This window comes from Taurulus bubalis (genome assembly GCF_910589615.1).
Source record: "Taurulus bubalis genome assembly, chromosome: 7".
Taxonomy (NCBI): domain Eukaryota; kingdom Metazoa; phylum Chordata; class Actinopteri; order Perciformes; family Cottidae; genus Taurulus; species Taurulus bubalis.
In genome coordinates this window covers 27,091,473-27,158,012 of record NC_136595.1, presented here as the reverse complement: position 1 = coordinate 27,158,012, position 66,540 = coordinate 27,091,473, and the positions used below count along the sequence as shown (strand labels likewise).

The 66,540-nt window shown below is 41.3% G+C and overlaps 2 protein-coding genes across 2 annotated transcripts in view; both read left to right on the top strand.

Moving 5' to 3' along the window:
• The first annotated feature begins 27,344 nt into the window (after positions 1 to 27,344).
• LOC306739460 (calumenin-A-like) lies at positions 27,345 to 33,752 on the top strand. The gene is made up of 7 exons (XM_079221479.1): positions 27,345 to 27,468; positions 28,079 to 28,304; positions 28,817 to 29,010; positions 30,674 to 30,840; positions 30,944 to 31,004; positions 32,406 to 32,599; positions 33,178 to 33,752. The coding sequence occupies exons 2-7, from the start codon at positions 28,087 to 28,089 to the stop codon at positions 33,274 to 33,276; spliced, it is 933 nt and encodes a 310-aa protein (XP_079077605.1). The 5' UTR covers positions 27,345 to 27,468; positions 28,079 to 28,086; the 3' UTR covers positions 33,277 to 33,752.
• Positions 33,753 to 55,453: 21,701 nt separating this feature from the next.
• The window catches only part of LOC306738936 (uncharacterized protein), a gene marked incomplete at both ends in the record, with an annotated part of 19,054 nt that continues 7,967 nt past the window's right edge, over positions 55,454 to 66,540 (top strand). The window contains 2 exons of the mRNA XM_079220863.1: positions 55,454 to 55,706; positions 55,761 to 55,843. Of these exons, the coding sequence (XP_079076989.1) occupies positions 55,454 to 55,706; positions 55,761 to 55,843 (336 nt within the window). The remainder of the gene's footprint in view (positions 55,707 to 55,760; positions 55,844 to 66,540) is intronic.

Here is a 66,540-nt window from a genome sequence, read left to right as displayed (position 1 = left end):
AATACTATGAACCAGGTTGTTTATGTTAATAAAGTAATACTATGAACCAGGTTGTTAATGTTATTAATAAAGTAATACTATGAACCAGGTTGTTTATGTTAATAAAGTAATACTATGAACCAGGTTGTTTATGTTAATAAAGTAATACAATGAACCAGGTTGTTTATGTTAATAAAGTAATACTATGAACCAGGTTGTTTATGTTAATAAAGTAATACTATGAACCAGGTTGTTTATGTTAATAAAGTAATACTATGAACCAGGTTGTTTATGTTAATAAAGTAATACTATGAACCAGGTTGTTTATGTTAATAAAGTAATACTATGAACCAGGTTGTTTATGTTAATAAAGTAATACTATGAACCAGGTTGTTTATGTTAATAAAGTAATACTATGAACCAGGTTGTTTATGTTAATAAAGTAATACTATGAACCAGGTTGTTTATGTTAATAAAGTAATACTATGAACCAGGTTGTTTATGTTAATAAAGTAATACTATGAACCAGGTTGTTTAAATCGTCGGCATGACGCAACACTGTAAGAACACGGATGAAGTATTTAAGATGATCTTTATTGTGGTCCGAGATGGACTACAACGTTGTAGTTTCACCGCAGCAGACTGACGTCACTAACATCCACCTGCCGTGTTTGATCCTCTAAACACCGCGGGTGTCCTTTCCTAACGCCTCATGAAGTCTCCTTCCCATCTTTCCTTAACCCCGGGACGTTTTCCACAGAGCTCAAGGAGAAGTGGTTATGGTTAGACGTTAGGAGGCCATTTATTGAATATTCGACTGCAGCCAAAAACCACCAACCTGCTCGGTGTTTCCGGACTTCCGGGTTGAAAACAGCGTCCAGTAGTCTCCGTTGTCGCTCGTTCTCCTCTTTAGAAGCAGACAGTTCCTCCTCGTACTCTGCTATCGTTCTTTCAAACAGTCCAAATATCTCTTGCGCAGCCGCAGTTAGTCGCTGGTTGACTAAAGATCTCAGCATTTGGACTTTAGACATTTTCACAACCAACAGACATCGGGAGCGAGCGAGGGTTTATGCAAAGTTAGCGGAAAGATCCATGTGACACAACATCCGGTTTTCAAAATAAGATGTCGACCAATCGTATACTTGTGTAGCGTACCCCTCCGACTTTGACTGATGATTTTCAAATGTGTTTTATTCATTACAATAAAAATAAAAAAACGTAAGAACTTGTTCCTCTTCGGGGGAGTGCTGATACCGTTTCTTTTTCCATTAAAATTGACCGTTAAAACCGTAACTTTTAGCCGTTAAACGGCGCACTATGACTTCCGTTTCAAACTACGTTTTTCCGCCTTCAAAATAAAAGCACCATATCTCAAAACGGGAAACCAAATACATTTGTCTTACTGCAGACACAAAACATGCAACAAAAACAACATAATTGATTGACAACCAGTTTCTAACTTTAGAACACACATTAAGTTACTTACACTCCCACCAAATTATGAATGTTTTCATATTAAATTAGATGAACAATGAATCATTTTCACAATCAGACCAACAATGATTGATTAATGAATTAATTAAATTAACAATCAATCAACATATTCCCTTTCCAGTCGTGAGCTTGAGACGCCTCTTACAACAGAACTAATTTCTACACTGGATGCTCCATTATTGAGATTTTTTGAAGGCACTCACCCTCCTTGTTCAGTCTCTTATCTCCAACTGAGATTTTTACTCTCCGTACGAGTCCATCTTTTCTCATGACAGTCTCTAAGACCCTTGCAGGTCTCCATTCACCTCTGGGCAACAGTTCATCTATGTCCATCAGGATATCACCTACAGACAGATTTCTCATCGGTGCATGCCAGCACGATGATGTTCTGAACGTATTCTCCAACGACTCCAAAACATGCAGTGATGGGGAGTAGAGCTGCAGGATTGAGAACATTGCAGCACAATACTGTAACATGTGGCATGTCGAGGAGACATGTAATAATGTAGGTACCGCGTTGCAGACAGGTGAGACCATTTCTGTTCGAGGAGAATTAACGAAACCGAATGTGGAACCAGTAAAGTTAGTGGAGCATAGCCCACTATGTCATGAGAGGTTGTAAGGGCCTTTTCTGCAGCTGCTACTGCGCAGAGACTCTGTGGTAAACCTGCAGCGACAGGATCGAGTTTGGCGGAGAAATATGCGACGGGGGTCATACAGCCGGAGCGTTCTTCGACTGTTTGAGTGAATGGTTTGTGAGGATCAGGCAGACCCAGAGTGGGTGGAGTCTGTAAGGCACATTTCATGTCTGTGAAAGCTTTTAAAGGCTGCACCGAGCCACTGAATTTTGTCGTGAGTGTTGAGATTTTTACCATGTATTAATGCGGACAGAGGTTGTTCAAGCTGAGAGTAAGTTGGCGTAAATGAATGAATGGCATTGTTGTTGTTTTGGAGAGTCAGGCTCTCTAAGCTTTCTCTGAGCGCTTCGTTGTAGATGGTAGGTGATTCAGTGTAACCCTGATACTGAAATTAAAAGCAAATCAGAACTGACTATCTATGTCCACCGGGACATTGAAAAAAAAAGCATTTGAGAGGTCAACCACAGAAAACCATTGAGCATCAGGTGGAGCCTGTGCCATGATGGTGTAAGGGTTGGGGACCATAATGGTGTAAGGGTTGGGGACCATAATGGTGTAAGGGTTTTGGTTTAAAAAAGCTTGTTGAATTTGAGTGCATGATGATTGGATCAGCTGTAGGCTGCCAACCTGCCAGCGTCTCACACGTGGCAATAAAAGGTCCCAAATTTCTCCATTGGTCCGTTGGTGCTTTAGACAATGAGATGTGTGGGAAGGAGGATGTCACCTTCAAGAGGTGCTGCTGAGAGGGGGTGAGAGAAACAGAAACAGCTGATTCCAATGTGGAATCAGCACAACCAGAACAATGTTGTATTTTTCATTTGATCATTTAGATCCTGGAAAAACAGCTGTTCACATTGTTTGTCTGGTCCAGTTGACACAAAAGTACCGTGGAGGTGTGAAGAGGCCATGCACTGCGCTCCAGGCTGGACGCGTAATGCTGCCAGGTGGGACAGGTGCGATGGTCGGTCCACAGGAAGCCACCACTGGTACACGAACAGAGGATCGATTATGGCTGTTTTTACCATCTGTTTGATGCTTCTGCGTCTCACCACTGGCAACCATGTATGAGTGGAGATAAGGTTTATGCCAAAAACACACATAAGGTCTCTGCCCATTAGATTAGTGGGACAGTAGGAGGACAGTAAAAATGAATGTTTTGTCATTATGTCAGGTTCAGGGTCAGTGTGTGTGCTTGACATAGGTGCTGTGAATTTCTCAACAACTGTTAAACCTGAAGCCCCTTGAGCGTAAACATGTCTGTCACTCAATTCTGTTTTGGAAAATGTTTCTGTTGTATTACAGAATGTGTAGCCCCTTAGTCAACCAAAAATGATAATTATTTCCCTTCAAATGATCCTTCTAAAAACGATGCATACGTGTGTGTGTAAGCAAAGGCTTTTCTTGTTTCTCTAAATGTTCTATGGTGTCAATGAGAGCTTGTTGTTGCTCTGGTGTCTGTGTGTGTGCGTACGTGTGGTCAGTGCAAAAAGTGTTTCTTCATTGCAGGCGGCGGCGGGTGTGTGTGTGTGTGTGTGTGTGTGTGTGTGTGTGTGTGTGTGTGTGTGTTTTGCTTCCCTTATCATGAGGCCCAGGCGTGCTTGTTCCCGTCTCCCCCTCACATGCAGCCTCCTCCTTCCTTGTATCACGTCGATACAGCATTTGGATCTTTTCCCTCAGATACTGAGGTTTTAAACCTGCTTGCCTTCTATTCCTACATTCACATTATTTTTTTGTTCTCTATTTTTCTATAAGTCTTTGACTTTGACCATCTTCTGACTTTTCAGATCTTTCTCTTTCTCTTCGAAGTCTTTTCGTAACACTCCCAGTTGTGTTCTACTAAAAGAACCATATTTTCCAATCAGGCAAAGTCAGCCTTTTCCCACATGAACAATATTAAGTCCAAACACCGTTCCACCATGACTGATGACCATTTAAAATTAAAATTAGACATATATTGCCTCATGAACTAATTTGAAGAAGTCAGATCATGGAGGGGATTTTGAAGGGCTTTTATTTTGTACTTAAACCTTATGCCGTGTTCACACCAAAACAGTTGCGAAATATTCGCGCGTCCAGATTACATGTTAAGTCAATGCACAGCCGCGTTAGGTTGCGAAAAAGCGGATTTTTCGCCGGGCGTCGCGATAGAGGTGAAACGCCGTTGCGAATATTCGCAACTCCGCTTTTAATAATATTCACGAATAATAATAGTACTGTATAGGGGACATGAAATAATTCGCATGACGCGGAGTTGCGAAAGCCAATCAGCGTTGAGAAGCTCCGCCCGGCATCACCGCCGTTACTGAATGAAACTGCTGGTCCGCTGAAGGAGCGCTGGAAGCGGCTTCATTCACACACTCGTGGAGGAGTCAGAGCTGTGTGCGACTACGGATAATATTATGAACCCAGACACGGGGCGGTTGATGTTCCGACGTGTGTGGGACTTCCTCAACAAGTATAAAACAGAACTAGTGGTTATTTACCTGGTGGATGAAGGAAATAGTAAATGTTTTCAAGACAGAGATAAGCCCCGCCCCCTTTCCCCAGCGATGGTTGCGAAAAAACGGATTAACCACAGAGCGAATTTTTCACCTGCGGCGCGATATAGGTGAAGTGGCGTTGCGAAAATTCGCAACTGTTTTGGTGTGAACACGGCATTAGGCGGTCTTGATTGTCTCCGAGTGACATCTAGAGGTGGTCTACTATCAATATGAAGTGGAAGTAGTTTATAACTATGGGTCATTTCCTTTCAAAGAAATCAATAAAACCAACATAAAATGTATCCTATAAGAATGAAGTCTTATAGTTGAGGGTTTTAGTCTTGTTTTCAGGCAACTCTCTCAGGTTCTCAGAAGGCTAAAGTATTAGCAACACCGTCTCTCCGTCTCTGAAACGCCTTCGTCGTTTTTTGCAGCGTTATCGTCTCAAAGTCTCAAATCTTCTTCGATCCTGGCGCCCAACAACGAAACAAAATGACATCATCAGTGTGTCACTTAAGCCCACTGTTCTGCCTCCAGTCTTGGTTCTGCCTCCAGCTAACCTCCATGCCGTAATCATGGCGTCGGCACTCAAAAGGTTTCTCCCTCATTAGCGGACTCCAGAACAAGTGGAGGGTGAGTGGACCCGTTAAGACGGTTCTGAGGGACTCTGGAGTCGTGCTGGAGCTCACTTTCTGCTCTGCATTAGAAGGCCATTAGATGGCTGAGAGTACCGACACAACTTAGGCAGGCATCAGGACTGGGATGTTGCTGCTGGGATTCCCTCAAAGACTTCATCCACACGTAAACATACTGGGGCACTTTTACACACGGATGAAGCACAAATGTGCATTTTTCTTTTTATTTAAGTCCACTATCAGGATAAACATTTGGCTGGTAGCATTTTTTTCACATTTAGCAGATGTTTTTTTAATTTTAAAAAGGGAACAGAAATAACTACAATGATATAACAGATGTTTTGTTTTTTGCGTAGATGTCTTATATAATATAAATATAATATATATCTATAAATATGTATTTATATTTAATATATATATATATATATATATATATATATATATATATATATATATATATATATATATATATATATTTAAATAATATACATTTGAAATATTTATATACAATTTATTTATTTTTTATAATATATATATATATATATATATTTATTTATTTATTTATTATCTCATACCATGTGGGATGAGGCAAATGTTTTAAAACTAATTACACAGACTCTGTCCTGCATCCGATTGAAGTGTGTTTGACTCCTGGGCTGACTTTCATGACGGAGTAGCAGCGCCATCTATTGTTCAAACTGGGTCGTAGCATTGTATAGCAGTGTGTCACGTCACAACATGTAAATTGGGGTGAATTATTGAGACTATTGAGGAAAATTAACGACAGTGGAATCCTTTGAGAGCCCAAAATACAAGAGAAATGCTTTCATTGTTTACAAGAAAGGTCTGATGTAAATGTGTCCCTGCACTTGTTCAATAATATTAATATCATGTCCAGTTACATCAGCATGTCAATCCATCATCTGTCTTGTAGACTATTACATGGCTAATAGACATTCATGGTCTATTTTTTTCATATAAGTAAAGCTGCTTTTATGAACAGTGTTTTAAATAAAAGATCACAATTCTGGAAAAAAAATCATCAATAGTCAAAAAGTAAAACAACTGTAAACAACTTTGAGTTGCAAAAAACTACATGTTTGTCTTTTATTCTTAAAAAAAAAAAAAAGCACATTTGGAGAATATATTAATCATACAAATCATAGTGAATTTACCCAACAGTATTGACTCTATTATACATTATTACTATTGTATGTTTCTATATCTCTATGATGCATTCAAGATAAATTATGTACAGAACTATTAAACAGAGTAAGTTGTAAATGAGGAAAACATGAATACAAACAATGTTTATCTTAAATGCATAAAGGCATTTCTGAAAAGTAGCTGCCTACTGGTTCTATTATTGTACACAATAACTAGCACTATGGGAAAATCTGATTTAAGAACAAAAAACATATATACATATATATATATATATATATATATATATATATATATATATATATATATAAAATTTAAAGCGAAACCATCTCTAGTTATTGATGCCATAAACATGTTATGTTCACCTATGATAATTCAGCACAAACCATTGAATTGACCATTGAAATTAAATAGATGTGTAGCTTCATCTTAGCTGAATAAACTTATTTTGCAGTCTGTATCAGCCTGACAGTTTTGAAGTGTTTAACTAGGTCTCATTTATTTCTGATGCTCTCATCAATACACTTGTGATTTGATGAATAACAGAGATGAGAGAATCTTGTTATGCAAACTCCACAACTAATTTGTTTCTCTAGTGTGGATTTTTAAATGTTGTTTCAGATTTTGCTTTACTGAAAATGTTCTACCACAAACTGAACAACTAAATGCTTTCTCCCCTGTGTGGACAGTCATGTGAACGTTCAGGTTTCCCTTATGTGAAAATGTTTTACTACACACTGAACAACTAAATGGTTTCACTCCTGTGTGGCTAGTCATGTGATTGTTTAGGTTTTCTTTTCGGGAAAACGTTTTACAACACAGGGAACAACTAAATGGTTTCACTCCTGTGTGGCTAGTCATGTGACGTTTCAGGTGTCCATTATGTGAAAATGTTTGACTGCACATGGAACAACTAAATGGCTTCTCCCCTGTGTGGATAGTCAGGTGAGCGTTCAGGTTTCCCTTTTGTGAAAATGTTTTACCACAAACTGAACAACTAAATGCTTTCCCCTCTGTGTGGATAGCCATGTGACGTTTCTGGTGTCCCTTATTTGAAAATGTTTGACTGCAAAAGGAACAACTAAATGGTTTCACTCCTGTATGGACAGTCATGTGATATTTCAGGTTTTCCTTTCGGGAAAATGTTTGACTACACACGAAACAGCTAAATGGTTTCACTCCTGTTTTGGAGCTTGTGTGTCTCTTCAGACGTACCTTGTGGTCAGAGCTTCCAGCACATTCAGGCGAACTTACTGATGTAATTCCAGTACTACAGTTCACATCACTTCCAGGTACTTCATTGTTTTGAAGAGGGTTGAAATCTGACTGAGGTTCCTGAGTCTCCTTCCAATCTCTACTGTCATCAGTCTCAGGTTCAGACGTGTGTTCAAACTCATCAGTATCTGGTCCTGGATGTCCACAAAGCTGTGAGGACTGAGCTTCTTCTTCATCATCATCATCATCTTCACTCTTCACAGGAGTGAATGAGAACGGGATATCAGTCTCCTCTAGCCCTTGAAGCTGCTCTCCCTCCTGACTGGTCCAGAGTTCCTCCTGGTCCTCTTTAATGTGTGGGGGCTCTGGGTACTCCTGTTCCTCTTTAATCTGTGGGGGCTCTGGGTCCTCCTGGTCCAGACTGGAGCACCAGTCCTGCTGCTTAGGGGGAACCGCTTCTTTAACCACCAACAGCTGCTGGACGTCTGCAGAACAGAATGAAGTACAGACACATTACTGACCAGCACTCAGACTAAACTTTAACCAATAATTATAATGAGATGTAGTTTGTATTGTCATAAACAGAATAAGAGATTCACCAAATTGATGATGCCAGCTAGTGAGTTCCATTTTCAACCCTTTATGTTTTTATTGCAAGCTGATCCGAGCTGATGCTGGTCACATAAAATGTAAGAATAACATTGACCCTGTGTTTACTTTCTTTGGTCATACGGACCAAAATGAAATGCCTGTCATGCAAGCTCAGCTTTGGGAGGGGAAGAGATAAAGGACAACAAGGAGACTGAGAGAAAAAGAAAGAGAGAAGATGATGAAGAGCAAGTACTGTCCACTGTTCCCAGGATAGGATTACATAGCAACGGGGCACGAAGGATCCCCAAAACTTCCGGTCACTTAATAACACACACCCAGATTAGGCGTTGCATGAATGAAATGATGGACATGTTGGAGCATCATTTGTTGATAATGTCTATGACTGCAAGTTTGTCTGAGTATATAAGAATGGATTGTTCATGGCTCCACAGAATGGCTGCCACTATTATGGGACAGATTTCAACTATATCGTAAGCAGTCTGGTATTCTCTTGTAAGCTCCGGGTATCTTTCACTGAAGAAAACCCCCAAAACTGTCAGAAGGAGCAGCATCATTGTACACATGGTTCTTATTTGGGTGAGTCATTTGGTCGTCATGAAAGAGGTTGAGTGGCCCCATGGTGTCCAAAGTGATGGACTCCATTGGGGTACCCATTAGAACAGTTCCCATGGGGGCTTTAGGTGTCTCATTGGGCCCGGCTTTGGAAGCTGGTACAGGTACAGCACCAGCAGGGGAGACGTCCACTCTCATCCGGTACCTATTACATGGTCTTCCGTCAGACTACAGTACAACCACCTCCAGTGCATGTTCCTCCGCTTACTGAAAGTGGGCGTGTTTCTTTGTCTGGGCATGGAAGGGAAGAGTGGATGAATTGCTAAACCTGCTGGAGTGATGTTGGCATTGGCCAATCTGGCACCTTATTGACTCTGCTGGGGTTGGTGATACACATCTTTAATGGTGCAGTCCAAGCTCTGGTGCCCTTTTGAGTCAGGAGAAGGGCTTCAAGAGGTGAACTGCCCCCCTGTAAGTCACCACAGGAGGGTCGGGAGGTGAACTGGTCCCCTCTGAGTCAGGACAATGGGGCAATTTAAGTTAGAATGAATTAAACCATTATGCAACATAGTTAGAATGACACAGTTAGTCCTCTGTATATTATACTATACTTATACTATATTTAGTGGGCCAGTAACATTAGATTCCTTTGTAGGATTACAGAACAAAGATTAGAACAAGACTTAAGAGTTTGTAAAGGTTGAGCCTTCAATGTTTTATGACCCCCACCTTTCTGGTTTTACGAACCTCTACATTCCAGAGAGACACAAAGACACATCAAATTATAAATAGACTCAGAGACTTGATGCTAAATCAGCGTCGGAAATACACGATGGCAAAGGGCAAAACTGCCCCTAAGAAATATAAATTTGCCCCTGATATCACTAGGAGAGGGGCAAAAAATGCCCCCATAATTTCCTCTAATAATTATGATTATTTAATGAACTTGTCAAAAACATCACAGCCTATATGACCCGGTCGGCCTTGACTGATCTTGCGTTTGCGCGAGGAAAAAAATTAATACAAAATGGAGCGCTTCTTGAGACCTGTGACTGAGTGTAGGAGAAATGAGGATCAGCCAGTCTCCGTCACCATCTCAGGCAACACGCCATCGCTTACGGTGATAATAATAATAATTTCAAAATGATTTAGTTCTCTTTAGTTAGCCAACGTTAGTTACTGACCGCCCAGTGTTTCTGAGATTGGAGTGAGACACGGAGAAAAGATGATGTCGTGATCTTCGCAATAAAACATCTTTGATGTGACGTGTCGAGTCTTGGCCAATCAGCGTTAAGGTGGCTACAGCGTCCCTCCAACGTTTTATCCTTTCGCTCCAAGTTAAAGTTACCGGCGATACGAAAGAAGGCAACTCGCCATCCAAGTTGTGTGTCGTAATATTTTTGTCAGGTTACCCCATTAAATCTTTCCCAACCTGTTTTTTAATGGAAAGCTAGTCGAAACATGCCGTGTTGAAACATGCCGTACGATTGTCTGATTTATGTTTTCCATTTCCATATGTAAATTTCCTACCCTGACCCAAATGTATATGTTAGTCCTAGTCTTAGTAAATCTTTGTATTTTAAAAGAACTACAATACAAATAACTATATAATTGCTTGTATCATTATTTTTCTCAGATTAAAACGTAAAATCGGATGCATAAGATACCAAAACTCTGGCCAATGGAATGCAATCATTTAAATTCATTATAAATACAAAACACATCCACAAAATATACATGCACTGTAGACACTAAGAGAGACTTGCCAAATAAATCAGTTATAATGATTAGTAAGACAATTTATATATTTTTACTTTTAACTGCATGGTTAAAGCAATGCTGTTTACAACTTAATGTATCCAAACAGTATGTTTTTTTACCGAGACAACGTAGTGTAGAGCCGGATATTTTTGTATCTTGGGAGAGGCTACAAGTTGTACCTGAATACAAGCTTGGAGGACTTTTTGATTCCAAATTATCATTCAAATCTCAGGTGAAAAAAGTCTGTATTGGGGTCAGATTTAATCTACATGTAAACAGAGGCAGCTAAAACATAATGCTTTCTATGGTTGTTTCCCATATCACTTCCTGTTTAACAACCTGGTCACAGGCTAGCACCACTACTCTGAAACCACTACAGTCCTTGTATAAACATACACTCAAAATCCTTGATAAAAAAATCAGTTTGTTCTCATCATTGCCCTATACTGGGGTCAGCAACCTTTCCTATCTAAAGAGCGATTTTGGCCTTATTTACACACAAAGAATTGTCTGGAGCCTCAAAAGTAATTTGATATCACAGCTTACAAAGTTGTATATATAGTCACATTATATATACAAAAAATATAGTTTTTTGTATTTATAAAATTATAGAACTAGAATAAAGACAATTCTTGATATTGCATTTCTATTTGACCTGTTTATAACTATCAAACTCTTATAAACGAGGAGAATAAAAAAATACAGTCATGTGTCGGCTACAGTGAGGTCAATTAAAAACACAACTATGCGGACATTGACTCCTATCTATATTTGTGGCTCATGTGGTAGAGTGATTGTCCTATAATCACAAGGCAGCCGTTTCGATTCCTGTCCTCACGTGAGGTTTCCATTTTAAAACGCATATCTTTTGAGCGTCCTCACTACGCCGAACTTTTAGAGCACCGCAAACGGAGGAGGACGGATCCGTTTCCACTAACGGACGCCTCAGTGTCTCATGAGCTGCCACAGAACCAGCAGCAGTAGTTGAGTTTGGAGACTTGATCCACTTCCTGAAAGTATATTTACTTTGCTCAGTTTGCTGCAGCAGTTGAGGAATCGCTCTTCTTCGCTCAGCTGCAGCTTGATACTTTTCAGCAAATGCTGCGTGTTTGTTCTGGAAGTAACTTTCAACATTAAATGTTTTGTTTGTTTGCTAATTTCTCGCCACATAAAGCAGGTAAGCCAGGATCGTTGGCAGTGAAAGCACATTAATACGTCCACGAATTAACCTCTATTTTTTTCCGTGACTTTTTTAATTTATCCGTTGGGCGGAGCTCCGTGAATCATGAGTAGCCACCTGCAGGGGAAGGTGCTTGACAGCGACATAATAGGATGTGACACACATTTTAGTTAAACAAATATTTAAAGTGTTTTTCTTATTTTCAGTGACCCAATATCACCTCAAACTCCAAGATAATTGGAGTTCCCTTTTCACACTGGGCAAAAATAAATGAAATAAAAAAATAAAGAATTGTTTTGTCAAAACCTCAGGGAGCAGCAACAGAGGGGCTAAAGAGCCGCATGCAGCTCCGGAGACCCCTGCCCTATACTAAAAAAATATAACTTGTTTAGTTGGGAGAACACAATTAAATATGTGCATGTATGTCTCTTGTAGAAGATTTTACATGACAGCTGTAGCTCATGTGTAAGTGGTCGCTCAGTAACCACAAGGTAGCAGGTTCAATCCCTGGTCTGCCCATAGTTTGCATGTTGAAGTGTCCATGAGAAAGACACTGAACCCACTAGTTGCTCCCCAGGCGCCTCACAGGGCAGCACACAGCTCCCTAGTTAAGGATGGGTTAAATCAGGGGTGTCAAACTCATTTTAGTTAAGGGGCCACATGCTGCCCATTTTGATCTCAAGTGGGCCGGACCAGTACAATCATAGCATAATAACGCATACATAATGACAATACTTCTCTGTTTAAAATCATTGGTGAAGGTTTTTGGATGATAAACCCTATTTTAAAAAAAGCATTTCTTCAATAAACTAGAAACATAAAGACCAAAAATTCAGACATCAGCCCACTGTTTACCTGCCTGGGCTCTCCTCTGCAGATTCCCTCACAGTTGGGCAATATCTTTAGTAATGTCAGTACTGCAATTAATTGTGACTGTGGCTCAATGGTTACCATGCCTGTCTTATAATTAGAGGATCAGTGGTTTGAGTCCCAACTCAGGTAGTTTTTTTTCCTTTTTAAGGCTCAAATAAGGAAATGGTTGATTGGTGCCCAGCTCTGTCAGCACTAGAACATAACTGCTCCTTGCTGTCCTCTTTCTGTCCGTGTTGTACTTTCCTTCTGTTTGTCTGTTGTCAGCTGTCTGTCTTGACTTTGCCGGTCGACCATAATCTACCTGCATGACCACAATTGTCAAGTCAAACATGTTTGGATTTAATATAAAAATATATATACAGTATATAGTTGAAATGTAAAAAATGTAAATACAAATAGAGATAATTGTAAAGTAAACAAAGCAATTAGGAAACGGGACGGAGCTTGTAGACCGTAAATAACCGCGGGGCGCACTTAAAGTGGGGAATAAACAAACTGAGTGATTGTCCGGTGTCTTGTTATATTGTTTGCCATGTATATGTTAGTGGAAGCACAGCTGGGGATCTGTAGGTGGTGAATGTAGGTTGGGTGCTTATGCAGAATGCACGGGTGCTTGGTCACAAATTGAAAGAGTGCTTTTGCTGGCATATTGAAATGTGGGTTTTTGTGTTTTCTCTGTAAAGGTTTTTCACCTCTCTCTATCGCTATATGGAGCTCTGCTCGAAGGGAGCTTGCTTCTTAAAGCGAAATGACTGAAATGGCTTTAAACTAATCTCGAGAATAAAAGGAGAACGAAAAAGGAAAGGTTGTTGTCATTTTGAGTGGAATCCAGTTCAAATCTGAGGTAGATGCACCAATCCATTTCAAGTGGGGAATGCACTATGTCAACACGGAAACTTACAATAATCTACCTGCATTTTATTGTTGTTTAGCTGTGTCTGATATGTATATACTTCTCATACTCTGCATGCTTTTATGTTCTGTGCCTCTGACATATGTTTTTAGTGTCTAACTTGTCCCTCAGACAGATCACCAGCTACAAGCCTAAAGCCAATTTCACACTTTACTTTTGGTTAATAGGACAATAATGGAGTGTTTCCAAAGTTTGATTGACCTTCTGCAGTTTAAGAGACTGTGTGAAGACATGAGGGATGTTCTGAATGTTTCCTGATATTTAAATAGAACTTAAACTTAAACCAGTCCACGAGTTTAAAAGTGAGAAAACACTCTCAATTTAATCTAGTCTAATCATTGTTTAAAAAAATATTGTGCATGATCTGCTGATCTGAGGTCAGTTTAACCAGAGAGAAGAAGTAAAGAGAACCAAAATGCTGATCTGAGGTCAGTTTAACCAGAGAGAGAAAAGAAGTAAAGAGGACCAACCTGCTCTGTGCAACCGAAGCTGAGGGTTGAAAACAGCGTCCAGTAGTCTCCGTTGTCGCTCGTTCTCCTCTTTAGAAGCAGACAGTTCCTCCTCGTACTCTGATATCGTTCTTTCAAACAGCCCAAATATCTCTTGCGCAGCCGCAGCTAGTCGCTGCTTCACCAACGCTCTCAGCATTTGGACTTTACACATGTTCACACAACGACAGCGACTTGTTCTCCACACAAACTCCGTCACAAAGCCCGTTTGCTCTCCCTCAAACAGTCCCGACGACTAGCTGTGTTGCTAACATGCTAAGCTAACTTCAATAGCGTTGTAGGCTACCGGGAGATGAGTCCGAGGAGAATCATTGAGAGAAAAGTCCATTCAGAAGGTTCCTCCGGACACACAGAGACCAAGATGAGTTCTCCTGTTGGTTCTCACACTATTTCTCTTCACAGACAAAAAAAGGACTCTCCGTTTCGAGCGGACGCCATCTTGTTCCAAGCTAGCCAGAGTGAGGACCATCACTTCCGGTACATTGTGAGTTTCTGGCCTTCAGAGTAAAAGCCCCATAAGGTTTCCTGGTGAAAAGACTACACATGTAAAATATGTTTTTCTCCACGTGACATATCAACACGAGCTCAACCGGGTTTACAGAGTGGACAGATATTTGACAGACGAAAAGAAAAACAGTCGATGCTTCAGAGACAAAAGTTCTCAACTGACATCTTTAAAAGAAAATATACATCTACATATACAAATATGACCAAGTACCGAATAGCTCAATAACAATTAGATTATTGTTATTAATAATTTACAACCACATCACCTTCTACTATTCCCTGGTTCTTTGAAGCACACACACACACACACACACACACACACACACACACACACACACACACACACACACACACACACACACACACACACACACACACCAACGCTCCTGTCAGTCTATTTATTCTGTGTTTTATTCTGAAGGTTCTGTTTATTCCTCTCTTTACTGCTTTGGTGACGTCAGTTCCTGGACTCTGTGCCATCGCAGTAACGTGAGAAGAAGAGTATTCTCTCCCCAACTCTGTATCTATCAGGTGAAGCAGCTGCAGCCGGATGGAGAGCTCAGTGGAGCCATAGAGAGACACGCGGACCCGCTGTGAGCTTTAAAGGAATTGTGCGGTAAAGTCCTGAGAAGCTAGCGAGTGTTAGCCACCTAGCATGTAGCTCGGTCATGTAGCGATAGCAGCTAGCGAGTGTTAGCCACCTAGCATGTAGCTCGGTCACGTAGCGACAGCAGCGATCAACACAGGAACAGAGACTTGGGCTGCACCTGGATTACTCGACACAAGCTTCAAGCCTCGACACGAAAGGACACATCACGAGCTGTTTGACAGATTAACAGCAGATCACGAGGAGGACGTTTCTCGTTTCAGAGAAAATGAGCGACGAACCAAACTACTGGAGGCTGAACCCTCGAGTTCAGCTCCACAGATTAGGTTCGTGCTTTTTCTTTATTGTTACACCCCAACTGGTTTTCAAACCTACTGGTTTCCCTGCGCGTGCGTGCGTTGTCTTCACTTCACATTTGCAGCGGTTTTTTGTCTCGGTCAGCAGATTCGTCACACATTCACAAACATATTGCTGGAGATCTTCAAGCCACATTTCATATCCACTGCGGCGATCGTGATTGCATAAGTGAGCACTGCATCACAACCACGTATGAAGAAATACATTTAAGAAAATATATTGTAGCGACCCTGGGTCAGGAAAGCTACGAGACGTTAGCAATATGACACTATGAAGGAGTCGTATTAAAGTATGCTCATTCCGCCCGGTACCGGTCCCTTGGCTCAGCAGCTGGCAGGGTGGGGGGCGGTGGAGGATGCTCGTTTTGAAGGAATGCAGTTGGGAGCAGCAGAATTTGTTGTCTCAGCCGTCAGTGTGGCAACGGTGTAGGTGCCACACTGGATGACATAGCCATCAGGAAACGTGAGAGTTCCTCTCTTTGCATTGATGACACAGTACAAAGCCCCTCAATGTCATTAGCGAGCTCCCACAGCGGCTCCTCTGGCCGTCTCTGTCTGCTGCATAGTTCAGAGCGGAGCAGGCTAGTGGCAGAGCATTGTCCAAATCGTCGCTTTCGAGCCCCAATTAGTGCATCATAATCACTCCTGTCATCGGGACTCAGCAGCAGCAGGCTTGATAAAACGTCACCCGTGAGGCACATCGCTAACTGGAGAGCTTTTACTTCAGTGGACCATTTACTGGCATGGGCTAACAGTTCAAATTGTGCATGAAAACTGTGGATGGAACAGCTTCTCTGCGTATCTCACGTTGTTTAGTCATGTCTATTTCTGCGGCCGCAGTCATTCCTCTTATTGAAGGCTGAAGGCATCTCTAGGTTTGTTTATGTTGCATCCTCAATTGTTTCATAACAATTTATGAAATTGTTGAATAATGCATTTATAATAGAACAATAAAGTCGGGACAGTTTTCAGCTGCCTTTTTAAAGAATAAACAGGAAGTCACTGTTTCTGTTCCGATTCCGATCTGTAGGCTACCTGTAGTTTTCAGCCCTCGTTCGGTTTTATTCATCTGGGGTAGTAAATATATATTGATGTAGAAATGTGCGTGTATCTGCATTTTACCGACACCAACAATTAAGTCAGTGGTTCTCACGCCCCACTTTGGAGGAAGAAAAATGTTCAACAAAGTTGTAACAAAATGATCCATGCTGAATTTTTATTGCAATAACAAAATGTTTGATTCCTCCATCTTTGCTTTTATAAATCATAGAATAAAGAAAATTGCAATCACTTTACACAAAACAAAAACAAATACAATGTGCAATCACTTTGTTAGAACAATGCAAATAAAGTTCTATCTGTGCAAAAATAACTAATATTTAGTTACTGCTTAATAGCGTATTGTGGAAAACAATAAGCTATTTTTTTTGCAAAACAAAATCTTTTTAAAAGGCTGTTGCAGGCCACTCTCAAATCATGCTCAATGCTTAGCTGAGATCTGTATTTCGTTTTGAGGGAGGCAACAGCAGAAAAGCTGACCTCATGGAGCTCGGCTTTTAGCAAAATGCCAAGATTCCGCGATTCGCGCAAGTGTAGCCAGCAGACTCATTGTTGGGTACAAGACACAAGCACTTTGGCTTGTTTCTGTATTGAACCTGGAGCATGAGAGCTACTCCGGGTGCTACTCGCAGGAGAGCAAGTGTTGCAGTCTTCACCCAGGGAGTGTTTCAAACGCTCTGCTTTTCACGCGACTTGGTGTGTGTGTGTGTGTGTGTGTGTGTGTGTGTGTGTGTGTGTGTGTGTGTGTGTGTGTGCGCGCGCGCACGTGCGCGTGTGCGAGAAAGGGAACCTTAATTTACTTCTGTTGTGATCTGGCACTATAGAGAAATTTACAGGGGGCGAGGCCTAATATAATGGTAGGGTTAACGCTGAATATGATACAATTACTAGCATACGACCTAAAAGCAACAAGCACAACCGTTATGTTGCACGGAACTGAACAGGACTCAACGGTCTTTTTTAAATACATAATAACACGGTTATAGTACAATTAATGTTAAACCAAAACAAACAAAGTTACAAACACACTGACCTATCTCTGCCCAGACAAAAGCCTCTTACTTGATTCTCATCTGGCGGCGGAGAAATCAACAAATGTCTGCTTGAAGAATCCAGGAATTTAGTGGTCTTCATTCTGCAGGTTAAAGTAAAGGAGAACGGGGCAAGTTATCCGTTTCTCCTTCAGGATCCAGAAACAGTCTGTTGTTCGACCAGAGAATGTAGTTCTATGACCTCAGGGTGTTTTCTTTAAAGGAACCAACGTTGTTAAACTCTTTTGTATGTATGTATTTTATTATTCTCCACAGACTTCCAGCAGCTGTTGGTGGTTAAAGAAGAGGTTCCCCCTGAGCAGCAGGACTGGATCTCCTGTCTGGACCAGGAGGACCCAGAGCCTCCAAACATTAAAGAGGAACAGGAGGACCCAGAGCCTCCACACATTAAAGAGGAACGGGAGGACCCAGAGCCTCCACATATTAAAGAGGAACGGGAGGACCCAGAGCCTCCACATATTAAAGAGGAACGGGAGGACCCAGAGCCTCCACATATTAAAGAGGAACGGAAGGACCCAGAGCCTCCACACATTAAAGAGGAACAGGAGGACCCAGAGCCTCCACACATTAAAGATGAACAGGAGGAACTCTGGACCAGTCAGGAGGGAGAGCAGCTTCAAGGACTGGAGGAGGCTGGTATCAAGTTCTCATTCACTCCTGTGAAGAGTGAAGAAGATGAAGAAGAAGCTCAGTCCTCACAGCTTCATCGAAGACAAACTGAACAGATGGAAACAGAAGCTGATGGAGCGGATTGTGGAGGATCAGAACCAGACAGGGAGTTAGATCCAGAAAGGCATCCAGGACCAGATACTGATGAGTTTGAAGACTGGTCTGAACCTCAGACTGATGACAGTATAGATTGGAAGGAGACTCAGGAACCTCAGTTAGATTTAAACCCTCTGCAAAATAATGAAGTACCTGTAAGTGATGTGAACTGTAGTACTGGAAATACATCAGTCAACTCCCCTGAATGTGCTGGAAGCTCTGACCACAAAGTACATATGAAGAGACACACTAGATCCAAAACAGGAGTGAAACTATTTAGTTGTTCCGTGTGTAGTCAAACATTTTCACATAAGAGACACATGGACACTCACATGACTATCCACACAGGAGTGAAACCATTTAGTTGTTCCATGTGTAGTCAAACATTTTTACAAAAGTGGCACCTGAAATCTCACATGACTATCCACACAGGAATGAAACCATTTAGTTGTTCCGTGTGTAGAAAAACATTTTCACACAAGGGAGGCCTGAAACGTCACATGACTATACACACAGGAGTGAAACCATTTAGTTGTTCCGTATGTAGTAAAACATTTTCACGAAAGAGAAACCTGTACGATCACATGACTATCCACACAGGAGTGAAACCATTTAGTTGTTCCATGTGTAGTAAAACATTTTCACATAAGCGACTCCTGAACACTCACATGACTAACCACACAGGAGTGAAACCATTTAGTTGTTCCATGTGTAGTCAAACATTTTTAAATAAGTGGCACCTGAAATCTCACATGAATATCCACACAGGAATGAAACCATTTAGTTGTTCCGTGTGTAGTAAAACATTTTCACATAAGGGAACCCTCAACGTTCACATGAGAATCCACACAGGAGTGAAACCATTTAGTTGTTCTGTGTGTAGTAAAACATTTTCCCAAAAGGGAACCCTGAAACGACATTTAAAAGTCCACACGAGAGAAACAAATTAGTCAACAAGATTCTCTCGTCTCTTTATCAGAAATAAATGAGACATAGTTAAACACTCGGGCTGATACAGGCTGCAAAATAAGTTTATTCAGCTACACATCAATTTAATTTCTGTTGGTATTTGTTTCTATGATGTTGTCTAATGTATTGTGTGTTATGTATCGTCATGTATATATTAATTATATTTGTTTTAAGTTGTCAAAGTATTTCATGTCCCCTATGCAGCACTATGGTTTGAGCTGAATTATCATAGGTGATGAAACTGAGGTAAATATTTAACCTTCTTTCTCTTCCGCAAAAAATGTTCTCCAGTCTTAACTCATTTCTTCCTTTATTTAGTTTTACTGTAGAAACTGCAGTTTTGTTCCATAACTGAAGAATGACTTAATTGAGAAAAGAATTGTGTTTAATTATCTCTATCTTTCTTCAACATTATCCTCTACTCATCTCTTTGAGATTTAGGGATTCTTTCCTTTGTTTTAGGGTGTGCATATTTTACCTTTTGTTGACCAAACTTTCTCTTTGATTTACTTCTATTGTAATAGTTGTAATAAAACAATAATCTGTTCTCATTGTTTCCATGATGGCTCTCAAACAGTTGAACAGTTTTTTTTCATGTTAATTCAATGAAATAACAAATATTAAGCATATCTTTGTGGTTACTTGCAGGTTATGATTTATCAAAATGAAATAGCCTAAAAATTGAGTTACATTTAAATTCCCCTTCATTCTAAAAGAAATGTGGGTAAATTACAGAAGAACTTTTTTCAAATTAATGCTTGTTTGTAAATACTGTTTAAAATATATTTTAAGGCTAAAGTATGTTTTCTCTTAGAAAATGTAATTATTCCAATACGGTATTAAAAACCCTTCAATAGAGATGTGAATGTCCTGTAACAGGGTGGACATTTGGTCTTGCTCACATATAAAGAATTGCTCAACATTTCTAGACCACATCCTAAGCTTGACCAATATATTGTTCTGATAGTTTAACAAGCCCTCTTTCAGATGAAATATAAAAGTCATGGAAGATAAAACAAATGTTGATAGAAGTAAACCTGGCTGAAATGGCACTGAGTAGTAGGAATGACAGAGAAGAAGATGAAGAGCAGGAAGTCCAACAGTGACAGCTGCTGACTCATGTCCAGGATAAACTCCTTATTAAAAACACATTAACGTGAGATTACAGCAGTGGTTCTCAAACCTTTTCTGTCACGCCCCACTTTGGAGGAAGAACAATGTTCACGCCCCACCGCCCCGACAAAATTGTAACAAAATGGTCCATGCTGAATTTATATTGAAATAACTTTTAGTGACTCCTTGTTAGAAAAATTGCGACAACAGTTGTAAAATCATTAATCAGGCCATGTATTCTTTGCAAAGAAAGCAGAGCCAGTGATACAAAGTGTTACTTTACTAATTGCATATCCAAGTTCACTCTCCGAACGAGCGGAGAGTTACCTCTTAAATACATAAAACTCATGACGTTTGGCCCTTAAGCTGAAAAGTTGGAGTCTGATTTTTTAAATTCTTTAAATCTCTTGTGAAAAAAGAAAAAAAATGTATGTGAATGAACTGTTTTGGTGCTCTAAATTGGTTAACCAAAGTCTATGGTTCACAAAAGTAATGGAATATATTAATAATAAAGTAGAGAAATGTAAACAAATGTCTGAAGCTTTTTTGAGCAAAAGTGTTTCTACTTTCACCAAATGTGAGCTGGACTGAGAACAAATGGGACTAAGCAGTGGCGGGCCGTGGGTTTTCTAACTGGGCCAGTAGTGGGCCAGCTGTTCGCGCTTCTTCTGCAGTTTAATTGCAGATCGCAACCAACTTGACTTGGTGCATAGCGCCACCTGCTGTACCTGAGTGTTAGAGCGCAGCTAGCTGGCTGTCACCATGTAGATTAACCGGCTTCTCTACCATAGAGAGAAACAGAGGTGATGCGCTGGTGCCAAGCTGCACCACCAGCTCGCTGGCCAGGAGCATACAAGACAGCAGCTGTGCGATGAGAAAATAAGATGATAGGGAAAAATACTTATAATACATGTAGTGTATTTGTGAAAAACAATTACATTATAAAATAGATATAACTTTTAATTATAAAAATAAAAAAAAAAGTCAATTATAAAATCTGTAGAGGCCAGCAGAGAAGGCTTAGCAGGCCCTGATGACCCGCCACTGGGACTAAGTTATGACTTCATACTAAAGCAGGTTCTGGCCCGTTGATGGCTGCTGAATCTGGGATGAATCTGGCATTATAGAAATTAATCGGCCCGATTCTGGAGTCTCGTTCATCCAGAGTCGGCAACCGGACCCGGGCTGACGCATTTCTTCTGGCGTGCCGGGTTTCGGGCCGATTGTCTTTTCCTAACTCCTCATGAAGTCTCCTTCCCATCTTTCCTTAACCCCGGGACGTTTTCCACAGAGGTCAAGGAAAAGTGTTAGGTAATTTTTTGACTATTCGACTGCAGCCCCAATCGAAACCAGAAACAGGAAGTGTAAAAATGATGAGTCATGTCTGGTTTTAGGGTTCCTGCTCAAAGGAAGTGAATGGGAGGCGAATATTCACCAATGTTGACGTTGAATATGTGGGACTGCCCCTTTAAACCCGAAGATGTTTTGACATACAACTGGTGATGTCTCACTCTGATGATGAAGCGCACTCTAGTTTCAACAAGTTGAACTCTGACGAATCAAACTGAATCATTTATGGGTTAAACCAGTGGTTCTCAAACTGTGGGGCGCACCCCTCTAATGGGGAGTGGAGGTATTACAGGTGGGGCGCGGGGGGAAATGCAGAATTTCTTTATTTCAAGACCTTTATTGAGAACCTCACATATTACAAAAGTACACGGACATACAACTAAGTCTTTAATAAATACATGACGAAATGCCTGTACTTTCGTGGAAATGTTGACGTTACGCCGTCAAGAGGTTAACAGGTTACGCTTTATAACAGATGTTTAGTTTTTTTGCGTAGATGTCTTGTTATATTTTAATGTTCATATATATATTTATATAATGTATATATATATATTATAATATATATATATAGAAATATGTATTTATCCATCCATCCATCCATTATCAGCCGCTTATCCGGGGTCGGGTCGCGGTGGCAGCAGGTTCAGCAGGCCGACCCAGGCTTCCCTCTCACCCGCAACACTTTCCAGCTCGTTCTGGGGGATCCCGAGGCGTTCCAAGGCCGGCCGGGAGATATAATCCCTCCAGCGTGTCCTTGGTCTTCCCCGGGGTCTCCTACCAGTTGGACGTGCCTGGAAAACCTCTAATGGGAGGCGTCCAGGAGGCATCCTGACTAGATGCCCGAACCACCTCAGCTGACTCCTTTCGACACGAAGGAGCAGCGACTCGACTCCAAGCTCCCTCCTGATGTCCGAGCTCCTTACCCTATCTCTAAGGGTGAGCCCGGCCACCCTGCGGAGGAAGCTCATTTCGGCCGCTTGTATTCGAGATCTCGTTCTTTCGGTCACGACCCAGAGTTCGTGACCATAGGTGAGGGTTGGAACATAGACAGACCAGTAAATGGAGAGCTTCGCCTTCCGGCTCAGCTCCCTCTTCACCAGGACGGACCGGTACAGCGCCTGTTTTATTGCTGCAGCCGCACCGATCCGTCTGTCGATCTCCCGCTCCACCTTACCCTCACTCGTGAACAAGACCCCGAGATACTTGAACTCCTTCGCTTGGGGTAGGCAGTTTGTCCCCACCTGGAGGGAGCAATCCACCGGTTTCCGGCAGAGCACCATGGCCTCAGATTTGGAGGCGCTAACTCTCATCCCTGCCGCTTCACACTCGGCTGCAAAACGCCCCAGTGAATGCTGGAGGTCACAATCCGAGGAGGCAAACAGGACCACATCATCCGCGAACAGCAGAGAGGCGATCCCGAGACTCCCGAACCGGATCCTCTCCGCCCCCTGGCTGCGCCTAGATATCCTGTCCATGAAGGTCACGAACAGGACCGGTGATAAAGGGCAGCCCTGGCGGAGGCCAACACCCACCGGGAACGTTTCTGACTTATTACCGAGGATACGAACACAGCTCCTACTGCAGGCGTACAAAGACCGGATAGCCCGTGCCAACCGGTCCGGCACCCCATACTCCCGCAGCACCCCCCACAAAAACCCCCGAGGGACCCGGTCGAAAGCCTTCTCCAAGTCCACAAAGCACATGTAGACTGGTTGGGCAAACTCCCAGGACCCCTCCAGTAGTCTTGCAAGGGTAAAGAGCTGGTCCACTGTTCCACGACCGGGACGGAATCCGCACTGCTCGTCTTGAATCTGAGGTTCGACAAGCGGTCGGAGCCTCCCTTCCAGCACCCTGGCATAAGCTTTTCCCGTATATGTATTTATATTTAATATATATTTATATAATATATATATTTGTTATAATATATATATATATATATATATATATATATATATATATATATATATATATATATATTATCTCATACCATGTAGGATGAGGCAAATGTTTGAAAACTAATTACACAGACTCTGTCCTGCATCCGATTGCAGTGTTTTTGACTCCTGGGCTGACTTTCATGATGGAGTAGCAGCACTAGGGCTGCAACTAACGATTATTTTAATAATCGATTAATCTGTTTGATTATTTTTTCGATAAATCGATGAATCGGATAAAAAAAAACATTAATTTCCAACCCTTTATTCAAAAACAGAACTGACAGTGCAAATTCACAGTGCAACAAATCTTCAGAAAGTGCACATACAGGTTGCTCCTTGAACATCCCTGAGCTGTTAATTAAACAAATTAAATAAAAATGGACTAACACAAAAAACATACACATATGCTTTACATCCGCCAAATATATAGGCATGTGAGCCTTTTTACTGTAATTGATCTCCTTGGAGCAGAGGCTGCATTTACATTCCCTGCTTTATCAATATGTATGAAACACTGGCTCTGTCCTCACCCCGTCCTCACCTTGCCCTCACCTTGTCCTCACCCCGTCCTCACCATGTCCTCACCCCGTCCTCACCATGTCCTCACCATGTCCTCACCATGTCCTCACCTTGTCCTCACCCTGTCCTCACCCCGCCCTCACCTTGTCCTCACCTTGTCCTCACCTTGTCCTCACCCCGTCCTCACCTTGTCCTCACCTTGTCCTCACCTTGTCCTCACCCCGTCCTCACCCTGTCCTCACCTTGTCCTCACCATGTCCTCACCCCGTCCTCACCTTGACCTCACCTTGTCCTCACCCCGTCCTCACCTTGTCCTCACCATGTCCTCACCATGTCCTCACCATGTCCTCACCCCGTCCTCACCTTGTCCTCACCTTGTCCTCACCCCGTCCTCACCTTGTCCTCACCTTGTCCTCACCTTGTCCTCACCCCGTCCTCACCTTGTCCTCACCTTGTCCTCACCCCGTCCTCACCTTGTCCTCACCTTGTCCTCACCCTGTCTTCACCTTGTCCTCACCTTGTCCTCACCCTGTCCTCACCCTGCCCTCACCTTGTCCTCACCCTGCCCTCACCTTGTCCTCACCTTGTCCTCACCTTGTCCTCACCCTGCCCTCACCTTGTCCTCACCTTGTCCTCACCTTGTCCTCACCCTGTCCTCACCCTGCCCTCACCTTGTCCTCACCCTGCCCTCACCTTGTCCTCACCTTGTCCTCACCCTGCCCTCACCTTGTCCTCACCTTGTCCTCACCTTGTCCTCACCCTGTCCTCAGCCTGCCCTCACCTTGTCCTCACCCTGCCCTCACCTTGTCCTCACCCTGCCCTCACCTTGTCCTCACCCTGCCCTCACCTTGTCCTCACCTTGTCCTCACCCTGCCCTCACCTTGTCCTCTCCTGTCCTCACCTTGTCCTCACCCCGTCCTCACCATGTCCAAACCTTGTCCTCACCTTGTCCTCACCCCGTCCTCACCCCGTCCTCACCTTGTCCTCACCTTGTCCTCACCCCGTCCTCACCTTGCCCTCACCTTGTCCTCACCCCGTCCTCACCTTGTCCTCACCTTGTCCTCACCCCGTCCTCACCTTGCCCTCACCTTGTCCTCACCCCGTCCTCACCTTGCCCTCACCTTGTCCTCACCCCGTCCTCACCTTGTCCTCACCTTGTCCTCACCCCGTCCTCACCTTGTCCTCACCCCGTCCTCACCTTGTCCTCACCCTGCCCTCACCCTGTCCTCACCTTGTCCTCACCCTGCCCTCACCTTGTCCTCACCTTGTCCTCACCCCGTCCTCACCATGTCCTCACCTTGTCCTCACCCCGTCCTCACCTTGTCCTCACCTTGTCCTCACCTTGTCCTCACCCCGTCCTCACCATGTCCAAACCTTGTCCTCACCTTGTCCTCACCCCGTCCTCACCCCGTCCTCACCTTGTCCTCACCTTGTCCTCACCCCGTCCTCACCTTGCCCTCACCTTGTCCTCACCCCGTCCTCACCTTGTCCTCACCTTGTCCTCACCCCGTCCTCACCTTGCCCTCACCTTGTCCTCACCCCGTCCTCACCTTGCCCTCACCTTGTCCTCACCCTGCCCTCACCTTGTCCTCACCTTGTCCTCACCCCGTCCTCACCCCGTCCTCACCTTGTCCTCACCCCGTCCTCACCTTGTCCTCACCCCGTCCTCACCCCGTCCTCACCCTGTTCTCACCTTGTCCTCACCCTGCCCTCACCTTGCCCTCACCTTGTCCTCACCTTGTCCTCACCCTGCCCTCACCTTGCCCTCACCTTGTCCTCACCCCGTCCTCACCCTGCCCTCACCTTTTCCTCACTCTGTCCTCACCTTGTCCTCACCCCGTCCTCACCTTGTCCTCACCTTGTCCTCACCCTGTCCTCACCTTGTCCTCACCTTGTCCTCACCCCGTCCTCACCCTGTTCTCACCTTGTCCTCACCTTGTCCTCACCCTGTCCTCACCCTGCCCTCACCTTGTCCTCACTCTGTCCTCACCTTGTCCTCACCCCGTCCTCACCTTGTCCTCACCTTGTCCTCACCCTGTCCTCACCTTGTCCTCACCTTGTCCTCACCCCGTCCTCACCTTGTCCTCACCCCGTCCTCACCCTGTTCTCACCTTGTCCTCACCTTGTTCTCACCCTGTCCTCATCCCGTCCTCACCCTGCCCTCACCTTGTCCTCACCCCGTCCTCACCTTGTCCTCACCTTGTCCTCACCCCATCCTCACCTTGTCCTCACCTTGTCCTCACCCCGTCCTCACCCTGTTCTCACCTTGTCCTCACCTTGTCCTCACCCCGTCCTCACCCTGTCCTCACCTTGTCCTCACCCTGCCCTCACCTTGTCCTCACCCCGTCCTCACCTTGTCCTCACCCTGCCCTCACCTTGTCCTCACCCCGTCCTCACCTTGTCCTCACCCTGTCCTCACCTTGTCCTCACCATGTCCTCACCTTGTCCTCACCCTGTCCTCACCCTGTCCTCACCCTGCCCTCACCTTGTCCTCACCCCGTCCTCACCTTGTCCTCACCCTGTCCTCACCTTGTCCTCACCATGTCCTCACCCTGTCCTCACCCTGTCCTCACCCTGTCCTCACCTTGTCCTCACCTTGTCCTCACTCTTACATATTAATAATTTACAAAGATGTATAAAAAGGTTTGTTAATAACAAGTCAACCACTCTCACGACATAATTGACTGAATTCAGTTTTACTTGTATTCTATTAAATTAGGAAGACGATGATAATAACTTGTGTTTCAGGGCAGAAAGAAGGATTCACCAACTGGTTTCATGGCTGTGGTTTCTGAACACAAAGGTGGACCAACTCATTCCTGTTGTCTCTCTTCCTCAATCATGAGTCATGACGTTTGATATTTGAGGACGTGGCAGGACGCAGCGGACTTCTCTCGCCTCGCGCTGCTATTGGTCCACGCGAGGAAACTCGCCAATGAAAAGCGAGGACGATGAACGCGCTTGCGTGCTGAAGTGGACCAATGGAACCGGGAGAAGTCTTCCTGGTGGAATCCGATTGGTTGCGGCAGGACGGAACTGGCGGGGCGGGGCCGGGGTGTGTGATGGTCGCGAGGAGAGAAGACCGACGGAGATCCGAGGACGAAAACCACCGCGCGAGAGTCCAGGTGAAGCGTCCAGGTGCACGAGCTCAGAGTCCCGGTGAAGCGTCCCTGTGCACGAGCTCAGAGTCCAGGTGAAGCGTCCAGGTGCACGAGCTCAGGCCACACAGGTAATATGAACGCGTATTATATGAATAATGTGAAGATACGATTACAACACAACTATATTTCTAATTGTTTGCATGTGATATTGATACAAATAAAATGCACATTAATGAGAGCATAACCATAACGTTGCCATGGATTACATATGAAATATAATATTAGAAATGCTCATCACAAAATCTACGCTCATACTGGAAGTACTCAGATCTGTTATTTCAGTAGAAGTACTAATACTGTGAAAAGTACTGTCAAATGAACTGAAGTTAAAGTAAAGTAGCATGTTCTTAATTTAAAGTATTAAACGTTGAAGTACTCGTGAAAAATGCATTATTATTATTATTATTATTATTATTATTATTATTGATGTTTTCACACTACTTCAATGTTGTTACTAGTCGAGGTCATTGGAAATACTTCATATATTGTAATATTCAACCATATTTTAAAAGCTGCTCATTACTTTTCTTTGTAAAATCTTGAAGTAGCTCTGGCTGTCAGATACATGTAATGCAGTAAAGAGTGCAGTATTTCTCCAGTACTCCAGTACTACTCAGTAACTGGGTGGTGTGTGTGGGTTCAGGGAGGTCATAGGTTCTGATCTCATTCCTCTGTTAGGTGTCACCATGATCCGGCTGCTGCTGATGTGTTTCGTGCTCTGCGTGGTCTCCGGCAGCAGCAAACCCACAGAGAAGAAGAGCCGGGTTCACGAAGAAGAACCGCTCAGCCACCTGGAGCACGACGACGACAAGAACCACGACTACGACCACGAAGCCTTTCTGGGGGAAGACCAGGCCAAAGCCTTCGACCAGCTGACCCCCGAGGAGAGCCAGCGGAGACTCGGGTGAGAGTGTGTGAGTGTGTGTGTGTGTGTGTGTGAGTGTGAGTGTGAGTGTGAGTGTGTGTGTGTGTGTGTGTGTGTGTGAGAGAGAGAGTGTGTTCCTGTAAACGTGTCTCGTTGGCTTCATGTTTATGAGCAGCCAAACTGGAAATAATTAGTTTTTATTTCCTGGTTCCTGGTGGAAACCAGTTCAGCCGCTCCTCTTCTGTTCACGTAATAATAATAAAAATAATAATATCATACACGTCACAAATTTAATTACAAGTCATTAACTTGTTCAGTTTGGATCATTTAGTGAAGGAAGTCTGAGCCAACAGATGTAAAGAAAGCAAAGAAGGAGCTTGTGCATGCATGTTAAAACATGTTGCATACTAAATATATACTTCCACACTTATATACACTCTAAATCAATGTTACACTGAAGTCATTTTACATGTGACAGATTCATATATTCATATTTTACATGTGACAGATGCAGCGAGATCCGCTAGTGACTTGATTGTTTGTGTCTGCAGCATCATCGTGGACAAGATGGACAGTAACACAGACGGGTTTGTCTCTGAAGAGGAGCTGAAGGACTGGATCAAAAAAGCTCAGACCAAACACATCTATGACAACGTGGAGCATCAGTGGAAAGACTTCGATCTGAACCACGACGACGTGATCAGCTGGGAGGAGTACAAGAACGTCACGTACGGGAGTTATCTGGGTAAGGGGTCTGATGTCCTCTTTACTTATGATAGCATTCATACCAAGTCTAATAACATCATATAAAGGGTCTAATAACATCATATAAAGGGTCGGATCATATCAAGTATAAAGAGTCTAATAACCAGTGTTGGGGTAGTTACTCAGAAAAAGTAACTAGTTACAAGTTACTTCTGAAAATTTGAAAAGTAACTTCATTACTAGTTACTTTACTTTCCTTTTTTTTTAAAGCAAATGTCCAAATTAACCGCAAAGATACATGGACAAACATCATGGCCCTTTCATCACTTTATTTTCAATGTTCAATAAAGGGCATCTCTTAGCCTTTCCACATAGTGTATTGTAAACATGTAAAACAAAATGGCATATAAAACTCAGCCATTAACTTGAAGGAACATTAACCCTGTTCACACTGTCTGAACAAAGAAATATGCCTCACTTTAAAATCCACAAACAGGATACAAGAGGCTGTGTATGGTGGGGACATTCAGGTCAAACAGCATAACACATTGAAAACAGGCTTTTGGAAACATGAGACCCCACTAAACCAAATGGGGGCCGACTCCTAAGAACAAAACCAGCTTGTTATAGGAATCATTGTAGTGGTTTAAGAAAAATAGAAAAATTAATGGCACTTTTTCCCATAAAATAGAAACAGAAATGCACTTAACCCAAAAAATAGAAACAGAAAATGCAATTAAATAAACAGAAAATCCACTTCATCGTTGCCTAAATAAACAGAAAGTGCACTATATCCTATGAAGTTTATCATTTTTCTCTATTCTTCAAAATAGCGATTGTATCGCATGAGTAAAAGTCTCTGGAATCTTTCATCCGACAGCCTGTTCCTCCTTGGGGTCAGAACAATACTGCCCAGGCTGAAAGCCTTTCCAGTGTTGTAACTTGTTTTATTACATGATTTACTCTTATTGTGAAGAGCATGTAAACAGGAAGTGCTTTTACTTTGAAGGCAGAAAGTACAATGATACGTGCTTGTTGACGCTAACTAATGTTGATGTTACTGTGGAAAATATAAACATGTCGGGTGCAAGAGCACGTTCTCAATGCTTTAACAGTTGTAATACTGCAGTTCACCAGTAGAGGGAGTCCGTTCATACAGACGTGTCTTGTCCTCATTAGAAGCTCCACGTCATTACAGACAGGTGCACTTGATGGTATTGGAGTGTTGTATTGCTTTGCAATATCCTTAATCCTAGGGAACCTGGAGAGAACCTCCCAGTTGGATCCGGGCTCTCCGTCTCCGTCTCCTCCATTCCCCGCTTCCCTTCTACGTACCAGCAGCTACGTCACTCAAATCACTCAGATGGAGTTCTGTGATAGGTTGTTCATCAGGAAGTGTCGTGTGACTCGCGCGCCACTAAAAGAGAACTTTTCGGACTGGTACAAATGTCTTGAGTAACGCAGGAACGCGCGTTACTGAGGTCTAGTAAAGTAGTGTAGTTGCCAATATTTTGAGTGTAATGCGTTACTTTACTTTGTTACCTGTAAAAGTAATTACGTTACTGTAATCCGTTACTTTGTAACTCGTTACCCCCAACACTGCTAATAACATCATATAAAAAGAGTTTAATATCTAGAGTGTCTAGATCTATGTCCTTCAACAATGATTATCTGATTGATCTCTGATGGATCCCCTCTTGCAGAAGAACCTCAGGCGGACTCTGCGTTCAACTACAGTCACATGATGGCGAGGGAGGAGAGACGCTTCAGAGTCGCAGACAGAAACGGAGACCTGAGCGCAGACAAGCAGGAGTTTGCAGCTTTTCTTCATCCTGAAGAACACGAATACATGAAGGACAGCGTTGTGCAGGTGAGAGTGATGTCACTGCCGTGATGTCACTGCCGTGATGTCACTGACATGATGTCACTGCCCTGATGTGGCATAAGAGTAATCGTGTGGTTCACTGTCACAGGAAACAATGGAGGACATCGACACGAACGGAGACGGTTTCATCGACCTGAAGGAGTACATCGGTAAGATGACAACATTTACTCAAGGTATCGTCTTCTTTTTCAAACCGCCGGGACACCTGGTCCACAGGTGATCGGTCCTGAAGGAGGAGGTTTGCTTTAGGAGGAGTGAGGAGAAGCAGGAGGTCAAGATGGTGGATGTGTATGAGGAGGAGATGAAGATGGTGGAGGGTGGAGGGGATCAAACTAGTGGAGGTGGTGGAGGTGAAGATGGTGGAAGATGGTTTAGTTCAGTTTATTAACTGGATCCCCATCAGCTTACGCCTTAGGGGCTGCTAATCTTCCTGAGGTTCACAGAGAAGAAAAAACACAATACATATTACACATGATGTACAACAAAGTTAAAACGGTACAGTCAGAAACAGTTAAGATAGTACAGTCAGTGAAGATAGTACAGTCAGAAACAGTTAATATAGGACAGTCAGAAACAGTTAAGATAGGACAGTCAGAGACTAGATGTATATCAGGGCTCTCAAGTGTCACGCATTGAGCGTGACTGTCACGCATTTCGGTCTTAAGTCGCGCCCTCCCGCCACACATCGTATTTCTCACGCTGAAAAAACCTCTCGGCTATTTAATGTGCCGCAGCGCACAAACATGACCTGGTCGCGCTGCCCTCACCATGGAGGAATCAAGCACGTCTCCCCAGAATCCCCTGGAGGTCTTGCCGCGAAGTGCCACTCATCAGCCAATCAAAAAAAAGAAATGGGCTACACGAATAGCCAATCAGAAAAACATATCCGTTGTATCTGGGTGAAATGTAATCCAGCAACCAATGGAAATAATAATAATATGGGGGAGAGGGGGGTTGTTCTGTGGGCATACGGCATGGGCGCGCTGGGGGGGATATGTCACTCTCACCTCTCTTAAAAACTTGAGAGCCCTGTGTATATTATCAGAATATGCTTTTAGCATCCATAACTTTCATAAAGATCAGGGGTCTACTGAGGCATGGAGTTAATCAAATGGTCTGAGGTGAGTCTTTAAGTGATCGGGTCGTGGTGGCAGCAGGCCCAGCTGACTGACCCAGACTTTTCTCTTTTTCCAACTCCATCTGGGGGATCTGACCCGACCCCGTCCCCAGATTGTGACCTGTATAAGTTATATGAGGAGGAGTTCCAAGCTCTGATTGCACCTTGAATAACTAGGTTTGAGGAGGTTTGTTCTTCGGGTTAAAGGAGGTGGAGGAGGTCACTAACAACATGTTCTCAGTCAGTCAATAGAAACTCTGCCGACTGTGTTTCTCCATGTCATTTAGAACATTATCAGATTGTTATTTAATATGACCTGCATCAGGAACATGATCGTATATTCTTCCATTTCATCAAAGAATAAGACTTCTTGTTGCTCCACTGTTGGATCAGATTTAAAGATCTTAGTTTCTCCTCTTCATCACGTCTCCAGGTGACATGCACACTTCAGAAGAAGGAGAAGAAGAACCAGAGTGGATGGAGTCAGAACGGCAGCAGTTCTCTGAGCTCAGAGACAAAAACAAAGACGGAAAGATGGACAGAGAAGAAACTCTGGACTGGATTCTCCCGTCGGATAACGAGCACACTGAAGCCAAGCACCTTCTGGAGGAGGCCGACGCCAACCAGGTGAGACGTGTTCAACTCTTCAATCTGCTTCCTGTTTACCTGTTCAACTCTTTAATCTACTTCCTGTTTACCTGTTCAACTCTTTAATTTGCTTCCTGTTTACCTGTTCAACTATTTAATCTGCTTCCTGTTTACCTGTTCAACTCTTTAATCTGCTTCCTGTTTACCTGTTCAACTATTTAATCTGCTTCCTGTTTACCTGTTCAACTCTTCAATCTGCTTCCTGTTTACCTGTTCAACTCTTTAATCTGCTTCCTGTTTACCTGTTCAACTCTTTAATTTGCTTCCTGTTTACCTGTTCAACTCTTTAATCTGCTTCCTGTTTACCTGTTCAACTCTTTAATGTACTTCCTGTTTACCTGTTCAACTCTTTAATCTACTTCCTGTTTACCTGTTTGACTCTTTAATCTGCTTCCTGTTTACCTGTTCAACTATTTAATCTGTTTCCTGTTTATTAGTTTAACTCTTTAATCTGCTTCCTGTTTACTAGTTCAACTCTTTAGTCACTGATTCATGTTTATTAGTTTAACTCTTTAATCTGCTATATGTTAACACATTGTTTCATGTCTTTTTTTCAGGATCAGAGACTCACCAAAAGTGAAATCCTCAACAAATACGACCTGTTTGTTGGCAGTCAGATCACGGACTTCGGGTACGCTTTACACGACGAGTTCTAGAAAAGTGGCAGATTTTGACATAGAAAACATGATTTTACTCATGTTTCTAAAGAATATATATTTTGTAAACCTACAGCTTGTAATTACTTTAAATGTGGAGACATGTGTTACGTTCACACAAATCTTTGACAGGTCAGTCTGATCTTTTTATGAATTTTGTATTCATTTATTATATTGCATCCATTATAATTTGGTTTCTGCTCCTCACTGGTTTCTGTTTAAAGGTCTCAGTGTTCATGCTGCTGTGATCAGTTTACTGACCTCTCCTCACTTTGGTGCCTCACATCTTTTATCTGTACATTTTCTGCTTTCACATTTCTTTCATTTCTGTTTGAGGGATTTCTGATCTTGGAGCACAAAAGTGTTGAGATAAAGAATTTGTTTTTGTCTTCTTGTTTTGTCACTGTTCATTTTGGATTTGTACACAGACGCATCACAAGCTATTCTGTTTTTCAATAAATTTAAAGTTAAAGATACATATTATTTGCTGTATGTTTTCAGTGGACTAACCCTTTAAGACTACACTGTTTAAAAGTTGAATCTTTATTCAGTGCAGTTATGAGAGCTGAAGTATTCCACAAAGAGTCCACATTTTTTTAATTAAAATCTTTTGCATTTAGAAAGATCTCTCCAGTACAATAAATACGTAATTTGGTTAGAAATCATCACTCTTCACAGATATTTTCAGCATGTTGTTGTAAACTTTAAGAAGCTGTGGACACTGATGACACTTCAGTCTTTGATGAAACTTCAGATGTTTCATTCACTTCCTTTCCAAAGACCGTCTCCATGATGCAGGCGTTAAACTGGGCCCCATTCCTCGTACGTGGTTCAACAAAGTTGATCAAATGTCCTATTATCCATCTTAAATTACTGAGATGATTGACGTCGGTTTCTCTAAGCCTGAACCGCCCTCAATCAGTCTCGCTCATTCTCCTTCATTCTCATTCACAACACACAAATTCAAAATTTAATAAATATTTATATGAAATGTATTTTTTATATATATATATATATATATATATATATATATATATATATATATATATATATATATATATAAAATCTCATACCATGTGGGATGAGGCAAATGTTTGAAAACTAATTACACAGACTCTGTCCTGCATCCGATTGCAGTGTTTTTGACTCCTGGGCTGACTTTCATGACGGAGTAGCAGCGCCATCTAGTGTGCAAACTGGGTCGTAGCATTGTATAGCAGTGTGTCACGTCACAAAATGTAAATTGGGGTGAATTGAGACTATTGTGAAAATCTGATTTACGGGAAAATATATATATATATATATATTTAAAACTCAAAGCAAAACCATCTCCAGTTATTGATGCCATAAACATGTTATGTTCACCTATAATAATTCAGCTCAAACCATAGTGCTGCATAGGGGACATGGAATACTTTGACTTAAAAAGATTATAATGAATATATACATTACGATACATAACACATCAAACATAAGACAATATCATAGAAACAAATACGAACAGAATTTAAATTCATGTGTAGCTTCATCTAGGCTGAATAAACTTATGTTGCAGTCTGTATCAGCCTTTTTAAGTGTTTAACTATGTCTCATGTATTTCTGATACTCTCATCAATACACTTGTGATTTGATAAATAACAGAGACAAGAGCATCTTGTTGAGCAAACTCCGCGACTAATTTGTTTCTCTCATGTGGACTTTTAAATGTCGTTTCAGATAATGCTTTTGTGAAAATGTTTTAGGACAAAATGAACAACTAAATGCTTTCTCCCCGGTGTGGACAGTCATGTGATTGTTCAGGGTTCCCTTTCGGGAAAATGTTTTACTACACACTGAACAACCAAATGTTTTCACTCCTGTGTGGATAGTCATGTGATAGTTCAGGTGTCGCTTAAGTGAAAATGTTATACTACACAGGGAACAACTTAATGCTTTCTCCCCGGTGTGGACAGTCATGTGATGGTTCAGGTTTCCCTTATTTGCAAATGTTCTACTACACACGGAACAACAAAATGGTTTCACTCCTGTGTGGATAGTCATGTGATAGTTCAGGTGTCCCTTATTTGAAAATGTTTTACTACACAGGGAACAACAATATGTTTTCACTCCTGTGTGGACAGCCATGTGATGGTTCAGGTTTCCCTTTTGTGAAAATGTTTTACTACACACGGAACAACAAAATGGTTTCACTCCTGTGTGGATAGTCATGTGATAGTTCAGGTGTCCCTTATTTGAAAATGTTTTACTACACAGGGAACAATTAAATGGTTTCACTCCTGTGTGGTTAGTCATGTGATGGTTCAGGTTTCCCTTATATGAAAATGTTTTACTACACACGGAACAACAAAATGGTTTCACTCCTGTGTGGCTAGTCATGTGACGTTTCAGGTGTCCATTATGTGAAAATGTTTTACTACACAGGGAACAATTAAATGGTTTCACTCCTGTGTGGATAGTCATGTGATGGTTCAGGTTTCCCTTTTGGGAAAATGTTTTACTACACACGGAACAACCAAATGGTTTCACTCCTGTGTGACTATTCATGTGATAGTTCAGGTTTCCTTTTTGGGAAAATGTTTTACTACACACGGAACAACTAAATGGTTTCACTCCTATTTTGGCTCTAGTGTGTCTCTTCAGACGTACCTCGTGGTCAGAGCTTCCAGCACATTCAGGCGAGCTGACTGATGTATTTCCAGTACTACAGTTCACATCACTTACAGTTACTTCATTGTTTTGCAGAGGGTTTAAATCTGACTGAGGTTCCTGAGTCTCATTCCAATCTCTAGTATCATCAGTCTCAGGTTCAGACAAGTCTTCAAACTCATCAGTATCTGGTCCTGGATATCTTTCTGGATCTAACTTCCTGTCTGGTTCTGATCCTCCACAATCCGCTCCATCAGCTTCTGTTTCCATCTGTTCACTTTGATGAAGCTGTGAGGACTGAGTTTCTTCATCATCATCTCCACTCTTCACAGGAGTGAATGAGTACTTGATATCAGCCTCCTCCAGCCCTTGAAGCTGCTCTCCCTCCTGACTGGTCCGGAGTTCCCCCTGGTCCTCTTTAATGTGGAGGGGCTCTGGGTCCTGGTTTTCCTCTTTAATGTGTGGGGGCTCTGGGTCCTCTTGTTCCTCTTTAATGTGTGGGGGCTCTGGGTCCTGGTGTTCCTCTTTAATGTGTGGGGGCTCTGGGTCCTCTTGTTCCTCTTTAATGTGTGGGAGCTCTGGGTCCTGGTTTTCCTCTTTAATGTGTGGGGGCTCTGGGTCCTCTTGTTCCTCTTTAATGTGTGGGGGCTCTGGGTCCTGCTGGTCCTCTTTAATGTGTAGGGGCTCTGGGTCCTGGTTTTCCTCTTTAATGTGTGGGGGCTCTGGATCCTCTTTAATGTGTGGGGGCTCTGGGTCCTGCTGGTCCTCTTTAATGTGTGGGGGCTCTGGGTCCTGCTGGTCCTCTTTAATGTGTGGGGGCTCTGGGTCCTCCTGTTCCTCTTTAATGTGGGGGGGGCTGTGTGTCCTCCTGGTCCAGACAGTCCTGCTGCTCAGGGGGAACCTCTTCTTTAACCACCAACAGCTGCTGGACATCTGTGGAGAATAATAAAATACATTCATATGTCTGATAGATCTTATATTAAACTATTATTTAAGAGGTTTATCACTGAAAAAGCAGTGAATTAGTTGTAAATGAGAGAAGCATGACCCCTAAATAAAAATATGCTGCTGCTGTCGTAAACACCACTGAACAACTTGACTGAACCATCAAAGGTCATGTGTAGCTAATATAGTGAAAGAAGAAGTATACATATGATTGATTTGGTTAAGCCACACCACATGGTACCTCATTGGACGAGCCTCACTCAGAAAGCGCAATATTTTTGAAAGTTTACTTATTTACTTTTACATTAATAACATTTGTCATACTTACCAAAAAAAGGGAACCAGCCGTTTCTATACATTTTTATATTATCTTTTAACAGTGCAAACATATTTGATTTTTTAAAAATAACTTACTGAAATATTGCACCGAACCAACAAATGCAATCCCTGAATACATTTGTACTTCATTCCCTTTCTTGCCAGACACCTGGTAGCGCTTCTGCTCACATAGCTGAGCCACATTTGCCCTGATCGAGGTCACAGTTGAAACCCCGAGTACAGCTTCAAGATGGGCATCACTAAACCTGGACCTGTACTTGCATTTATTAAAGTTCATAGTCGAGAAAAGTGTCTCACACAGATATGCTTCCAAAAAAGTCTTCCATCTGTAATTTTTTTGCAAATAGATGCCTGCAGATTAGTATAACTGGCACTTATGAACTGGAAAACAAAATGAGACTTTGTTGGGGCATGAAAATTTTTCTTCCTCCAAAAGTGGGGCGTGACAGAAAAAGTTTGAGAACCACTGATTTACCCCCCCCCCCCCCCGAAAGCTGTAAACCTAGGGGCTGAAGAGCCTGAATAGAGACGATTAGAGGATGCAACATAAACAAACCTAGAGATGCATTCAGCCTTAAGTAAGAGGACACGCCCCTTTAAGGACAGATCTTTGCAACCAAAGATTTATTTTCTAAATAGGAAGACATCGGTCTTTGATAACATGGATGCCCAAGTAGTTGACTTTCTTTGTGTCATGTATATCATTAATAGAAGTCGCATCACTTATTTTTAAAGGCAAATAACTAATGACAGACCTGAAGCTTTTGAAAACAAATCAATAATTGTTAACAACGTGGCCATAAATGTCTGATTCGGAACATAAACAAGATACCCCAGCAAAACGAGCCAAATGTTATTGCCCCATTGTGATGGGGCACACGGCCGGTTTATATTGGTGGAATGCGTTTGTCTTATTTATGGATTATTTGCATCTGTATGTTTTGCAATTCTGATTGTGACGTCATTATTAAATGACCCAGAATGTGATTATGGTTACTCTTGAACACTGGAATTAATTCATTATTAGGCGCTGCAAGGAATTGTGGGACGGAATTATCTCCTTCCCTTTGGTAAAGGACGGTCCAGTGTTTCCTATGCTAAAGGAGCTAATAAAGGAAGCATTGAAGCTCCTTTCTATTTAGAGAATTTGAACAGCTCTTATCACAGCGGACACTTAGACACTTCCTGTTCATTTCACTCAGTTATGAACCTTAATAACCCAAAATAATGCAGTAAAAATACAGTAGATATTAAGCAAAGCAGAGGGAAAGAGAATCAAGAAAAATATCGTCAGAGTATGGAAACAACAATGAGACCAGGAGACAACTACATTCAATTCAGAGTAAACTGGGAGGTGGCAGTAATGCAACAGAAAGGATGCACGCTGCCGATAAAAACAACAGAAGAAGAAGTTGGCGCCGCCATTTTGACCCCGTCCCAAAAGCTCTCCACGTGCAAATCCCGGAAAAAAACGGCGAACCAGTTTGACCAGAGGATCGTCGGGTGTTTAAAAGTTCCTCTCTGCTGAATGGAACCAGAGAAGGAGCGGGAAACGAAACACATTCAACAAAAGTCTCTCTGACTACAGTTAATGACCTGCAAACGGACTCAGGTGTGACTTAAACCCGTAAAACGAGCATGAAAACCGGGAACAATAACGAAAAAACACAAACCTGATCTGTGGAGCTGAACTCGAGGGTTCAGCCTCCAGTAGTTTGGTTCGTCGCTCATTTTCTCTGAAACGAGAAACGTCCTCCTCGTGATCTGCTGTTAATCTGTCAAACAGCTCGTGATGTGTCCTTTCGTGTCGAGGCTTGAAGCTTGTGTCGAGTAATCCAGGTGCAGCCCAAGTCTCTGTTCCTGTGTTGATCGCTGCTGTCGCTACGTGACCGAGCTACATGCTAGGTGGCTAACACTCGCTAGCTGCTATCGCTACATGCTAGGTGGCTAACACTCGCTAGCTTCTCAGGACTTTTCCGGACAATTCCTTTAAAGCTCACAGCGGGTCCGCGTGTCTCTCTACGGCTCCACTGAGCTCTCCATCCGGCTGCAGCTGCTTCACCTGATCGATACAGAGCTGGAGGAGAGGAGCTTCTTCTTCTTTGAGGTTTATTGGCGGTGAGCAAACAACTGTTTGGTGCATTACCGCCACCAACTGGTATGGAGTGTGAATCAGGATCTCTAGTACTTGCATTATCAAAATATATAATTGTTAAAAACATATTATATGTATATATACATGTAATTCAACAAAAAATGAAATAAAAAACCTATTTGATCTAATATCGTTTAGACTCCTGACTGCTGCTACAATACAGACCTATAGTTGTCTTAATATAACTGTTGTCTATATGTTCTTTTTTATTTTTGTATTACCTATTTGCACTTTATTATTATTATTATTATTATTATTATTATTATTATTATCTGTATTCACTATATGTTGTTCAGGACTTTCAAATCTTCTGTGTGTGGAAGAATTGACATTAAAGCTGACTTACTGAGGTTTCCAATTAGATGTCTTCTTTCATGCTCATATTTCTGACTGTAAAATAACATGTTCTATTGTTTCCTCTCGTCCACATAGTCACACTTGCCTGTATCATGTTTCCATATTTTTTGTAGCGTTCTGTTAACCCAGTGTGTCCAAATCTAAGTATTGATATCAGTGTTGCAGCAAAGTGCTGTCCCATTCATATTTACACCATATCAAGCCTTACAGTCTCTCGCAGTCAACTATTTATCAGGTGACGTCAGTGAGTCCTTGAGGGTTCAGGGTTTGAGGCCTTAGGGGGACACTGGGATTGGGCCATCGAACAACAACAAGTCACACCAGCCTTGACCTTTAATCTGGTGTTTAATTCTGATTTTAAAAGTGTGATAAAAATGTCTGTTTGTTACTTCAGGTTCAAAACTAAACAACATGTATAATATGTCGGTTTTCCTCTCTGGGGAGGAGGTGGAGGCCATAATCCAGGCTGTACGTACTGATGGAGAAGCACCAACTACTGAGCTCTGGGTCTTTTTTAACCTTTTACACTCTGGTGCACTGACCTGTTTTCACCACTAGGGGTCAGCAGTCAGTAACTCTTCATGTCTGAGGGGCAGCAGCTCTTTCCCTTTTCCTTAGAATCATATATTCACTTTTTATAAAATGTTTCGGGTCATAGTTTCCTTATAATTTATTTCCTGGAAAGAGTCAATTGTTAATTTGGCACCAATGAAAGAAAATGAAAGATAATTGAGACATTTATTTGAGTTTAGTTGTGTTTTTAATCTTCAGAGAATGAGTAACAACGTTTCCTCCAAAAGTCATTCTTTGTATTTTTTGTTATCCTCCTAATATGTGCTTGTAACTTTTTATAAACAATAAGATTCTGAAAACTATGATTCTTCTTTAGTCCTTTAAAGACTTTATTTTTTACCACGGTGGAATCTTCTTTTTCTGCTTACCTCCCTTCTTCTGCATGGACTGCTTTGCGGCCTCTAGAAGCTTAACAACAGAATCATTTCACTCTTCAACATCTTCACTGATATACACTTCCTTCACTTCTTGATCACTGACCCCCAGTCAGCGCTGCTGTAAGACCATGTCTATACTTCTGTCTTATTTTCTGCTGAACTCCGTCCTGCAGCAGCCGGACAGCGAGCAGCGACCCCGTCTCTGGAGACGAGGCAGTCCCAGAGGCCATGGCAGCGGGACAAAGAGCAGTGGGGTCAGACACTCGGGTACAGGTTGTGTTGGCTTGTGCTCGTCCGAAGATGATGGTATCCATTACCTGCTGGGCTCTATGGTAAAGCGTGTAGATTCTCTCTTCTAGTTCATCACAGACAGTTCACAGAACAGTCATTCAGACAGTAGACAAGACATCCTCATTGAAATACAACAAACAGTATACAGAATTAAAATGATGGGTTTGACAGTAGTGCTCCTGTGGGTTCCAGCACATGTTGGTGTGTGTGTGTGTGTGTGTGTGTGTGTGTGTGTGTGTGTGTGTGTGTGTGTGTGTGTGTAAACTATCAGATTACTTCAATGTGCATCAATGTTATTTTATATCCATCAATGTCCATCAATGTATTTCAATGTACTTCATTGTACTTCAATGAAAGTCAAGAATCGGCAGCGACAGCAAAACACGACAAACCAACAGGACTCAGGTGTCCGTTGTTAGAGGCAGAACCACTTATTATTTGTAATAATAGTTGTGAAGAATGCATTAAAGTTTGAAGTTGTTACTGTCAGATATGCGTGAAATAAACACATTTATTACTGCTTAAAATGAGATTAGACGTTATTGCGATGGCACAGAGTCCATGAACTGACGTCACCAAAGCAGTAAAGAGAGGAATAAACAGAACCTTCAGAATAAAACACAGAATAAATAGACTGACAGGATCATTGGTGTGTGTGTGTGCTTCAAAGAACCAGGGAATAGTAGAAGGTGATGTGGTTGTAAGTTATTAATAACAATAATCTGATTGTTAATGAGCTATTTGGTACTTGGTCATATTTTTCTATGTATATGTATATTCTCTTTTAAAGATGTCAGTTGAGAACTTTTGTCTCTGAAGCATCGACTGTTTTTCTTTTCGTCTGTCAAATATGTGTCCACTCTGTAAACCCGGTTGAGCTCGTGTTGATATGTCACGTGGAGAAAAACATAATTTACATGTGTAGTCTTGGGGCTTTTACTCTGAAGGCAAGAAACTCAAATGTACCGGAAGCGATGGTCCTCACTCTGGCTAGCTTGGAACAAGATGGCGTCCGCTCGAAACGGAGAGTCCTTTTTTTGTCTGTGAAGAGAAATAGTGTGAGAACCAACAGGAGAACTCATCTTGGTCTCTGTGTGTCCGGAGGAACCTTCTGAATGGACTTTTCTCTCAATGATTCTCCTCGGACTCATCTCCCAGAAGTTAGCTTAGCATGTTAGCAACACAGCTAGTCGTCGGGACTGTTTGAGGGAGAGCAAACGGGCTTTGTGACGGAGTTTGTGTGGACAACAAGTCGCTGTCGTTGTGTGAACATGTGTAAAGTCCAAATGCTGAGAGCGTTGGTGAAGCAGCGACTAGCTGCGGCTGCGCAAGAGATATTTGGGCTGTTTGAAAGAACGATAGCAGAGTACGAGGAGGAACTGTCTGCTTCTAAAGAGGAGAACGAGCGACAACGGAGACTACTGGACGCTGTTTTCAACCCTCAGCTTCGGTTACACAGAGCAGGTTGGTCCTCTTTACTTCTTCTCTCTCTCTGGTTAAACTGACCTCAGATCATGCACAGTATTTTTTAAACAATGATTAACATCATAGACTAAATTGTGAGCGTTTTCTCACTTTTAAACTCGTGGTCTGGTTTAAGTTTAACTTCAATTTAAAGATCATGAAACATCTGTGCTGTGCCTCCTTCAGGTGGACTGGACTAGAATGTATCTGACCAGTGTTCTCCCTCTTGGAGCAGACGGGATGTGGTCTGGGCGGCAGAACAATCAACATCCAACTCTTAGTGCAGGAAACTAAAATAATTGTAAACTTAGTTATCATGAACTTAACTATACCTAATTTATATTTTTCAAATGGTTTATTTGATAAGGGGACATTGCACTTTAATAAAATTATGCCTGTAAATGCCAGAGTTAGCCAAGAGGCTATTTTCCATCTGTAGTCCCAAGAGGCAGATGTTAAAAAAATAAAATAAACCTAGAAATAGAATAAAATACACAAGGTTTTACAATGCGTGCACAAACAATGAATGAGTGAGAATATTAAAATACGTAGTATCCTCATTCAGGAGACATTGTCAAGTACTAACAAGACAACACAGAGGCTCACACATTCAACACACACAATACAATGAGGGATAACCATGTTAAAATATAATGGACGAAAGATGAGAAAGAGACAAGTTAGACACTAAAACATATGTCAGAGGCACAGCACATAAAAGCATGCAGAGTATGAGAAGTATATAAATGTATAAAACAGTCAGACACAGCTAAACAACAATAAAAGACATGCAGGTAGATTATTAACAGACAGCTGACAACAGACCGACAGAAGGAAAGTACAACACGGACAGAAGAGGACAGCAAAGAGCAGTTATGTTCTAGTGCTGACAGAGCTGGGCACCAATCAACCATTTCCTTATTTGAGCCTTAAAGAACTGTATGTCCGTAGATCTCTAATAGTCCCTGGAATGGAGTTCCAGCTTGTACAGAAAATGCAGACTGACTGAAAGCACTTTTCCTGAGTGGGATGATACAATCCCGTCTTGTGAGCCGATATCCAGTAGACCGTGAGATTACAAATTGTTTGAGCGGAGGAGAAAGAAGCAAGTAGGGCTGCAACTAACGATTATTTTAATAATCGATTAATCGGTTGATTTATTTTTTCGATGAATCGGATAAAAAAACAAAAAAGAATTTCCAACCCTTTCATTCAAAAACAGAACTGACAGTGCAAAACATTTTCAGAAGGTGCAAACAGGTTGCTCCTTGAACATCCCTGAATGTTAATTTAAAAAATAAAATAAAAATGGACTAACACAAAAAACATACACATGTATGCTTTACATTGGCCAAATGTGAGCCCTTTTTACTGTAATTGATCTCCTTGGAGCAGAGGTTCACGCGAGGAAGTGCCTCTGAATGGCGGCTGCTTCCAGCGCTGCTAGAGGACCCGTAGGCAGTTTGATGCTTTTTCTAACGTCTTTGAGCAGCGGCGTGTACGCATGTTGTCCTGTGTGTTGCGCAACAGCTGTGAGAGCAGCGGCGCTACAAGTAACAGGAAGTCCAGGCGGTTGATTTAAACGCGGACGGCACATTTCTAATTTCTAAGTTCATTACATTTCTAAATTCATTAAATTATCATAATTATTAGAGGAAATTATGGGGGCATTTTTGGCTGCTGTCTTAGTGGTATCAGGGGCAAAATTATATTTAATAGGCGCAGTTTTGCCCTTTGCCCTCGTGTATTTCCAACGCTGCTTTATCCTGACTGAATCTCCCCCACAATTCATAAAGGAAAGAACAAATTGTGTTTGTGCTGACCAGCATAATGCTAATCCTATCATGGGCACAGTGGGCAGTACTTGCTCTTCATCATCTTCTCTCTTTCTTTTTCTCTCAGTCTCCTTGTTGTCCTTTATTTCTTCCCCTCACAAAGCTGAGCTTTCATTGCAGCCATTTCATTTTGGTCCGTATGAGCAAAGAAAGTAAATACAGGGTAAATTGTTATTCTTACATTTTATGTGACCAGCATCAGCTCGGATCAGCTTGCAATAAAAACATAAAGGGTTGAAAATGGAACTCACTAGCTGGCATCATCAATTTGATGAATCTCTTCTTCGATTCATGGCAATACAAACTGCATCTCATTATAATTATTGGTAAAAGTTTAGTCTTGAGTGCTGGTCAGTAACGTGTCTGTACTTCATTCTGTCCTGCAGACGTCCAGCAGCTGTTAGTGGTTAAAGAAGCAGTTTCCCCTGAGCAGCAGGACTGGTGCTCCAGTCTGGACCAGGAGTACCCAGAGCTCCCACATATTAAAGAGGAACAAGAGGACCCAGAGCCCCCACACATTAAAGAGGAACAAGAGGACCCAGAGCCCCCACACATTAAAGAGGAAAACCAGGACCCAGAGCCCCTACACATTAAAGAGGACCAGCAGGACCCAGAGCCCCCACATATTAAAGAGGAACACCAGGACCCAGAGCCCCCACACATTAAAGAGGAACAAGAGGACCCAGAGCCCCCACACATTAAAGAAGAACGGGAGGACCGAAAGCCCCTCCACATTAAAGAGGACCAGGGGGAACTCCGGACCAGTCAGGAGGGAGAGCAGCTTCAAGGGCTGGAGGAGGCTGGTATCAAGTTCTCATTCACTCCTGTGAAGAGTGGAGATGATGAAGAAGAAACTCAGTCCTCACAGCTTCATCAAAGACAAACTGAACAGATGGAAACAGAAGCTGATGGAGCGGATTGTCGAGGATCAGAACTAGACAGAAAGTTAGATCCAGAAAGACATCCAGGACCAGATACTGATGACAGTAGAGATTGGAAGGAGACTCAGGAACCTCAGTCAGATTTAAACCCTTTGCAAAATAATGAAGTACCTGTAAGTGATGTGCACTGTAGTTCTGGAAATACATCAGTCAGCTCGCCTGAATGTGCTGGAAGTGCTGAGCACAAGGTACGTCTGAAGAGACCCACTAGATCCAAAACAGCAGTGAAACCATTTAGTTGTTCCGTGTGTAGTAAAACATTTTCACATAAGGGAAACCTGAACTATCACATGTCTATCCACACAGGCGAGAGACCATTTAGTTGTTCCATGTGTAGTAAAACATTTATACATAAAGGAAACCTGAACCGTCACATGTCTGTCCACACAGGAGTGAAACCATTTAGTTGTTCCGTGTGTAGTCAAACATATTTCCGAAAGGGAAACCTGAACTATCACATGACTATCCACACAGGGGAGAAATCATTTAGTTGTTCCATGTGTAGTAAAACATTTATACATAAAGGAAACCTGACACGTCACATGACTGTCCACACAGGGGAGAAAGCATTTGGTTGTTCAGTTTGTGGTAGAACATTTTCACAAAAGGAAACTCTGAAACGACATTTAATACTCCACACGAGAGAAACAAATTAGTCGTGGAGTTTGCTCAACAAGATTTTCAGGCTGATACAGACTGCAAAATAAGTTAATTCAGCCTAGATGAAACTACACATCTATTTAAATTATGTTGGTATTTTTTTATGATAGTGTTTCATGTGTTTTGTATTGTCATGTATAGATTCATTTTAATTGTTTTAAGTTAAAGTACTCCATGTTCCTTATGCAGCACTATTTTTCTTTAATCAGATTTTTATATAGTGTTAGTTAATGTGTCCAAGAATATAACCAGCAGACGGTTACTTTTCAGAAATGCCTTTATGCATTTAAGATAAACATTGTTTGTATTCATTTTTTCCTTATTTACAACTTACTTACTTAGTTCAATATTTCTGCACATACGTTTTCTTGAATGGCTTGCGTTAAATAGATTAATTGCTGTCGGGTAAATTCACTATGACTTGTTTGATGAATATATTTTTCAAATGTGCATTTCATGATTGTTTTTTTTAAAGAATAAATGACAAACATTTAGTTTTTTGCAACTCCAAGTGGTTTACATTTGTTTAACTTTTTGACTGTTCACAATGATCATGTCTTTGGTTTTCGATATGTTTAGTTGCAGATATGACTCCTCACACTACTTCACAAAGTCATGGATGACTGGGCCGTGGCTGGTCTCATTGCCCTGGAGCTGACTAGCAATAACAGAATCATCTGCACACTTTAAAATGGTCCTATTCCTACTCTGACACGTATTTATGTAGAGGATGAATAAAAGGGGCAAAGGCACACATCGTTGTGGGGAGCCAGTGGAGGATCACACTTGGTCAGCTGAACTTGGACAACACTTTCAGTAGCGCTAGGTCTAGCAAAAAAATGTTGAAACTCATTTAGCAAAATTATTATGGTTTGTGTCACTTACTTTTAATGTTTTTTTACTTATTACTTATTTGTAATGTACTGTAGCTTTGTATTGTGTGCCCTTCTTCCCACATAAAATGTTGTATTGTGTCTTTTATCCTTTAAATTCAGTTTAAACCCTCAAGATCTTCTTTGACTTCTGTCTCGTAATGAATCGATGATGGTCTAAAATCACAGCTCTTCCCTGTCCATTTGTTTATTGCTGGGACAAAGTGCAATGAAGATGCTAAGAGGTTGAGAAGGAGCAGCGGAGGCAGAAGGTAGAAAAACAGGCTGATAAGAGTGAGAGCATGGGTAGTGTGACAGCTCTGGGTTAGAGGGAAATGATCCCGGAGATACAAGGAAACAGGCTAAGGTCAGAGCAGCCATGAGTGACACGCTATATGCTGTGGTCACCATAACAATCTGGCACGAGAAGAGCAGCAGTTTAAATATTGGAGCGGTGGCGAAATGATTGCTGGCAGATTGCTGTGTGATTCCTTTGTCTGGTGACTGGCTACATAATACACATACTAGGGCTTCCCTGGTATTTTAAATTGGGTAAAATGTGTGTTCAACTTGTGGCTATCAAACGTCAACCTGTGTCTGTCCTGCCGTGCAGCAGTACAAAAATGTCCTCACACATCAGCAAACAGAGTATGGCCTTTGGTTTTATCAATAAAAAAAATAAAACAATGGGAAAGTTTCTACTTCTTTTAGGCAAAATTCTGCTCAGATCAATCAATGTGAAGCAAACATGATGAGAGCAGCTGTGGCTCAGTAGGTAGAGATGGTCATCCCCTAATCTCTGGGTTGGCAGTTAGATCCCAGTCCACATGTCAAAGAACCCTTGGGCAAGACACTGAACTGCAAATTACTCCCTCTGGTTAAGCCATCATCTTTGCATCTTGGCATGCTGTCATCTATGTGTGTGAATGGGTAAAAGGCAAACTGCAACAGAGAGCTATACATGACATGTCTACTATTAATGTGATCAATCAGTCACCTGTTAACGCAACTTGTCTTGTTATGAATGTAGTTACTAGAACCAACATATTTCTAGATTTGCATCTATTTTCATCTCTGTTGAGAGTCTCACCGTGATGAGCTCCGACTGAGGAAAGCTTCTTAAACTTCCCTGGACATTTCTGAAAGGAAGGAGTTTGGTCAGAATCCAGTTTAAAGCACTTGAATAAATACATTAAACGCAGCAATGCTAACACTTACCTCCCAGGTTTGGTTGAGCCGGCTGACAGATGCTGTGTTTAAACCCATGATGATGGTGAATGTCTTGCTGCATGTGGAAGGAGGGAGAGTGAGAGTGAAATATAAACACAGACAACCAGACAAACATGATCAAAGTACTCCAAGCTCCAGATCAGTGCTGCTTATAATTATGATTGGTTCACCGGCGTCATGGCTGCTGGAACAAAGCTGTTTTCATAACGCTTTGTTCTGCACCGTGGTGTAAATACCTGCGTCTAGAGGGGAGAAGCTGAAATTCTCTATGCAAAGGGGAGTCTTCCTTTAAAATGGAGGCAGTTATCTGTTGTCATTTTCTGAATGTTATATTAAATATATATATTAACCCAAATATTATACATGTTAAATAGTTTTGAACCTATAATAACAAACTGAATTTATATCACACTGAGAGAAATCTAAATAAATAATCTGTATACTTGTTTTTGTCAAAACAGCTTCAAAAACTAAACTAAATGTTTGATGGATAAATAAGTTTTCTCAGATTTCATGTGTGTTCATGTTCCATCTTTAATCCTTAATGTTTCTGAGTACAGGCTGAACACACACGTGACGTCCTCTTCGTTTACTTTACGTCTCCATGACAGGAAGCCAAAGAAACGGTTACATCCAGTTAGAACTCTTCGTTGATCACGTGTTCATGACGTCAGAGCAGGGCGGGATCAAGTCGGACACTACCGCGCATGCGTTGTGCGGAGATCCATTCTGCGGACCGGCTCGTCTCTCGTCTCCTCCTGAGTTTGTCTCCATGTCTAAAGCAGAAATGCTGAGACTGTTGGTGAAGCAGCGAGTCCACGCGGGAGCTGAAGAGGCTTTTGGGCAGTTGGAGAGATTAATAGAAGATTATGAGGAGACCGTTTCTCGTCTAAGAGAACACGAGCTACACAGATCAGGTTTGTGCCTTTTTTTCCTTATTGTTCCCGGTCTTCGTGCTCGTTTTACGGGTGTACGTCTTCTCTGTCGCCTGCGCTTCAACATTTGCAATATAAGCATTTGCTCTTCAATATTGATGAGCTCCAACTTTAATGCAGCCGCTCCAACTGGGTCGCCATTGTTAAAGTCTAGTTCATGGTTCTCCGTCGTGTCGACGGCGTACCTACCCCGTCGACACGACGCAGTCGTTGAGCATTCGAAGTTCTGCGTCGAGGGAACGCGTTACCGCCATGCCGCCAGGGGTGTGGCTGTGTGGTTTCAGGGGTTATATCGGGGCCGAATGCTTTTTCTTCCGGTCACAGTAAACAGTAAACAATGGCGTCCAAAATGAATATTTTACACATGTTTTTCTAATGAAATGTCTAGGCGTTTTTCCATTTTGAGACTGAAAATATTCATGATATAACGGCGTTTTTGTTGGAATGTTATGGATCAATATGAGGTGACATCGGTGAGTTGCCTGGATTTTGCTATCGTTTGTTTGTTGTTGTCTGACAAAAGTCTTGTTTGTAGCTGCTGTGGTGGTCTGATCTTGAAACGGATTACACAGCTGGAATCACAAGAATCGTAGGTTTCCAGAAACATGTGGCACTCGTACCGAACTATAAATAGGGGGTACAGTTTATCGCACTCTTCACCACCATGTCCGGGGATCCAGCATGTAGCCATGGCCCCATTGTTTACACGGATCCGCTGTTAGCAGCGCTGACTAGCCATCAGAGGGTCTGATCAGGAGGTCTGCAGTGTTAAAAGCGTACAATATATTACATAGTTAAAATACTTGATGATCTTTTAATGTGTTTAATATCATCAGTATCAATCTAAATATTAGTATCGTTGTATGAAGTTTGTGTGACATCCGCCTACCTCGTTTGAGAACAATCTTTTACATTAAACATTCCATATTTATTCCAATGCCCTTTGCACTCCGCTATACTGTCCTGCTGTTTACAAATGTCATTGTTTTGTATTTCTGTGTTTGTACATTAAGAGCAACAAATATACATGTAGTCAAATTCCTTACTGATGAAGACTGATATCAGTCTGAAGTCACCGTTGTCCATAATGTGCTCCCTGCAGATGTCCAGCAGCTGTTGGCGATTAAAGCAGATGTCCCACCTGAGTGCCTGGACCAGGAGGACCCGGAGCCCCTCCACATAAAAGATGAAAAGGATGGATCTCTGGACCCGTCTAGAGGGAAAGAGGGAAAGAAATGTTTTAGAGTGAAGCAAAATAAAGAATCACGTCCAAGAGGTCTCACGAGAAAAAAAACATCCAGTTGTGATGTGTGTGAGAAAAGCTTTAAGGGAAATCTGAAGAGACACATGAGAGTCCACACAGGAGAGAAACGATTTGGTTGTGATGTTTGTGGGAAAAGATTCACAGCAAAGAGAACTCTGATGAGCCACATGAGACTCCACGCAGGAGAGAAACCATTTGGTTGTGATGTTTGTGAGAAAAGATTTGCAGTACAGAGAAGTCTGAAGAGACACATGAGACTCCACACAGGAGAGAAACCATTTGGTTGTGATGTTTGTGCGAAAAGATTCACAGGACAGGGAGATCTGACGAGACACATCAGAGTCCACACAGGAGAGAAACCATTTGGTTGTGATGTTTGTGAGAAAAGATTTTCAGTACAGGGAAATCTGAAGAAACACATGAGACTCCATACAGGATAGAATTTGTACCTTTCATTTGTGAAATATTGATACGTTTTTGTTTTTGTTGTTGTTTTTCTCGTGATTATTTTCTTAAATGTTCCCTATTTCATTTGTTTGTAAATGAGATGAAAGGAAAAATGTTTTCTGAACATCTGATTAATCTTTATTAAAGCTACTACTGACAACATACTCTGGGTCTCTGTGATGGAGGAAACTAAACACAAACTACTATGTAAACTGCTACTTTGTGTTTCTGCAACCTTGGTGACACTTTATTTTATAGATCCCATCGTTTTGTATAATTTCCTAGAAATAAGCTTCTATGTCAGGAAGGTTCTTGGAAAAGATATTAAGGATAGTTAGCAGGAAAGTAGACAGTGTTTAACTGTCACAATCCAGCTCAAAGGCTGCAACATGGATAGGTGACCGGACGAGTTAAAAGCGATGAATAGACATTTATTTAAAGAACACCCCAACTAACTTAAACAAACAAAAGAAATAAGCTGCAGTGTCGACCACAAGTGAGCAGCCAGCCAGGCAAATGGTGCGTCCCGTCCATCTCCATCTAGTGTCACCCACAAAGCCTTTATTTTGACTATTGTCTACAGGCAAGCATACAGTTTAACATTTATATGAATAATATCAATTAAATTCAGTTCCAAAATCTTTTTTGCATGAGCGTCCGTTATGAGGTCAAAGAACTAAATGTACTTCAGCTATTTTGTTACGGTTTAGGAGGAACTCATAGTGAATACGATGATAATTCACATTGATTTTGTTGTCTGCCATGAGTCTATTTCCCTCCCCATTATTTACATTCAAAAGCCTGGTCGCGTTCTCACCCAATGTTCGATGCCGAGCTGTGTTTCCCGACTCGCTTTGCCAAAGAGTGTTTTTAAAGCCTGTTGCAACGCGTCTCAGTGCAACATTTGAAAGTCGGAGCATATCTGTTCTCTCTGCACGGCTCTCAACATGGCGGCGGCGGACTCGCAGTGGAAAAATCCCATCGGCCTTTTGTTTAGGGATCCAGTGAGATGCTGACTTCAAAACAATGTCATCCCTGCAGCACTCGATTGTGGCACACGGCCATGTAAAAGTATTGTTGTCCACAAGGTGCCGCAGTGTGATGATAAGAACATTGTGTCGGCTGTATTGGACTTTCAGAGCCTTTAAAAACAAAAACTAAGTGAATCAGTAGTTTGGTTGTTGTTGCCGGCGCTAATGGGCCAAAGCTCCTCCAGATTTATTGTTGTCTATCTATCTATTCCCCCCCCCATTATTTACATTCAAAAGCCTGGTTGCGTTCTCACCCAATGTTCAGTATCAGCTGTGTTTCCCGACTCGCTTTGCCAAAGAGTGTTTTTAAAGCCTGTTGCAACGCGTCTCAGTGCAACATTTGAAAGTCGGAGCATATCTGTTCTCTCAACCTCGAACTGGACTCAGGCGTCATGTCCTCAACATCAGACTTTATTGTGTTAACGGCAACGACGACACTCTGCAGGTCTGAGATGGAGGGACGAGAAAAGAAACCAAAGACAAACTGCAAATCAGGGAACATTTAGTATTTACTTTTTGGTGTAATATTCATTATGTATTGAGCATAACGTTTCCTGTGCTAAATAATAATCAATAATTGTGTTTACGGAAACTTCTCTGAAGAATAAAAACACAACTACCCAAGTAGCCAGCGGACTCAGCCCTACTGCAGCTGAGTGTCGGCTGACTCGGCTTGAAGACACGGGCCTAAACTGGCTCATCACTGGGACTAGGCTCAGTTTATGTCCTGTTTCAGGCCTGTATTGCTTATTGGTGTGTTTGCTGTCATTAGATGAACAACATACACTCTGATGTCGGCGTTGCCAGGTCCTGCATGATATATAATGTATATATGTAAGGATATATATGAATATCATTTCAAATGCTGTGGAGCGCTACATAAAACGTAATTTGTGTGAACTTGCACACCGGCCACACGGCAGAGCAGCGTTTGGTTCGAGTCCCATGACGTCATCCTGTGGAGGTCAAAGTATGTAAACGAATCCCCCGAGTGGCACGAGAGGTCAGGAAGTGGTCACTTTTCTAGCACTCGACTTTTGTTGAATTTCCTTTTTTTTTATATTTATTATTATTTAATTTCTAGTGCACTGATCATTTAGACAGAATATGACACACTCAAACATAAGATATGTTACATAGTCGGGATAGTTTGTAGTTTAATAATCAACTTTAAGTGTAATGTGCGGTGACACAGTTGACTTCATACATGATCTCTCCTCGTCCCTACATGTGTATTTTGAGTGTCATTCATTTTCAAACAAATAAACAAACTGATGGCATTATCATTATTATTTACATTTTCTCTAGATATCGACACAATAATCATTGTCTGATATCAGATTTTCAGCCCGACAGTATAAAACACTGTTACAAGTAAAAAGTCCTGCATTTGAAATATAACTCTAAACACTAAAAGTACAAAAGTATTAGCATGAACATAAACTTGAAGTACCAAAAGTAAAAGTACTCTTCATACCGAATGGCCCGTTTCAGAATATTATTGAATTATGAATATTAGTGCATTATTGTGTTCATCGCTTGAATGTTACGGCTCGTAAAAGTGGATCTCGTTGTAATGACTCCATTTACTGCTGGGTAGATGTATCTATAATAATACATCAATGTATTAGTTGATTACATTTCGTAATAATAATAATTGAATCGGAAAAGTAACTAAATGTATGACTCTGAGGTATAAATATTTACCTCTGAGATTTAAATATTGTACTTGTATACATGTGTTTAGCTACATTCAATACATTTAATAACTTTCCCCCAAATCTACTTATTAAAGTTAAGTGTTCTGTTTTTACTCAATAATACTAATTACTATGTGATTAGAGATTTCCTCCTAAAAAATAAATCGGACTGATTTCAGTTGCCTTCAAGGAACAAACAGGAAGCCAAAGAAACGGTTACATCCAGTTAGAGCGTCTCGTTCATCACGTGTCCGTGACGTCAGAGCAGGGCGGGATCAAATCGGAATCACATCTACCGCGCATGCGTTGTGCGGAGATCCATTCTGCGGACCGGCTCGTCTCTCGTCTGCTCCTGAGTTTGTCTCCATGTCTAAAGCAGAAATGCTGAGACTGTTGGTGAAGCAGCGAGTCAAGAGGCTTTTGGGCAGTTGGAGAGATTAGATGGAGAAGTTTGAATTTAATTTTGTTCTGTTTTTCCTGCTAACGTTACCGTCCACATATTATTACATTTAGTTTTTATTTGATGAAATAGAATAAAAGTCCTCATTTTTAAAGGGGACTTCATGAAAAACGTCAAATACTTTAAGTGATCGTTCTTGTTGTACAAAATAAACGCTGCTGAGCCGTTACCACGGTTTTGCACTCTACTCCTGGAAAGCTGGGAGTGAATGGAGGGGTATATTTTGTCATCTGAAACTCCACCACTAGATGGTGCTAGACCCTTCATACTGTCCCTTTAAATAGCAGCAAATTCAAGTCAATAGCAATACTGTATAAATGTAGAGATGTACTAACTTCTAAGGCTTTGTATATACTTTATTGCATACTTCCATATTTATCGTTTGGTGTGGGGGTCAACCTATAAAACCTTTATAAATTCAACACTCTTGTTACAATAACGAGCGATCATGAATAATGCTGTTACTATGGCTACTATGAGCACACAAATCCATTGGTTGTCAGATCTCATGTTATGAAATTTAATGGTCAAAATGGCTCTTTGGATACGAAAGGTTGCTGACCCCTGACCTATACCTTTTCAGTCTTTCTGTTTTGTGTATAACTTTGTGGCTTTACTTATTGTATCGTAATGATTGACTGAATAAAACACACAAACAAAATCTTGCTGGGGCTTTATATATATATCTATATATATATATATATATATATATATATATATATATATATATATATATATATAATTTAAAATGCTGTGAAGCGCAACAGAAATCGTAATATGTGTTGTTGAATAAGAAAAAAAAGAAACATGCACTTTATTAGTCCCCTTGGGGAAATTCTTCTCTGCATTTGACCCATCCCTGGTTAGGGGCAGTGGGCGGTCCTTTGAGGCGCCCGGGGAGCAGCTGGGGGTTGGGTGTCTTGCTCAGGGACACTTCGACGTGTGAGCTATGGGGGGTCTGGGGATCGAACCTGCAGTTTATGTGAGTTCCTTATCAACGCGTGAGCCTGGATCGGTCACTGTATGCTTCGCAGGAGGAAGTTAATACCGTTGTTGGGCAGAGGAAGAGGCTCCATATCTCACAGCCTAGTCAGCACAAAATGACTTCACATAGAAAAGGCGAAGTAAGAGCAGCTGCAGAGGCCCACCTAGAAAGCAGAACTACCTTAGGAGAAGAGGGGCAGAGGACAGCTAGATCAAGCAGGCTGTACGTCCTGGGTGGAAGCTGGCAGGAAGTCAAATATGCCTACGCGGCTAGATATGCAGGGGGTTCAGTTTTATCTCAATTGAAAACCGGTCAGTTCACCAAAGTGTAAAATGTCAAAAAAGGACCAGAGCTCTGTAGTTGGTGCTTGGATTATGGCCTCCACCCCCTCCCCAGAGAGGATAACCCAAATATTATACATGTTAAATAGTTTTGAACCTGAAATAACAAACTGAATTTCTATCACACTTTTAAAATCAGTGAGAAATCTAAATAAATAATCTATTTACTTGTTTTTGTCAAAACAGCTTCAAAAACTAGACTAAATGTTTGATGAATAAATAAATAAATATCCTCTGATTTCATGTGTGTTCATGTTGCCTTCAAGGAACAAACAGGAAGTCAAAGAAACGGATACATCCAGTTAGAACTTCTCGTTGATCACGTGTTCATGACGCCAGAGCAGGGCGGGATCAAGTCGGACACTACCGCGCATGCGTTGTGCGGAGATCCATTCTGCGGACCGGCTCGTCTCTCGTCTCCTCCTGAGTTTGTCTCCATGTCTAAAGCAGAAATGCTGAGACTGTTGGTGAAGCAGCGAGTCCACGCGGGAGCTGAAGAGGCTTTTGGGCAGTTGGAGAGATTAATAGAAGATTATGAGGAGACCGTTTCTCGTCTAAGAGAACACGAGCTACACAGATCAGGTTTGTGCTTTTTCCTTGTTGTTCCCGGTCTTCGTGCTCGTTTTACGGGTGCAGTGTGGCAGCTGGACGCCTCGAGTTCGTCGTGGTCTTTCTGCCGTTTATCGCACTCTTCACCACCGTGTCCGGGGATCCAGCACGTAGCCATGGCAACATTGTTTAGGAACAGACCTGTACCGGACTCGGAGCTGTTAGCTGTTAGCATGAGGCCAAACTACCTACCAAGGGAAGTCTCGCATGTTATCGCGATAGCTGCGTCTACCCTCCCCCCTCTCTGCAGACGCAACACCCCAATGCCCTCCTCCTGCTCTCTGGTGACGTTAACATGCACATGGAGAGAACTACAGGCTCACACTGCTTAACGGACTACATACACGTCTGTGTGTGTGTATGTATGTATGTATGTATATATATATATATATATATATATATATATATATATATATATATATATATATATATATATATATATATATGTGTGTGTGTATGTATGTATGTGTGTCTTTTTGTAGACTTAATACTTACAATATGCATTACTGCTGTACTATACTGAATATTGTTTTGCTACTACTACATTTCACTTCATAATATATTACACTTACGTGTATCAGCCTTTGAAAAAACATTTTTTATCATGTCATACTGTTATACCACCATTATGAGACTTTACTTTGAGGAGACGGCAATGTTAGTCTAAGCTAAACAATTAATAATTAACAATAACATTATTAATAACAATGTTAATAGCAGTAGTTGTCGGGCAGGACCAGGGTCCAGATATAACCACGATCCATGTAAACCATGGTTGCAATCGTCTGACGGCTACTGGCAGCTCGTGGCACCTACCGACACCTGACTACAAATAAGGAGAGGACGAGTGGAGATTTTATCCAACTTGTATTTAAAAAAAATAAAATAACAAGTGGCCAAATTTAGTTTCCTCCGTGGTAGAAAACGTATTCCAGTGTTTAGCTTCGACACTAACATTGACGTCTCCTCAAAGTATAATGGTGGTATAACAGTATGATATATGGTAAAATAAAAAAATCTAATCAAAAAAGGCTTGTACATTATGGTATTTAAGTGTTATGAAGTGAACTGTAGTAGCAAAACAATATTCAGTATAGTACAGCAGAACGCCTCGGGATCCCCCAGAATGAGCTGGAAAGTGTTGCGGGTGAGAGGGAAGCCTGGGTCGGCCTGCTGAACCTGCTGCCACCGCGACCCGACCCCGGATAAGCGGCTGATAATGGATGGATGGATGGAGGTATTGACAAAAGGGAAAAAAAACGGAATATTCCTTTTTGCTTCTTGGACATTAACTTTTGATGATTTGTTAAACCTGCTGTCAAACTATTCTCTTGATCAGATTCTAATCTGCATCTCCTACTGATCGCAGTAGCGGGCCGTGCGTTTTCGACCTAGGCCTTCAGTGCCGTGTAGTCCACATCAGGTGCGGACTGGAAAAAAAAATGGTGTCCCGGGAGTTACTGTCAGGCCGACCCGCACGTGTATTGAACACAGCGCGTTCATACAGACTGTCGTGTGTTGTTTTTTTTGTTGCACTATTACGGGCATTACTGACCTGTCTATAATGTGCTCTCTGCAGATGTCCAGCAGCTGTTGCCGAAGAATGAAGATCTCCCCCCTGACTACCTGGACCAGGAGGACCCGGAGCCCCTCCACATACAAAAGGAAAAGGAGGATCTCTGGACCCGTCTAGAGGGAGAGCAGCTTAATGTGCTGGAGGCAGCCGATATCAAGTTCCTATCCACTGCTGTTACTGTGAAGAGTGAAGATGACAAACCTCAGACCTCACGGCTTCATCAAAGCCAGACGGAGAACAACAGAGAGGCGGAGCCTCCAGCCGGCAGATCACCTACACCGATAAAAACAGGAACCGATGGAGAGGACTGTGGGGGATCGGGACCAGCCAGGAGCCTAAATCCACATTATCATTCACATCAAAATGCTGATGATGAAAGGGCTTCAGAATCTTCTGAAACGGAATTCATTAATGGTGATTGGCAAGAACCGTTGTCAGATTCTGGACCTGAAAGTGAAGACGGGGACAATGTTTGTAAGGACACCAGGGCACCTGAGTCTGCTGCATGTGCTCTAAATCATAAGGACGCCCTTGTAAGTCATGCAGGATGTAACACACAAGATAAACCATTTGGTTGTGATGTTTGTGGGAAAAGATTTACATCACAAGAAAGTCTGAAGGTACACATGAGAGTCCACACAAAAGATAAATCATTCTGTTGTGATGTTTGTGGGAAAAGATTCTCAAGACGGCACCATCTGAAGGTACACACAAGAGTACACACGGGAGAGAAACCATTCAGTTGTGATGTTTGTGGGGGGAAATTTACACAAGGCAGCACTCTGAAGATACACATGCGACGCCACACGGGAGAGAAACCTTTTAGTTGTGATGTTTGTGGGAAAAGATTTCCAGCACAGGGAGATCTGACGAAACACATGGGAGTCCATCCACACAAAATATAATTTGTTTCTTCCCATTCTGAATGATTAATGATTTACGTTTTTATTCTCTTTTTCTTGTGTTTATTTAAAAAATATGTAAAAAATAAATAAATGTATTTTGTTTGTAAATGAGATGGAGGGCAAAATGTTTTCGTCGGTGGACTGTATTGTTACGAGAGGAAATAATAAAAAAATAAAAAAACATACTGTGTGTCTGTGATAGAGGAACCAAAACTAAGTAACGAAACCTCTGTACAAATACGTCTGTATAACACTTTATTTTACAAATCCCATAATTTTCGTTAATTCCCAAGAAATAAGCTTCTATGTAACTGTAAACTCACAAGAAGGTTCTTGAAAAAGATATGAAGGATAGTTTTTATTTGATGAAATAAAATAAGTCCTCATTTTTAAACGGGACTTTAAATTTAGTTCAAGTCTTGTTTCCTTCATGAAAAAACGTCAAATACTTTAAGTGATCGTATACAAAATAAACGCTGCTGAGCCATTACTGCAGTTTTGCACTCTACTCCTGGAATGTCATCTGAAACTTCACCACTAGATGGTGCCAAACCCTTCATATTGTCCCTTTAAATAGCAGCAAATCACATAATTATTTCCAGGCCAGCAGAAAAGGCTTAGCAGGCCCTGACGGCCCGCCACTGGTGTGTGTTCGGTGTCATTAGATAAACTACATACACTCTGATGTCAGCTTTGCCAGGTCATCTTGGGAAAATGCATTGTTCCTTTGTGAAACTGATATAATTGAAATTGTAAAAAATAAAAAACAATACAAAACTTCTGATACATTTTCTACTGATATGGTAATCAGTAAAGTAATTGATTGTATTGTAGAACCTCTGACCTATATATGTAATCAGTCTATTCAAAAAGGTAATTTTCTTAATAAAATGAAAACTGCAAAGGAGATATAAAGAATTTCCAAAATCAAGATTCAATTTTTTAGCTTTAGTCATATTTTCTCTTTACACTTTTGCCTTATGATAATGGTGCCTCGTTATATAGAGAGCTGAGATTGTTCTGCACTTTTTGATGTAACACATGGGTATACGTATCTTATATGAAAGTGCCTTAAAAGGTGAATTTAAGAAATTGTGTAAAATCAAGAAAATTACCTCAGTGTCCAGAGGGTTAACAACAACCCACATACGAATAAGGCACCTTTCTAAAAAGATTAGGACCTAATGAATTGAAATCTGCAACAAAAATCACAATCCAACAAAGCATTGACATGTTAGGAAGAATTTTCAGTCAAAAAACTGTTGTTCGGTTCAATAAATTTAAAGATTAGTTATTTTATGCCAAAACAGTGTCTGATTGGGCATGCTGGGTATTGAAATGTTCAGCAGCTTCCACAAGTGCTGTATGACGCGATACGGTTACGGGGATGTGTCTGTTAGTGAAAGCCGACGTTGTAAGGGTTACTTATCAAGGGTTTAGTGAAACGTTACGGTCGCAAGTACTTAACGGTTACTTTAATTTTTGTTTAAACCACCGGTCTCTTCTCATAAAGGGTTATGGTTGTAGCAATTTAAATGAAGTTAATCAACCATGTGTTTGTGGAGATAACTAAGTTTCTGTTTTAAAAAACAAGATTTTTTCCACAAAAAAGAGGCTGTAAAAAGGATTGCCATTTTCTGTAATCTATTATTTGAAAAAGCATGGATGGAGGAGTCACTCCAAATTTTTTCAATACAAATTCAGCATGAACCATTTTGTTGAGGCAGTGGGGCGTGAACATTTTTCTTCCTCCAAAGTGGGGCGTGACAGAAAAAGTTTGAGAACCACTGCTCCCATCACACGTTGATGTGTTTTTAGTAAGGAGTTTATCCTGGACTCAGCAGCTGTCACTGTTGGACTTCCTGCTCTTCATCTTCTTCTTTGTCATTCCTACTACTCAGTGCCATTTCAGCCAGGTTTACTTCTATCAACATTTGTTTTATTTTCCATGACTTTTATCTTTCATCTGAAAGAGGGCTTGTTAAACAATCAGAACAATATATTGGTCAAGCTCATGATATGATGGTCTAAAAATGTTGAGCAATTCTTTACATGTGAGCAAGACCAAATGTCCACCCTGTTACAGGACATTCACATCTCTATTAAAGGGTTTTTAATACCGTATTGGAATAATTACATTTTCTAAGAGAAAACATACTTTAGCCATAAAATATATTTTAAACAGTATTTACAAACAAGCATTAATTTGAAAAAAGTTATTCTGTAATTTACCCACATTTCTTTAAGAAGGAAGGGGAATTTAAATGTAACCCAATTTTTAGGTTATTTAATTTGGATAATTCATAACCTGCAAGAAACCACAAAGATATGCTTAATATTTGTTGTTTCATTTAATGAACATAAAAAAAACTCAGATAACAGGGTGGAAATCATAACAGTGAAGAATACATTTCATTAATGTGAAATAATTCACATTTCACATACAAATTGAAAATGTAACGTCCATTAAACCATAAATCATAAACACACAGATGTAGTTTTAAAAGAAAAACAGGCTGCTGCATATTAGCTGCAAACACTGGGGCAAATATGGAAGTACAACATTGGAACTGGAGTCATTTTGGTGAAAACATTGAATGAACTTCAGTTTGAGAGCCACCATTAAAACAGATTACTGATTTATTACAATAGTAGTAAATCAAAGAGAAAGTTTGGTCAACAAAAGGTAAAATATACACATCCTAAAACAAAGGACAGAATCCCTAAATCCCAAAGAGACATCAGTAAAGGATGATGTTGAAGAAAGATGGAGATAATTAAGTCATTCTTCAGTTATGGAACAAAACTGCAGTTTCTACAGTAAAACTAAATCAAGGAAGTAATGAGTTTGAACTGGAGAAAATGTTGCTGAAGAAAAAGAAGGTTAAATATTTACCTCAGTTTCATCACCTATGATAATTCAGCTCAAACCATAGTGCTGCATAGGGGACATGGAATACTTTGACTGAAAAACTACTATAATGAATATATACATGACAATACATAACACATGAAACATGAGACAATGTCATAGAAACAAATACCAACAGAATTTAAATTGATGTGTACCTTCATCTTAGCTGAATAAATGTATTTTGCAGTCTGTATCAGCCCGACAGTTTTTAAGTGTTTAACTATGTGTTGCGCACTTGGACATAAGAGGTCCAGGCGGGCATGGCTTTTTCCCTCGCCGACCCCTGAGCTGTTCAGTTCTTATTATAGGTGCAATTTTAATGTGGGCCCCACATTTGTCTAATTTCTTTCTGATGCTCTCATCAATACACTTGTGATTTGATGAATATCAGAGACGAGAGAATCTTGTTGAGCAAACTCCACGACTAATTTGTTTCTCTAGTGTGGACTTTTAAATGTTGTTTCAGAGTTTCCTTTCGTGAAAATGTTTTACCACAAACTGAACAACTAAATGGTTTCACTCCTGTGTGGATAACCATGTGACGGTTCAGGTTTACCTTTTGGTAAAACGTTTGACTACACACGGAACAACTAAATGGTTTCTCCCTTGTGTGGAAAGTCATGTGTTTGTTCAGGTGTCCCTTATGTGAAAATGTTTTACTACACACGGAACAACTAAATGGTTTCACTCCTGTGTGGATAGGCATGTGATTGTTCAGGTTTCCTTCATGTATAAATGTTTTACTACACATGGAACAATGATATGGTTTCACTCCTGTGTGGACAGTCATGTGATAGTTCAGGTGTCCCTTAAGTGAAAATGTTTGACTACACACGGAGCAACTAAATGGTTTTACTCCTGTTTTGTATCTAGTGTGTCTCTTCAGACGTACCTTGTGGTCAGCGCTTCCAGCACATTCAGGCGAGCTAACTGATGTATTTCCAGTACTACAGTTCACATCACTTACAGGTACTTCATTGTTTTGCAGAGGGTTCAAATCTGACTGAGGTTCCTGAGTCTCCTTCCAATCTCTACTGTCATCAGTCTCAGGTTCAGACCAGTCTTCAGCCTCATCAGTATCTGGTCCTGGATGTCTTTCTGGATCCAACTTCCTGTCTGGTTCTGATCCTCCACAATCCGCTCCATCAGCTTCTGTTTCCATCTGTTCAGGTTGTCTTTGATGAAGCTGTGAAGACTGAGCTTCTTCTTCATCATCTTCACTCTTCACATGAGTGAATGAGAACTTGATACCAGCCTCCTCCAGTCCTTGAAGCTGCTCTCCCTCCAGACTGGTCCAGAGTTCCTCCTGTTCCTCTTTAATGTGTGGAGGCTCTGGGTCCTCCTGTTCATCTTTAATGTGTGGGGGCTCTGGGTCCTCCTGTTCCTCTTTAATGTGTGGGGGCTCTGGGTCCTGCTGGTCCAGACTGGAGCTCCAGTCCTGCTGCTCAGGGGGAACCTCTTCTTTAACCACCAACAGCTGCTGGACGTCTGTGGAGAATAATAAAATACATTCATACGTCTGAGAAATATTATATTAAACTCTGTATTATTTAAGACGTTTATCACTGAAAAAGCAGTGGATTAGTTGTAAATGAGAGAAGCATGACCCCTAAATAAAAACATGCTGCTGCTGTCGTAAACATCACACAGCAACTCGTGTTGCATTGACTGAAACACTCCCCACCGGCACTAACAGACCCTCAGTAGCAGATGCAGAGACTAGATGTTCGACTTGTGACGGTCCCAGTCCCTAATCACTGCAGGTGTGCTTTTGTCAGCAGATTGCATGATGCAGAGCACCTGGTCCGGGAAGGGGAACGGCATAAAAGCCCTGCACTAGTGTTGCTCAGGGTTTGGTGCAGTGATCACAGACCATTGCTGCCGTCTTATTTTTGTTTTTCTCTGTTTTCACTGACAACACCTACACACACGCACGCACATTGACATGATGTTACTGACTGCCACACTCCATACAGGTAACTATTTATTTATGTAAATAAACATCTTACGTTATCCGCAAACTGTTGTCTTCGCCGTATTTGTCATGGCCTGAGTGCCGGTGTTACACCCCAACTGGTTTTCAAACCTACTGGTTTCCCTACGCGTGCGTGCGTTGTCTTCACTTCCCAGCTGCAGCGGTTTTCTGTCTGGTCACCAGATTTGTCACACATTCACAAACATATTGCTGGAGATCTTCAAGCCACATTTCATCTCTATTGCAGCGATCGTGATTGTATAAGTGAGCGCTGAATCACAACCACGTATGAAGAAATACATTAAAGAAAATATATTTATAAAAAGATCGCAACGACCTGGATTCGATCCCTGTCGAGCAAAATGAAAATCTGCTGAAAGACGGAGACTTAACCTGTAGAGCCACCGAATAATAAAGAAACAGCAGTCATTTTGAGTATTTGTTAAATTGTCACATAGTGTCTGTGTCCAGGAAACCTCTTGGTCTAGGTGAGCTGAAACAACTGGTTGCCTCAGGCGGATATGAAAACACGCCTAAACATATTTAGCGATACTTTTTCGCGATGCTACGGACTCATTGAGGAAAACAAATGTACGTTTGTGACGATCGTATTGTGAAAAGACACAACGCATTGTGAACACTGAGCCACACGAAGAGACTGGTAATGTTCTACCCACAAAATAATGAAGAACATATTGCTGGAGATGTTCAAGGCACGCGATTATGATTGTAAAAGTGAGCACTGCATCACAACCACGTATGAAGAAATGCATATAAAAAAGAAAATAAATGAATACAAAATAAATATATATATATATATATATTTAAAAAAATAAAATTATATTTATATATATATATATATATATATATATATATATATATATATATATAAAACTTTTTTTATATATATATATATATATATTTATTTTGTATTCATTTATTTTCTTTTTTATATGTATTTCTTCATACGTGATAAATATACAAAATAAATATATATATATTTATTTAAAAACATTTTTTTAATATATATATATATATATATATATATATATATATAGTATTCATTTATTTTCTTTTTTATATGTATTTCTTCATACGTGATAAATATACAAAATAAATATATATATATTTATTTAAAAACATTTTTTTTAATATATATATATATATATATTGTATTCATTTATTTTCTTTTTTATATGTATTTCTTCATACGTGGTTGTGATGCAGTGCTCACTTTTACAATCATAATCGCGTGCCTTGAACATCTCCAGCAATATGTTCTTCATTATTTTGTGGGTAGAACATTACCAGTCTCTTCGTGTGGCTCAGTGTTCACAATGCGTTGTGTCTTTTCACAATACGATCGTCACAAACGTACATTTGTTTTCCTCAATGAGTCCGTAGCATCGCGAAAAAGTATCGCTAAATATGTTTAGGCGTGTTTTCATATCCGCCTGAGGCAACCAGTTGTTTCAGCTCACCTAGACCAAGAGGTTTCCTGGACACAGACAATATGTGACAATTTAACAAATACTCAAAATGACTGCTGTTTCTTTATTATTCGGTGGCTCTACAGGTTAAGTCTCCGTCTTTCAGTAGATTTTCATTTTGCTCGACAGGGATCGAATCCAGGTCGTTGCGATCTTTTTATAAATATATTTTCTTTAATGTATTTCTTCATACGTGGTTGTGATGCAGCGCTCACTTATACAATCACGATCGCTGCAATAGAGATGAAATGTGGCTTGAAGATCTCCAGCAATATGTTTGTGAATGTGTGACGAATCTGCTGACCAGACAGAAAACCGCTGCAGCTGGGAAGTGAAGACAACGCACGCGCAGGGAAACCAGTAGGTTTGAAAACCAGTTGGGGTGTAACACCGGGTCATGACACATTGGGGGCTCGTCTGACTTTTTCCCCGTTTGTGTGATGGTATAGGTAAGAGTGCGTAGTTGTGTGCTTTTGGGGCATATTGTGTTTGTTCGTGGGGGTCAACAAAACGGTAAAAACTGGTCTGTGTTGGGTTTTCAACGTAACCTACGGTTATATGTGCAGATTTGTATTGGTGCTTAAAAGTTGGTTGGGCTTTCAGCGCGCTCCTTTTCCCCCTTTTTGCTCTCCCACCAACGACCTGACTTTTACCTTCAACAACTCCATGTTAGCCTCAGCCCCGACTGCTAGGAACCTCAGTGTGAGACTCAACTCTCTCTGACTGCCGACATTACTGCAACATGTTCCTGTAGGTCCATGCTGCACAACATCCTGATATATATATATATATATATATATATATATATATATATATATACACACATACATATATACAGGTTGTTTATGTTAATAAAGTAATACTATGAACCAGGTTGTTTATGTTAATAAAGTAATACTATGAACCAGGTTGTTTATGTTAATAAAGTAATACTATGAACCAGGTTGTTTATGTTAATAAAGTAATACTATGAACCAGGTTGTTTAAATCGTCGGCATGACGCAACACTGTAAGAACGCGGATGAAGTATTTAAGATGATCTTTATTGTGGTCCGAGATGGACTACAACGTTGTAGTTTCACCGCAGCAGACTGACGTCACTAACATCCGATGTCGGATCCTCTAAACACCGCGAGTGTCTTTTCCTAACGCCTCATGAAGTCTCCTTCCCATCTTTCCTTAACCCCGGGACGTTTTCCACAGAGCTCAAGGAGAAGTGGTTATGGTTAGACGTTAGGAGGTCATTTATTGAATATTCGACTGCAGCCAAAAACCACCAACCTGCTCGGTGTTTCCGGACTTCCGGGTTGAAAACAGCGTCCAGTAGTCTCCGTTGTCGCTCGTTCTCCTCTTTAGAAGCAGACAGTTCCTCCTCGTACTCTGCTATCGTTCTTTCAAACAGCCCAAATATCTCTTGCGCAGCCGCAGTTAGGCGCTGCTTCACCAACGCTCTCAGCATTTGGACTTTAGACATGTTCACACACACGTCTCTATGGATGGTAGCCGCCATGTTGCTAATGAAGCAACATCCGGGTCAGCTGCAGCTTGCGGGTTCACCTTCACAATAAAAGCTTTTACAAGCTTCTATGTGCTTTTAATCTGGAGAGAGGGATTTCCTCTGTTGCTCTCCTGGAGGTTTCTTCCTTTTTTCGCTGTTAAACGTTTTTTTTTCAAGTTTTTTGGGTGAAGCTGAGATATGAAATATAGCAAGAGAGATGAGATATGAAATAAATGAATGAATGTATACTTTATTAATCCCCAAGGGGAAATTTGGTGTTGAGTAGTCGCAATTTACAGACAAAAAATAAGATATAAAAACACAGGGATGAAAGATATATATATATATATATATATATATATATATATATATATATATATATATATATATATATATATATATATATATATATATATATATATATATACAATAATAATACTAATAAAAAT

Bases quoted from the DNA above. Each gene is read 5' to 3' on its own strand.
- LOC306739460 (XM_079221479.1), top strand. From the start codon at position 28,087: ATGATCCGGCTGCTGCTGATGTGTTTCGTGCTCTGCGTGGTCTCCGGC. The intron at 29,011-30,673 runs GTAAGGGGTCTG...CCCCTCTTGCAG, and splicing joins CACGTACGGGAGTTATCTGG to AAGAACCTCAGGCGGACTCT. The intron at 32,600-33,177 runs GTGAGACGTGTT...TCTTTTTTTCAG, and splicing joins AGGAGGCCGACGCCAACCAG to GATCAGAGACTCACCAAAAG.